The sequence below is a fragment of the Eptesicus fuscus genome, chromosome 12 (assembly GCF_027574615.1).
Source record: "Eptesicus fuscus isolate TK198812 chromosome 12, DD_ASM_mEF_20220401, whole genome shotgun sequence".
Classification (NCBI taxonomy): Eukaryota; Metazoa; Chordata; class Mammalia; order Chiroptera; family Vespertilionidae; genus Eptesicus; species Eptesicus fuscus.
Genome location: NC_072484.1, coordinates 1442712 through 1494676, shown reverse-complemented (window position 1 = coordinate 1494676; position 51965 = coordinate 1442712). Strand labels below are relative to the sequence as shown.

Genomic DNA, 51965 nt, shown 5'->3' with positions numbered 1-51965 from the left:
GCTTTACCAATGTTAAAATCTGGTCACCTTACCAATAGGTAATAATGAAACTTGGGCGGTGCCTGGGAAGATTGTGCATTCCATATTACTCAGCCAATGAGGAACCGGGGGAGGGACTTGCGCACTAGGGATAAATTGCTAGCTGTAACCACCCCTGGTGTGCGTGCCTACCAGACACCCAAGCAAGCAAGCCCACCATTAAAAGTTTTGCTATTGCTATACTTTGTGTCTCCTAGTCCATTATTTGAGTTTGGACAGGTTAGTGTGTTTCTCACACAGAGATGGCAAGTAACCTGTGTAAAGCCACTAGGAAGTGGGAGCATGTGGACCAGAACCCAAGTTTCCTGCATTCCCAGCCAGGGTTGCACAGCGATCTGTTTCAGCAACATCCTTTTTTCCAGTTATGGTAAAAAGAAAACGACATAAAATTTACCATCGAAACCATTAAAAAATTTTTTAAAATTGATTTTAGAGAGAGAGGAAGGGAGAGAGAGAAACATCTAAGGAAAGAATCATCTATCAGCTGCCTCCTGCATGCTCCCTACTGGGGAAGGAACCCAAAACCTGGGCATGTGCCCTAACCAGGTATGGAACTGGTGACCTCTTGGTGCAGGGAATGACACTCAACCACTAAGCCACACAGGCTGGATTCATAACCATTTTTAAGTATACAGTTCAGTACTTAAGAATATTTGTTTTGCCAAAACCGGTTTGGCTCAGTGGATAGAGCGTTGGCCTGCGGACTGAAAGGTTCCAGATTCAATTCCGGTCAAGGGCATGTACCTTGGTTGCGGGTACATCCCCAGTAGCGGGTGTGCAGGAGGCAGCTGATCAATGTTTCTGGCTCTCTATTCCTCTCCTTTCCTCTCTGTAAAAAAATCAATAAAATATATTTTTTTTAAAAAGGAAAAAAAAGAATATTTGCTTTGTTGTACAATAGAGTCCCAAAGGTTTTTTATCTTTTCAAACTGATACTCTCCCCATCCTACCTAATAATAGACAAATATGCAAATTGACCATTCCTCCGACACACCCACAAGCCACGCCCACAAACCATGCCCACCATCCAATCAGAGTGAGTATGCAAATTAACCCAACCAAGATGGCTACAGCCACAGAGAGCAAGGTTTCCTAGGTAACAGAGGAAGCCAAGCTTTCCGCCTGCCCTTGCCAGGCCTAAGCCTCCACTCAAGCTACAAAGTTTCAATTATAGAAGGTAAACGAATTCAAACAGAAATGGCGGCAGAACTGAGCTTGAGAGAGCAGGCCAGGGTTGCCAGCAGCAACAGGGGAAGCAAAGCTTTCCACATACCCTGGCCGGGCCCACCCGCTTAAGCTACAAAGTTTTAATTATAACCCCAACAGAAATGGCTGCCGGCTGCAGAGGGAGCCCCAGGCTTGGCTCCGCTCCAGGCTACAAAGTTTCAGTTGTAGAAGGAAAATAAGTTCCAGATACCAGGGCCTCCGCTTGGGTTGCCAGGGGGCGTGGCCAGCCTGCAAACCACCACAGGCCCCTCGCTCAGGCCGCCCCACACCCCAAGGGAACCCCACCCTGATCAGGGACACCCTTCAGGGCAAACCAGCTGGCCCCTACCCCTGTACCAGGCCTCTATCCTATCTAATAAAAGAGTAATATACAGATTGATCATCACTGCAACACACAATATAGCTGCCCCCATGTGGTCAAAGATCCTGCCCCCATGTGGACACAAGATGGCCACCACAAGATGGCCAGCAGGAGAGGGCAGTTGGGAGGCACCCAGCCTGCAAGGGAGGGCAGTTGAGAGGGACCAAGCCTGCAAGGGAGGGCAGTTGGAGGTGATCAACCCTGCAGGAGAGGGCAGTTAGGGGTGACCAGGCCGGCAGAGGAGGGAAGTTGGGGGCAAACAGGCTGGCAGCGGAGTGGTTAGGGGGTGATCAGGTTGGCAGGCAGAAGTGGTTAGGGGCAATCAGGAAGGCAGGCAGGCAAGCAGTTGGGAGCCAGCAGTCCTGGATTGTGAGAGGGATGTCCAACTGCCCGTTTAGGCCCGATCCCGGTCGGACATCCCTCGAGGGGTCCCAAATTGGAGAGGGTACAGGTTGGGCTGAGGGACAACCCCCCTCCGTGCACAAATTTCATGCACCGGGCCTCTAGTTAAACAATAACCTCCAAGCCCCCAGCCTCTGGCACCACCATTCTACTTTCTGTATCTATGAATCTGATGATTTCAAGTGCCTCCAATAAGTGAATCACACAGTATTTTGTCCCTTTGTGACTGGTTTATATCACTGAGCATAATGTCCTCAAAGTTCACCCATGTTGTAACAAGTGTCAGAGTTTCCTTCCTTTTTAAAAATTTATTTTAAAAAGAGAGGAAGGAAGAGAGGGAGGGAGGGACGGAGGGAGGGAGAGAGAGAGGGAGAGAAAGAGAGAGAGAGAGAGAGAGAGAGAGAGAGAGAGAGAGAGAGAGAGAACAAACACTGATGGGCTGCCTCCCGCAAGTGCACCGACTGAGGATTGAACCTACAACCTGGGTATGTGCCCTGACCAGGAATTGAACTGACAACCTTTCAGTGCAAGGGATGACACCCAACCAACTGAGCCACACCAGCCAGGGCAGGGCAGCTATTCTGCCCAAGGGTGCCCTCCATCAGGCAGTGTGTCTCTGGAGCTGCCCAGTGGCTGGCACACCACAGTCGATGGTTCCTCCTGCCCAATCCTGCTCCATCCTTTTCTCCTCTACAAGGTGTGACTTTTTTGAGAAATCTTTTGTTTTCCTAACTCCACTTCAGCATCTGCTCCTGGAGAGGAGGAGTTGAGAATAGGAGTGGGGTCGTCCAAGAAAGCAGGCAGTGAATGGGTTTGTGCCTGGCCAGTGACGAAGCCCCATCCCTGGTGCAGAGGGGTACACACAGCCCCACTGTCCAGAGCCCTGTAACTGGAACTTTCCCCGGGGGTGACTTGGGAGAAGGTGCTGGTAGAGGGGCCAGTGGATTGGACTGAACAGGCCTAGGTGGCCCAGGATCAGGCTTCAAACTGATTCAGCTATTTGAAAAGTACAAGAGGGAGGGATAATGGACCTGGAGGGCTGTTAACTAAGTCGCACTGATCTAGAGATGATAATGACAAGTGGAGGGCAATTAACAAACAATTGAAAACCCAGGGGAGAGCCCCAAATCTCATTAGCAGCTTCAAAGGAGCCCACATCTCCAGAGGAAGAGCAGAACAACTCAAGTTCAAATCCAGATGCAAGAGCCACAGTGGCTGAGCTTGAAAAGTTATGCCAATGTCAATGTCTGGGCCTTCCCCATTCCCCAACCCCCTATGTGGGGACCTGGTGTGCATGCAGTTTGACTCTTAGGATGCCTCTGAACCTTCTGAGCCTGCTGACCGGGGCCCACCCCTTCCCCTAAAGAGCAACCCATGCTCCCCTGGGGAGACAACAGGTGCCTCTCTGGAGCTGTCCCCACACCCTGTCCAGGCCTGTAACCAGAGTTAAGTCACAGTATAGCTGGGCTGATACCGGAGGAGAGGGGCTGTACCCCACAGAGGAGCTGCAGGGCTCAGCCAGCATATACCACCAAAACAGAAAGGGATACTTGTGGGACTGGACAGGTTTTGGGAAGCCTGGACCCTCTCCCCTGGCCTCTGCCAACACTTTATGCACTGGACTTCACTCTTGGGGCTGCAGCTCAGCCAGGCCGGTGCTCATATACCATCAGGCAGGCCCAGCCTTGGAGTTCACATCCTCTGGCAACTCCCTGGGCCCCATCCTGCATCCTTTGCATGGGGTTGAGAGAGGACAGACTGCAAGGAGGGAGCCTCTCAATTCCCTGCATCCTCCAGTGCCCAGCTGCAGCCTCAGGACCACTGGCCTCTGTGGCAGATGTCACTGCTGGTCTCTGGCCCCCACTGAGTGCTGTGAGGCAGGGCGTCTGGTTGGCACTCACCAGCTATGTGGCCCTCATCGGTGTGGCTCTGGCTCATTTTCTCACCTCTCAGGACTGGAAAGGAGTTAGGCGTGGCCCAGCTGCACTGGGGCTGGCACAGAGCAGGTTCAGTACACACTGGCCACCGTGGCCACTTAGTAAGAGTGTGAAGTACTGGCTCCAAGTTTAACATACACATGCATAAAAGTGCTCAGGTCATGAGTATTCAGCTCGATGGATTTATTTTCACAAATGGAATGTGCACACCTGAGTAACCAGCACCCATAGGAGCCAGAAAGCCCCAACCCCCACTCCCAGACCCTCCCAGCCATTAGGCCGGTGACAACCATCCTGACATCTAACAGCCTGCCTGCATTAGCCTGCCTGGGGCTCTGCACACAGGAATTAGGCCCTTCATTCAGTGTGTGTCTCTCTGCTCTCTGTGCTGCTGAAGTCCACTCATGCGCAGTGATCCAGAATCTTCCATTGGGGCACACACCGCCACGAAACCATCCAAATTGTCATTTGATCTTCAGAACTATCTTCTATCTATACTAATAAAAGGGTAACATGCTAATTAGACCGGGTGACGGGACATCTTCCGGACAGTTAGGGGGAGACCAGTCTGGCAGGGGGCAATTGGGGGACGGCCAGGAAGGCCGGCAGGGGGACAGTTGGGGGGCGGCCAGGTCCGCCGGCAGGGGCGCAGTTAGGAGGTGATCAGGCAGGCAGGCAGGTGAGCTGTTAGGAGCCAGTAGTCCCGGATTGCAAGAGGGATGTCCGACTGCCAGTTGCGGGATCGGGCCTAAACCGGCAGTCGGACATCCCCCAAGGGGTCCCTGATTGGAGAGGGTGCAGGCCAGGCTGAGGGATCCCCACATGCACATATTTCATGCACCAGGCCTCTAGTCCTATCTAATAAGGAGGGGATATGCTAATTGACCGTCACAACCTCACAAAGATGGCAGTGCCCACAGCCAATAAGGAAGGAATATGCTAATTGACTGCCATGCCCTCAAAGATGGCAGCGCCTACAGCCATAAGATGGTGGCGCCCAGTCCCCTCAGCCCCGCTGGGGTGGCAGGCATGCGGCACAGCCGGGCCTGCCCCCAGGTGGGTCTGGCCGCTCTGCACGCCTGCCTACGGAGTCCCCCAGTCCCCTCAGCCCCCCAGCTGCCCAGGGCCGGCCCGAGGCACAGGCAAGCCTCGAATGGTGGCTGCCCAGCCACCCATGGCTGCCCAAGGCTCAGGTAACCAGGACCGACAGAGGCTTGCGCTGCCAGCAGTGGCAGCAGCAGAGGTGCGATGGAGGTGTCGCCTTCCCCTGATCGCCAGGTCGCCTCCTGCCCCTGAGGGCTCCTGGACTGTGAGAGGGGGCAGGCCGAGCTGAGGAACACCCCCTCCAGTGCATAACCCTTAAAAAATTCACAATCTTATTAGAGCGAGTGGATGATAAAAGCACAGTAATAACATCAGAATGTAAGGCAACAATACAGAGAGGAACAGAGGCAATTGCTAGGATGATTTTCCAATAATTAGTACAAAGAGTATGTGCTGTGAATTAAATAAAAAAAAGTATGTGTGGAAGTAGCTGCTTCATGAGTATGGCATCCCTTCCTATTTTAAAGGAAGCTGAGTTCCGTGTGAACTGTGAACTATGCTATGATATCTGAGGCACAGGACAAGGGAGGCCCTAAGTGTACTATGCTTTGATATTTGAGTCATTCTTTATTGTTCAATGTGATTTATTTCTGTACGCCTCAGTTTTGTAATAAATTACTAGAATAATACATCTTGCTATAAAATATTACTAGAAGATCAAATGATCAGATGACATTTATTGTTATTTTCTATAAATGAACACAATCTCTGGTATGCTAAAGTGATAGGTATTATAGAAATATTCATATAGGGAGACCTATAGGCTTGATTACAAGTGAGGCTTACTATCACAACCCAAATTTATTGCTTAAAAAAAAGCAGGGAGCCGAAACAGGTTTGGCTCAGTGGGTAGAGTGTCGGCCTGCAGACTCAAGGGTCCCAGGTTCGATTCCGGTCAAGGGCATGTACCTTGGTTGCGGGCACGTCCCCAGCGGGGGGTGTGCAGGAGACAGCTGATCGATGTTTCTCTCTCATCGATGTTTCTAACTCTCTATCCCTCTCTGTAAAAAATCAATAAAATATATTTAATAAAAAAAAGCAGGGAGCCAACTAGAAACTGAACCAAATATAAGCCCTTGAAGGGCAAATGTAAATTGGATAAGCTTTGCTATTACAAGAGCAAGAAGAAAAAATTCAGATGCAAGAATGAAAACCACATTGCATCCACTCTAAGTAGCTGTTAAAGAAAAAGAATGATATACTATGAAAATACTTAATACAGATTATAAAGACATTTGTTCAAAGAGGATTTCCTAGAGTAGGTGATATTTCAGTTAATTTTTTTAAATGTGAAGAGGTTAGCTAGATAAGAAAAAGTTGTAGGGGTCCTGAAATGCAGAGGGTGCAGGTGGGGCTGAGGGACCCCCCTCCGTGCACGACTCTCCTGCACCGGGCATCTAGTGTGTGTGTGTGTGTGTGTGTGTGTGTGTGTGTGTGTGTGTGTGTGTGTGTATATGCATGCCTAAGAGCCCGAACGACCGGCCGGTAGCTATGATGAGCACTGACCACCAGGGGGCAGACGCTCAATGCAGGACGCACACTGACCACCAGGGAAGTGCCGCTCAGCTGACTGACACACCAGACACTGGGCTCACAGCTGGCGAGCACCTCCCACCTCTGCAGCAGCGCAGTGGAGCCGGGATGAGCGGGAGCGGGCTTCTAGTTTATTGATAAATAAAAACAACCCACCCTAGCTGGTTTTGCACAGTGGATAGAGCATTGGCCTGGGGACTGAAGAGTCTCTGGTTCGATTCTGGTCAAGAGCACATGCCCAGGTTGCAGGCACATCCTCAGTAGGGGGTGTGCAGGAGGCAGCCGATCAATGATTCTCTCTCATCATTGATGTTTCCATCTCTTTCCCTCTCCCTTCCTCTCTGAAATCAACAAAAATATATATTAAAAAACAAACAAAACCCAAGTGTGCAGGGCAGTGTGCTCAGGTGTCACTCGGGCCCCACATTCCCCTTGCCCACACCCCACATTCCATTTCCTCACTCTCACTGTGGCCTTGGTGACTATGTCATGCTGTCCCTTCTTCCCTATGGAACCACCAGGAGGCAAGGACCAGGAGGTGACTGTGCTAGAACCCAAGCCCAGCGGTGGGGGAGCTCGTAGGGTGGTGGGGGTAGGCTGGGGTCCCCTGAGCTGCTGGCCTCCCACATTTCTGCTGTGGACTGCCCTGGGCCAGAGGCCAGGTGGAGGCATGGGGAAGAGAGGGGGAGGTGGAGGGGGTAGGAAAGACGAGGGGAGGAGGTGGAGAGAGAAAAGTAGAGAAGGGAGAAAGGGAAAGGGGAGAGGAGAGGGTGCGAGGTGCAGGAAGCTGTGGGCACTGCATTGGAGGAGATGGATTTTAGCAGGATTCTGAGCAGGTCGGATCTGGGGAACATTCCCCGCCCTCCTTCCTGTCTTTACCCAGGGCCACAGCTTGGGCTAGGGCCTCCCAGCTCCTTTCCGTGCCTCATGATCTTCTAGTGACACCTTCAAAGCCAGCTCTGACCTCCCCGCCCAGCCCACTGCAACCCCTCAGCTCCCTCCCACTCCTTGGCTCCAGCTCCCAGGGTGATGCATCTGCTCCTCCCATTGCAGGTCCTGAAGGAGAGGAGGGGACAGGCCAGGTCCTGTCTCACTGGCTCAGCCCTACATTCAGACCACTGCCTTGATTTCTGCTTATCTGTGGGCCACCTACTATTATTATTTTAAATAATTTTATTGATTTTTAGAGAGAGAGGAAGGGAGAGGGAGAAACATCGATGTGAGAGTGGAACATGGATAGGCTGGCTGCCTCCTGCACACCACCTACTGGGAGTTGAGCCCACAACTGGGGCCTGTGCCCTGACCGGAATCGAACCAGCAAGCTTTGGTGCACAGGACAATGCCCAACCAACTGAGCCACACTGGCCAGGGCTGGACCACCTATTTTTAACATTTCTTTAAATCAATTCACCTGTTCTGTTTTGCTCCTACTAAGCAATACCTGTGAAAACCATGGTCATGTGGTCATTCTTCCTGAAGTTGTATGTTAAGTCACCTGCTGCAGGATATTGGCTGTGTGACTCTAGCTAGACTGGTGATGACACCCAGAGCAGTCACACCTGCTTTTTTCCCTCCCCTTTTAATCCTCATGCAAGGAGTGATGATTTCCATTGACTTCCAGAGACAATGGAAGGAAAGAGGAGGGAGGGAGAGACATCGATGTGAGAGAGACACATTTAAGGGTTGCTTCCCGCATGCAAATCTGCAACCCAGGCACATGCCCTTGACTGGGAATCCAACCTGCTACTCTCTACTGAGCCACACAGGCCATGGCACACCTGCTTTCATTAGGGACTGCTTCTCCTCCTACATACAGTAGGCACTTAATAAGTGGCTCAAAGTCGCAGTGGAAACCTCGCCAGCTGTCTCTGTGGTCCTCTGCTTATCAGGTCTCTGATGTGTGGGCCCCTTGGCCTCTTTCAAAACCCTTTACGGGCACTGTGTTCTGGGATCCTCCCATCCACCAGTGAGACAGGGAGGTGAGCTATACTCTCCATTTGGTAAATGGAAAAACTGAGGCAGGGATCCTGACCTGCCCAGGGTTTTTCAGCTTCTCACCTCATCTCTCTACACCCCTTTACTCAGGACTGGGTGGGCACCAGGAAGAGCTATTTAAGGTGAAGGTGTTTGGTAGGTGTGTCCCGCCTGGAACACAGGCCACATCAATTGGCTCCTGGGTCAGGTTTAGGTCCCAGCCCAACTGCTCCCCTTCTGAGACCTTTGGCAAGCGCCCTGCCCTGCACTCTGGGCAGAACACCACAGGGTGAATGGCACGACCAGTGTTCCGGGGCCTGTGTGCCATGTCTATTTTAAGCCTTTGCCCTGCCTAGGTATTTGCTCTGTGGCTAATGTCCTCAGGAAGCCACCTGGCTGCACCCACACCCAGGAGCCTTGTGAGCTCCCAGTCTCCAGGAACTGCATCCCACCCTGGTTCTGGGGCTCTGGATCCAACTCCCTTTTCCAAGATAGAATCAGCTATTAGTGAAGAACGCAGCCTACCCCCAACACACACAGAGGCTTTGGCTCAGACACCAGAGGTGTGAAGCATAGCATCCTTGACCTTGGGCAAATCATGTTCTGGACCTGAAAGTGGGGGGAAGGAGGATGTGAGATGCTCCGGAGAACTGGGGCAGCACCTACTCCAGACAGGCGCACCGGTGGGGAAGGTTGTGCTGTGCTGAGGGAGAGTCCCATGTCATTGATCTCTCTCACTGGGGCTGGGTGAACTCTGTGGCTAGGCTGCCCCCATTCTTACCAGTGAGTTTTCAGGAGCCAAGAAGCAATTGTGGAACATACAGGTACATTTTGGCAGATAAATTTTGAAGACGTTTCCCTTTTCTCAAACTCATTACTGTTCTCTTACTAGATATTGCTGGGTGCAGGAGAGACCAGGGTTTACAAAGGGCAGGAGCCTGCCCCCCTCAACTATCCTGGAAAAGGGGAGTCAGTACGCCTACCTTGCTTAGTAGGTAAGTTCTCTGCAGCCGCTTCCCCCTAGTACTTACAGAAATACATTCACCTCTTAAGCAAGTACCTACTTAAATACTATGTATAAGCGAAATAGTTATTTCACAAAGCAATACTCTAATGTTTTCTTAGTCTGTTTTATTTGTATAAAATACTGGTCACTACCCATACCTTTTTTTCCCAGGACCCCAAAGCGGTAATCCAGAGAGAGGGAGAGGGGGAGGGGGGAGGGGGAGGGGGAGGGGAAGGAGGAGGGGGAGGGGGAGGGGGAGAGGGAGAGGGAGAGGGAGAGGGAGAGGGAGAGGGAGGGGGAGAGAGGGAGAGGGAGGGAGGGAGGGGGAGAGAGAGAGAGAGAGAGAGAGAAAGAGAAAGTGAGCGCACAAGCCCTAACCGGTTTGGCTCAGTGGATGAGCGTCGGCCTGCGGACTGAAGGGTCCCAGGTTCGATTCCGGCCAGGGGCATGTACCTTGGTTGCGGGCACATCCCCAGTGTGGGGTGTGCAGGAGGCAGCTGATCCATGTTTCTCTCTCATCGATGTTTCTAACTCTCTATCCCTCTCCCTTACTCTCTGTAAAAATCAATAAAATATATATTATTTTGAAAAGTGAGTGCACAGTTACTAATGGAGCTGAGCGCTGGACGGGGAAGGTGAATCCAAACCGACTGAGGGCCGCCAGATCCTCCACATCAGAGCCGGGGATCCGGCCAGGCCTGGGGCAGCCGGGCAAGGCGGCAGGCAGGCCCGGTCAGGCGGGTTTTGAGGCCCTGGTGGCGGGTGGTATTTACTTTAAGGCACCGGGAACGCCACCCCAGGTTTGGGAGAGGAGCAGGGTTCAATGAGAAGATGCGTTCAGCTCGTTATATCAGCGACTGACGCGCCGAAAGTGCTATTTACCGCAGCTACCATGCACCCCATGCCCCGAGAGCGACCCCGGTCCCTGCCTTCAGGATAGGGCCCTTCTCCCGTCTTCCCCCCCCCCCCCCCCCCCCGCCCCAGAACAGGGGCCCCAGCCTTCGACCCGCGGGACAGGGACCACCCCTACCCCGGCTTCACCCCCCGCCCCCAGGACAGGGGCCCCGGCGTCACCCCGCCGCGCAGAGACTAGCCACCTCCACCCCGGCTTCACCCGCCTAGGACGGGGGCCCCGGCGTCACGCTGCCGCGCACCCCAGCCCGCAACCCCGCCCCGCGCACGCGCGTTCCGCACCCCCATTCCCAACCCTCCTCCAGACCCTCCCGCCGCGTCTCGCGCTGCGGCCCCCACTCCGCCCCCGCGCGGGGCCCGCCGGGAGCCGACCGAGAAGGGCGGGGAGAGGGAGAAAACCAGCTGGAACTGGCGCGGCCGACTGCGCAGGCCAGGAGCGAGGGCCCGCCCCCAGGCAGGCGGCGCGGCCATATTTAAAGGGAGGCCAGCGCGCTGAGCCAATGGGCGGCGAGCGTGCGGGCGGGGCGTGGCGAGGTCCCGGATGTGGCTGCTGCGGCCCCTCCTCCCCCGCGCTCCCCTCGGAGACCCCGGTCGCGCGCGACTGCTCGCTAGCTTGTGTCCACACGGGCCCCTCGGTCGGCGGTGAGGAGGCACGGAGGCAGAGCGGACGACGAGGCGACTGCGCGGAGGCGAGCGGGCCAGGCCCGGCCGGGCGGCCGTCGCCATGAGTGGTTCGTCGGGCACCCCGTACCTGGGCAGCAAGATCAGCCTCATCTCCAAGGCGCAGATCCGTTACGAGGGCATCCTCTACACCATAGACACGGACAACTCCACCGTGGCGCTCGCCAAAGGTAGCGGCCCGCGGGCGCCCCAACCGCCCGACCCCGCCCGCCAACAGCCCGGCCCCACCCCCACCCCCGGGGTCCCCGCAGGATCCCGGGCCTTCACGCCTCTGAACCCTTCCCCCCGCAGGCCGTCTCCCTTGCAGGCCCCCACCCTCGGCCATCTTCTCCCCGGCCGCCCTTTTCCCCCCGGCTACCCCCTCCCCCTCGCCCCCGCAGGGCACAGCCCCTGCCCATCCCCTCCCCCGCAGGCCCTCACCCTCCTGGCACCCCCCTCCCTTCGCCCCCTTTCATTCCGCCCCCCGCCCCCGGGTGTTGTTTCCCTCCCCCGGGCCTCCACTCGGAGCCCCGGGCTCGGCCGGCACAAAGGTCTCCCCCGCCCCGGCGTTATTGTGTGCCGCCGGCCCGCCCAGCCTGTTGGAGTGGGGAGGTGGGGCGGGTCCAGCTCCCGCGGTGCCCCCCCTCCTCCACGCCGCCCTCCTCTGCAGGTGGGGGTCGTAGCTGGGCTGCTTTTTCCCCACCTGACTGAGGGGCAGCTGGCGCCGACCACCCGGTCCCGGTGGGGGTGGGGCGAGGGCCGGAGGCCCCTCCCTCGGCCCCCCGGCCTCCCCAGAAGGGGAGGAAACCCGGCTCCTGCAAGCCCTTCTGGAAAGTATTAAGCAGCCGTGGCCTTGAGCCTGAACAAATACCGCGTCTTATCGGAACCTCATGCCAGCACAGGAGCCTTGGCAGCTAGGTGCCCCCTTTTAAAGTGCTTGCTGACCCTACCCCAGACATTGTCTGTGGGTTTGCCCTTTACTGACAGATCGCTCCCTGTAAGCACTGGGAACCACACTGAGCCTTCTGGGACGCTTCGTGGAAGGAAGGTGGTTGGATTGTGGCTCTTTTCTGAGCTTGCTGAGGCAGGAGGTGGCCTCAAAGTTTCTTTGTCTACATCCTCCAAGAAAGATGGCGAGTGTCCTTTCTATGCCTCTTCCGGAGAAGTGCCGAGTGCAGCCAGGTCTACAGAATCCCTGTTGGTTTGGACCTGGGTAGGCCAGAGATACCACCAGAGGCCTTTAAGCGGGCAGAGCTCCCTCCGATGTCAGAGGGAGCCCAGGCCTCAGGGCTCACACTCCTTGTAGAGCCTAGTGCTCCAGTCCTGGCGCAGACTGCGCTGCTCGGGAAGATAGTTCAGGGTCAGGAGGTATGCGCTCCCTGTACTCTCTCCCTTGTACTCCGGGCACTTTGCTACATTTACATGACGTTCCAGTTGGAGAAACAGACCAAAGTAGCCCCGGGTCCGCCGCAGGAGTTGTGCTCAGATCAGATAGAGGGCGCCCAGAGATCTAAGGAGACCTGGTTGGGCTCCAGCCCATTGGGTAGAGAAGTCCCTCCGTAGACACACGAGCTGGTGGGGTGGGTCAAGTTCTGGATCCCCTCTGTAAAGGCTCCACCCAGGCTGGTGTGGGTAGGAGGGCGGAAACAATACTGTCCATGTATTCACTTCTCTCCCAGAAAAGGGGGGACTGCCCAGGGCTAATGTGTCCGCAGGTTCCTATCAAAAAGCAGCTGTTGGGCTTTGAATCTGTCAAGTGAGGTGTGAGGGGGTTCTGCAAAGCACCTTGTTCTCCTGTGAGCACATTGAGCTTCGTGAGGCTGCCAGGCCCGGGAGTTGTTCCTTGTGATTTTTGTGACCTAGAACTTTTTGGAGCTTTGCCAACTGGGGTCTTACCCGTTGACAATTGGAGGGGGGAGTAGTTGAAGTGTGGAAACCGGTGCTGGGCTATGGGTGGCACCCAAGGAAGGGGCTGTAGCCTTAAAGGGTTGGTTGAATGTACTTGGCTAGGACAACTAACGTGTTTTTCCTCTGCTCCTAAGTGAGGTCCTTTGGTACTGAAGACCGTCCCACAGATAGGCCTGCCCCTCCCAGAGAGGAAATTTATGAGTACATCATTTTCCGGGGAAGCGATATCAAAGACATCACAGTGTGTGAACCTCCGAAAGCTCAGCACTCTCTCCCTCAGGACCCTGCCATCGTCCAAGTGAGTGCGGGCTCTGTGCCTGTGGGACACGATCTCTGAGGGGCGCTGGAGGCCAAGTGGAACTTGGTGTCGACTGTTTGGCCAGAGCGCTCGAGGAATGGCCTTTTAATGAAGAGTTGTTTAGTTTTTGTCCAGGTTGTTGGTGTTGCCTTAACTCCTGCAGCATCAGTATTGTATGTGGAGTGAGACAATGCTGTGTGTGTGTGTGTGTGTGTGTGTGTGTGTGTGTGTGTTTCAGTGTGTCAGTCAGTGTCAGGGGGGCGGGTGAGTGCGCCCAAGGAATCTGTGGTCAGTCTAAATCCCCAGCGGTATGGTATGCATGGCATAAGATGCTAGCTGGGACAGCGGGACTTGTTCTGTTAACTCTGCCCAGATGTTAAATTGCAGTGCTGTGTTATGGTGTGTTTTGCCCAGGATTACCAGGGAGCCCAGGTTAATGTTTTCTCCTGACTTGTAAATTAAGTATTCACCAGCTCCTTTGGAGCACCAACTGCAGGGAGAAACCCCTAAGTGGGCCTGAGAGAATGGGGACTCTTGGCCTCCTTCCCATTGGGGGCAGGGCCAAGCTAAGGATGGTGTGTCTTCTCTCTTGCAGAGCCTAGACTACCTGATGCAAGCAGTGGGGAGCCATTAGAGGGCTTAATTGAGTTAGGAGAAATTTGAGTGAGAATTACCTGGGCAGGTGGGGCTGGGGATAAAATGTGGAGAAGGCAGCTGTAAGCTCCCTTAGACCATCCTGGGAGCTTACCCCCCTTAGGGTCACCCAAGCTTCCAGGAAGCAGGCTGGCAGACTGGGGTGTCTGTCCCTGTCTGAACAGGCCGGGTGACTGGGGCCTGGCGCTGCTCTCACCTGTGTGTCCCCTTGCTCAGTCTTCCCTGGGCTCGGGCTCCTCCTTCCAGCCGCACGTGCCTTACAGCCCCTTCAGAGGGATGCCGCCCTACAGCCAGCTGGCCGCCAGCTCCCTGCTCAGTCAGCAGTATGCAGCTTCCTTGGGTCTAGGTGAGTAACCTTTCTTTCTGCTAACCTGCCATGCTGTGGCCTCCAGGAAGCAGGCTTCAGCTCCTGATGGGGACACTGTGCCCTTCGAGTGCTAGGACGTTCAGTGACTACTCACTGAGAGTAGGAGAGGCAGCAGTCTGGGTCCTGGAACAGGTGAACCAAATCCATGTTCATTTGGTGTCAGCCCAGGTCTGGGGGAGGCCGTGGTACATTGCTTCAAAGACCTGATAACTTCCAGGTGTAATCACAGTACGTCTGACTCCTTGCACATTTGTAAGCCTGCAAATGTGAAACTTAAATACAGCACTGCCAGGTTACTTCGTCTTCATCCTCCTGTCGATGCCTCGCTCAGAAATTGTTTTCCCCAGTTGAATAACCCTGGAATAAGACTATCCTGACACGTAGTGAGGATCTGCTGGGCCTGGCCGAAGCTCTTCTGAGCAATCAGGCCATTGGGTTGGCAGCCTCACCCACCTCGCTCCTGCTCTAACGATAGGGTGTGATCAGGCCCTCAACGGTTGTGTGGGTCCCTTGCTTCTGAGTCCTGTTGTCTTGGCTGCTGCTCCTAGTGTGGCAGTGCCCTCTTGGCCCAGCTCCTTGTGTTTCTAGAACAGGTTTGTGTGAGCAAAGTGTCATAGGAGAGATGCTTGGCTCTTTCCAAGCCTGCTAAATGCAAGACAAGTGTCTCATTACTTATCTGTGCCCTTTCTTTTTGCTCTTCTCTCCTTTCTCTTCTTTTAGAGAAGCTGGTAAGCCCTCCAGCCTCAGCCGCAGCCTCCAGCCCTAGCTCCTCTCCATCTCCACAGCCCGTGTCAGAGCCTGACATGTCCTCAGAGCCACACCAGCTCACTTCCAAGGGTAACGGCAGTTTGAGAGAACTGCACGCTGTCTTTCCATCCTGAGAGCAGGGGGGTAAACCATAGATAGCCCAGAGGGACAGTGGCTGTGACAGGATTGGCTGAGCCTGTGGATCAGTTAAACTGCGTTTCTGGTTCAGCACATGGTCCTGACTTAGAAACTCTAGTTTTAAAGAAGGGCTAGAAAGAACCAGGGAGCCCTTCGCTTGCTGTGCTGTCACTGCCATGTGTGGGCACTGCCCTCTGCTCAGAGGGCTGTTCCCCTGGCTTTCGGCCCGTCCTCCGTGGTCTGGATTGCTGGGGAAGACTGCAGGGGAGCCTGCTTGAGCAGCTGCATGCAGCTCTGGGACCTGGGAAACACTCCTCACTCATCAAAATTGGGCCTCACATGGCTGAGTATGATGAAGCCACTTTAAAGTTGGGTGACCAACCCGAGCTCTTGACAGGTGAACAGTGTGGGCTGATGACCGGCCTGTTAATGCTGGTGGTGGTGGTGGTGGGGGTGGGGGGGGCGGGTTTCTGGCCTTGCCTGGCATTGGTTCTTTGCGTGTTGCTGGGGGTCTGGAGTTGACATGCATGACTGGAGGCAGAGCTCTGCCCACACCGTGTAGAGACTCACTCGGTCCAAGATAGTGCCTGTCAGCCTGTGTTTTGCATGTGCCCTGCACGGGCGCCAGTGCACTTGCGGTACCAAGGAGTGATGCTTTCTCCCTCCTTAAATGTTACGCAGACACTCTGTTGTTAGGACCCTGAGAACTGCGCCTAGGCAAGATGGTTTAACTGCTCCGCCGGTGTCAGAGAAAGCAAAGAGGCCCGAGGTTCTTGCCTGTGCGTTAGAGTGTGAGGACTCAGTTGGGCTGTGCGGCTCAGGGAAGGCTGTGCTGGGGAGGTGACAAGCCAGAGGAAGTGCTCTGGGGCAGTGCCCATTGTAGGGACACTGCAGTTGCCTGTGACAAGGCTGTTCCAGTCAGCCGTAGGAGTACTTTGATTGGGTGACAAGGAATTTGCCACAGTAATTTCTCTGGTTTTTGTCCCATTGGGAAAAAATTTGTGATCTTCACTTGTCCTGGGCCACCCCTCTCGAACTAAGGACCCCGAGGTTAGGGCTGGTCTTTTCTGTCTCAGACCTTGGTGCACTTCCACCCACAGACCCAGGACCGGGTGAGAGGGGAGTAGACAGCTGATGCGTAAGGCACATCCCTCTGTCCTCTTTCTTTAGAGGACCCTCTTGTGAGGCTCGGTTTCTGAGCATGTGTCCTGTGCTCAGGGCTGGGAGGGCAGCTCCACTGCCCAGGGCAGCCTGGAAGCCTTCGTTCTTTAGGACAAGCCTGGACCCTCCTCTGTAGTCAGCACTGCTCGTCTTTTCCGCTTTGTTATGCCTTATGCAAAAACAACAGTATCCTAAGACCTTAACTCCAATGGCTGGCCACTGCGTTTTCTGGACAGTCCCAGACTGGGATGGTTCTTGCTCAGTGTGGAACAAATCCTCATACGGCATCTCGGGACCACAAAGCCCCCTTGGGGTCAGAGCTTGTGTGGTATTTTGAAAGCCATTTCTAAACCACCTGGGAGGTGCTCCTTGTGGCCAGGTGTTTTCCCTCTGTGGGGTTTCCTCACAAGCCTGGGGCTCAGCTTCCAGGCTGAGCTGGCCTTGCTGCTGGGGCTAGCCGCAGAGGTGCGGCCTGCTGAGGGGGCTTGGACTGGGTCGGGTAGACCCCTTCTGGGTGGTTGCCTCTCCTCCTGCTTGAACAGAAGTGTCTGCGGGGACCGGGGAGCTTTCTCCTTTTCTCTGTTGTCAGTCTGCCTTCTCTCCCCAACTCAGGAGCTGGTTTTCCATCCATCCCAGTTGGCAAGAGCCCCATGGTGGAGCAGGCTGTCCAGACTGGTTCTCTTGATAACCTGAACGCCAAAAAGCTGTTACCTGGCAGCAAGGGCACCGTGGGGGTGCAGCTCAACGGGCGCCCAGCCCCGCCAAGCGGCAAGAGTGCCAGCGGTACTGAAACACTCGCTCCCTGGGGTGTGCTCCCTCTTCTCACCGTGCACACTGCTGCCTGGGGGCTCTGTAAAAGGAATTGCACCCCTCCTAAACACCACATGCATTTGCAGGGCAGGCCCCTGCCGCATGTCCCCTGGGGTGGTGCCACCTGCTTCCGTCCCAGCTTCTGCTCTGGCAGGCGCTTGCCTTACTCTCCCCTTTTGCGCCTTAGATGTAGTTCAGCCAGCCGCTGTGCAAACGCCAGGGCAGGTGAACGACGAGAACAGGAGGCCCCAGAGGAGGAGATCAGGTAACAGCTGCTGCCACGTTCTGGCGTGCTCTCTGCCCCCACCCTAATCCCCCCGCCTGCTTCTCTGGGCACGGTTTCAGGGGTGCCAGGGCTCGGTGGTGGCTTCAGTGTGCTCTCTTCTCTTTTCCTCTCTTTGTCATCTGTCTCGCACTCAGTAATATCATGTTGGTGGCTCATCAGCCATGACTGTCGTTTCTCCTCACAGGGAACAGACGAACAAGGAATCGCTCTAGAGGGCAGAGCCGCCCAACCAACGTCAAGGAGAACACAATCAAGTTTGAGGGGGACTTTGACTTTGAGAGTGCAAACGCCCAGTTCAACCGCGAGGAGCTGGACAAGGAGTTCAAGAAGAAACTGAACTTCAAAGGTCTGAATCCTCATGTGGAAATTGCCCTTTTTCTCCACGGAGTATCCACAGAGTGGGTCAGACAGCTGGAGCCATGAGATGGGGGGGCGGGGGGGCGGGGGTGATGGGGGCCAGTGTGGGAGCTATGCCCTGTAGGGTGGATGGCATGGGCTGGAGGGAGAAGCCACTTAGCACAGAGCACTCATTTGGCTGCTGAGTGACAGCGGGCCTGCCGAGACAGAGGTGCTTTTCCTGCCTCCAGCAACTCAGTGGGCTCCACTTCTCTGTGCAGATGACAAAGCTGAGAAGGGGGAAGAGAAGGACCCGGCAGTGGTGACCCAGAGTGACGAGGCTCCTGCTGAGGAGGACCACCTGGGGCCCAACTGCTACTATGACAAGTCCAAATCCTTCTTTGACAACATTTCCTCTGAACTCAAGACCAGGTCAGAGGGCGGGGGTGAGAGGGGTGGGGGTCCGGGTGAGCTGGTGGGAAAACACACTCTGCCTCAGTTTCCAGGACTGGGACGCACTCTCTTGGTGACCACTCAGCTCTCAGGTTCGGGCCCTACTCACGTGTCTGCCACAGTGGATGCATCTGTCCCCGTGGTGGCAGCATGGGAGGCCCTGGCAGTCACAGGCACTGAGGGCTCTGCCCGAGCCCCACTCTCACTTCCCTCTTGGCTTCTCTGCCCTGCCCATTTTTTTTTTTTAATATATTTTATTGATTTTTTACAGAGAGGAAAGGGGAGGAATAGAGAGTTAGAAACATCGATCAGCTGCCTCCTGCACACCTCCTACTGGGGATGTGCCCGCAACCAAGGTACATGCCCTTGACCGGAATCGAACCTGGGAGGCATCTGCCCTGCCCATTGAGGCTGGGCTGGCCCCACTCCCCAGCTGAGTGACTATGGATTTACTTCCTGATTCCCAGCTGACCCTGGAGGCCTGAGGTTCTTGCTACCTGAGTCAACTTGCCTGAGTGTTAGGAGTGTTCTGTTCCGGGTGCTCTTTCACCTGACGCTTGAGGCTGGGACCCCTTGTGTGATTTGTTGTCAGCACCTGACGGCTGGTTACTTAGGTGTTGCCCCGTGAACAAGCTAGACCAGGAGAGAAATCTGCCGAGCCAGGCATGCTGCAGAAACTCCGATCCATCCACTGGCAAGCAGAGTGTCGGGCACACTGCTGAGCATGGAGGGTGCAGCAGAAAGCAAGCTGGGGCTCCTCACTGCCCTGCGCAGGGAAAGTGGATGAGGAGGGGCAAGATACACACACATAAGACTGAAATGCATTGAGGAGAACCGGGCGGTGACTCGAAATGGGCTGAGGAGTGCTGTCTGCCAAGAGAGCAGGTTTTCAAGCCTGTTCCAGTGGGCAGGGCAGGCAGCTGTCAGAGGTTGGGAGCCCAGGATTGAAGCCACCTGACCTTTTGCCACGTGAGTCTTCGGTGAGAGTTGCTGCAGGTGGCCGCTTCCCAATAGTTCAGGTGTCTCAACTGGGGCTGGTGATGGAGAGAGGCTTGGCTTCTGAACTGCTTTGAAGGTGGAGCTAGTCGTTTGCTGGCAGGATGTGAGGAGAGCCGGTTGGCCTCAGTGGCAGCTGGGACACAGCTGCTGTTTCTTTAAATGAGGAGGATTGTTCACAGTTGCGGATCTTCACTAGAGATGCTTGGGGAACACAGGGTTCTGGAGCAGTGCTGTGCTGGTTCCCAGCACCCATAAAGTACAAGCACATTCCCGGGGACCCTGCCTATTTAGCCCAGCCCCTCCTCATCTGGTAGAAGCCTGTTTGGAGGGCCCATGGTCTGCTCCAGGTCTTGGAGAGTGTGCAGGCCTGAGCCCAGCGGCAGGAAGGCTTCCATTGGAGTGCAGTAGTACCATGGGCTTGTCTGGGGGACAGAGGCGTGAGCCCTGTGCCCAGCAGCCTAGTTCCGTGAGGAACAGGCCTGGAGCACCTGCATTGTTGGGTATCCAACTGCAGGGGACTAGCTGGGTCACCCCTCCAATGGCTCCAGGAACACAGTGACTCAGAAAGCTGGGATGGCTGCCCCTGCAGTCAGTTTTCACAGTCCTTGTCTGGTTCAGTTCCAGGCGGACCACGTGGGCTGAGGAGAGGAAGCTCAACACGGAGACCTTCGGGGTGTCGGGAAGGTTTCTTCGTGGCCGTGGATTCCGAGGTGGACTGCGAGGGGGCAGGGGCAGTGGCACCACCCGGCGCAACCCGACTTCCCACAGAGCCGGGACTGGCAGGGTGTGAAGAGCAGCCGGAGGTGCGTGGGGGACCTGCGGGTCCTCTAAGGGGAGGGCATGGGGACACGGTACCCCCGCAGGGAGCCTCTTCAGGAAGCGTGCAGAGCCGAGGGCCGCCCTCCAAACCTCCAGGGGGCTCTTGGGGGCCCCGGGCCCAGCGTGGTCAAAGTGGGTTCCTGTGCAGGAAGGCTGGGTGCTTGTTCCTCGGAGCGGGGGGGGGGCTCAGCCGGGAGAGCTTGTGACAAGCCAGGGTCTCGGCGCAGCCTGGCCCTGGCTTTTTCACGAGGTCCCGGGTGACGTGTGTGCCCCTAGGGTCTGGGTGGTAAGTGGGTCGTGGTGGATGGGACCCAGAGCTGCCTGCTGCGGCATGCATACAGAAAGAATTTTCCTGGTGGGCTGTGATGGGGGAGTCTGGGAATCCCTGGCCTGCCATGGGGGGACGCCTGCTGAGTGCACTCACATGATGTCATGTTCCCCCTGCAGGCTCCTGCAGAGGCAGCGGCAGAAACGAAGCTGAGTGAGGACGCTGCACTTACTGGACAGACAGACGTTGGGTCACCGTTTATTACTTTTGTTTTGACGTCATTGAACTTGGACATGGTCCGAGTTAGAACTGCTCATGTTCGGGGAGTGTTTAGGGTGACCTCTCTTGAGGTCTCTGGGTCTTTCCTCTTCAGTTACGCACAGTCTAACCTAAGGTTTTGGTGTTTTGCAAAAAGTTTTCTAGAGCGAAAGCTTGATCCTCACTTTGAAAAAAATTTTTTTTTTTACAACTTTGACTTTTAAAGTGGACCGTGTGGCAGCCAGGCACAGCTGTCACCCAGCTGGCCCTCGTGCTGCTGGCCTGGTACCCCCACTGCCACTGGTGGGCCTCAGGAGCAAGGCAGGGCCAGCCCAGGGGGTGTGGGGTCAGGTGGGCCCCAGTAGGGAAAGTGGAGGTCCTGCAGATCATGTGTGAGCAGACAGACCACCTGATGTCCAGGGTGGTGGTGTCAAGGTTGGGACTGGCAGGCTAACACACTTGGAGGCACAGAAGGGGCCTGAACATGAGCTGGGAGCTGTTGCTCAGAGTCTGGCTTCCATAGGAATCAGGGTTGGGGTGGCATACCCATCCTTTCTGTCCTGCCAGTCAGTGTTGGACTCAGGCCACTGTTCGAGTCTCATCCACTTGGAAATGAGCCAATCTTTTTTGCAAGCTCGGCTGATGGAGCTCCGAGTTGTAAATAGTTGTGTGTTTTGTAGGTGGGTGGAGGGAGGTGGGGTGTAAACTGCTGCATGAGTAAATGGGTCACCTTAGTACAAGCATGCTCTCCCCGAAGACAGGGCCGCACCTTGGTGACTGAATTCCCTAGATGGCTATAAAGATTTTGGTTCTGTATTAAGTTACTGTAAAAGCTTGGGTTTATTTTTGTAGGACTTAATGGCTAAGAATTAGAATGTAGCAGTGGGGCTGCTCTGTTGGAGTAATGTATATTGTAATTAAAATAAACACGCAAACTTTAAAATTTTCTTCTCTGCTTTGAAAGTACGTGGTCCCGTTGACACTGCCTGAATCCCCTCACACCTGACAGGCTGGCCCCAGGCAGGCCTGAGCAGGTCGGCCTTAGGGGACCTCTGATGCTCGTCTCAGCTGGACTGGGCAACATGTCAGGCCCGTTCACCGTGGGCCACCCTTTTGGAATGAGTGGCTCTGCTTTCCTGACACAAAGTAGTTTCTCAAACTCAGTTCACAAATGAACCTGATTCAGAAATGGTTCCTTGGCCCATCCCTTACACAGCTTCTAAGCTGCCAAGCATCCCTGTTCTCTGCTTTCAAACCTGTTCCAGGGCTGGGCCCTGGGCTACAGAGCAGCAGACAGGCCTCGTTTCAGACTTTGAAGCATCCCTCCTCTCTGAGGGGTTTGGGGTGACTTTAGAAGCAACACACTGGTTAGCTGTGTCTCCTCCCTCCATACCTGCCTGTGGTCCAGTCAGGCCGAGTTGGACTGAGCAGCAGGCCTCTGAGGTCTTGGGCCTGGCTGTCACTTACAATTTGACAAGTTTTTGGCAAACTTCCAGTTTTTGGGGGCAACTAACATCCTTGACCAATGAAAATCCTCCCAGGTGCACATGCTAGATTCGGATAAACAGGGCACGAATTTGAAATTAGTTGGGAACAGTTGGACTAAAGTATTTTCTGTGCTGAGATTCTACATTCTACATATTGTCAATTCAGTTACCATGTGACCAACGCTGCTGCTCAAGTCTTGAACTGAAAACCATTGACAGTTGGTTTTAGGTTGAACTAAAGTATCTGGGCCTCTTGATTCCTTTTTAGAAGGTAGATTACATGTGCCCTCAAGGGGAATGTGGAGTAAGAAAGCTACTGATGGAGGCAGAAAGGGGGACCCTAAAATCCTAGCAGAGTTGTAAGGGGCAACCAGCCCAGGGACCCAAAGGCCACCTGTCACCAAGACCAGCGGCCTCCTGCAGTGGCAGGCCAATGGGCTTGTTAGGGTTTTCTGTAGGGACATTAAGACTGACTTCCACTGCTGCTGGCCTAGAGGCTAGGACGACGGGTTTTCTGGCTAAAAAGTGAGCGAGGCACTGGCTGGGTGGCTCAGTCGGTTGGAGCTTCATCTTGTACACTCAAGGGCTATGGGTTTGATTCCTGGTCAGGGTGCATGCAGGAGACAACCGGTCCATGTTTCTGAACACTACCCGCCCCCTTCCTCTCAAAATCAGTAAATGTCCTCAGTGAGGATAAAAAGATTAGAAAGTGAGAGGGTGGGTAACAGTAAGCACCAGAAGTCTTAGTGGAGAAAATGGGAGAAGTGTTGACCTAGTAAAACCATAAACACAGGCTAGTTCTGAACACAACTGCTACTATGCAAAATTTTGGGGTAAGCACTTAAACTGGGTGCTATTTGTCCTTGACCTTATGTTAATTAGGAGCTTGAACAAAGGTCAAAGGAACAATCAACCTATTTGGAACATGAAAAGGAGGGTTAGAAGTGCCAGGTGCCCCTACCTACAGCAGCCTCGCACCGCAGCCCTGACACCCCTGGCACTGCGTGCGCTCCGACTCCTTGCAGCCCTAGCACAGTCCCCAAGGGACAACCCCCACTCAGTCTGTGGCTGTTGTCTTGGAGCCTGGCAACAAAGACGGGGAGGAAAGCTTTCAGAGACTGACCACGAGGGGTCAACTCCACTTCCTCAAGAAATACTAGAATTCCAGCCCTGGCCCGGTAGCTCAGTTGGTTAGATACGCCAAGGTTGCAGGACACCAGTCAGGGCACATACAAGAATCAAACAATGAACGCATAAATAAGTGGAACAAATTAATGTTTCTCTTTCTTCCACTCAAGTCAATAAAAATAAAAATTTTTTTAAAAAAAGAGCTACCATAAATCCACCCAAAAGATGCATGGCCCATAAAAAGGCAAGGTTAAAAACATGGAGTTTATTGTAGGACACAGACGGGGAAGTCAGTGCCTGCACGCTGGTTGGTTCTCACATCACCCATGATTTGCATTTAAAAATTGCTCCCAGCAAGATTTGATTGATCATGATGCTTTCTTTTGTTTCTTCTTTTCATTTTCTTCTTTTTCTTTTTCAATTTCAGCCACATATTTCTCAATTTCTTCAGGATTTAAAATCTACCAAAAGAGAGTTTCTGGTTAGCCCCTCAGCCTCCGAGGTGCCCCAGTGCAGTAAGGCCCCCCACAGGGAGGGGGCTCCTGGACGCTCTACAGCTGCTTCTGCAGGTTGACAAGGCCACGTGGCCTGTGTGGGGATTAGTGAAAAGCAGAAGCCAACCTGCACAGGGCTGCCGGCTTATCCGCGTGCCAGGAGCACATGTGATCACCATCTGTGACCATGCGGTCAGCCCTGGCGTGCTTGCTTCCCACCCGTTTGTGGGGAGCCTTGCAAAGAGCCTTGCCTGGTGCTAAAGCCACAGCAGCGCGAACCAGCACTGCCCTGCCCGTCCCCAGGAGCGCCCCACTGTGAAAACAGCAAGAGGCATGGGTTTACCTTGAGGGGCTGGTCTCGCCTCATGACAGCCAGTTCGATGTTTTTGCCGCCCGACTGAACCACCTTGGGAGGAGCGGGAGAGAAGAGCATTAGAAAGCCACGCCCACCTCAGGACCAAATAGGGTCACCAACCATCGGTCTGTGAGGTCCGAAAGGTTGGCGACCGCTGCTGCTGCTGCTTTAGAGGATCACCTGTGCACCCAAACACACCACTGCCACTCGGGACAGGCCGGGCACACTGCAGTCCCAGCACCCACAGCTTCTGCGCTGCCTCCTGCCTCCTGGCAGTCAGACCTTGGCTGGGTCTCTGGTCCCTGCTCCTGCACAGCAGCTGGGCTCCTGACACCAAGCCCCGGTTCTCTGTACCCCAGCCTAGCCTCCAACTAGCCCCTCTCTGCCTCTGGCTTTACCCTTTAGCATCTGCAAGATGCTAGACCACACAACTCCCAGCAGTCCTCCTAATTTCTGCTCTCCCAGTAGCCGGAGCCCCAGGAAGGCTGAGTGTGATTGTGAGCTGTGCCCACTGTGCCAGTCATATGCAGGAGCTGGTTGAGCAGAGCAAACCCTTGTAACCTGCCACCCAGGGAACACCTTCATGGCATGGGTGTCCTCACCGGCTTGCCCAGATGCAAAGGCACACTTACTTCCAGGAGGGCCTTGATCACCAGCTTGATGGTCAGATCGTCTGTCTCGATGGCTTCGTCAGTATAATTCTTCTCCAGAAACTCACGCACTGACTTGGCACCCCGGCCTATGGCGTTGGCCTGAGGAGTGTTATACGTCACAGGACAATTCAGACCCAAACCAACAACTCGGCCACTGTGTGGGCCGGCCAGCCGCCACCCTGCTCGTCCTGTGTGCTGTGCTTGAGAGCAGCCTGGGCTCCCGGCCCTGTCCCGATTCTCACCAATAGTAGATACCATTTCGTTGCTGACAGACTCGTGATCATTTCACTTTAAGCCATGAGTCCTTACAGCTCACTGCCCTTTCCCCCCAAACAGTGCTGTTCAACAGGCTGTGCACACACACACCTGAGGGAGGCACAGCCCCCCAGTGGCCTCCCAAGCCCCTTTACTGTGGTAACACAGCCTGCAACCCCTCTCTGCCAGGGACTCACCTTCCAGGCATGGTATGTGCCCGACGGGTCAGTCTGGTAGAGTCTGGGGGTGCCATCAAAGTCGAAACCCACAATAAGGGCTGAGATGCCGAACGGCCTGCGCCCATTGCTCTGCGTGTAGCGCTGACAGGAAACGGAACACGTCACTGTGCCATCTCAGCACCACAAGCCCGCCCACGCCCACAGGCAGTCTCCACTGCACTTAGTGAAGGATGAGGACAGCCCCAGGTCCCCTCCTCAGGTTACTTCTAAGGATGAGCAAGAATAGCAACCGCTCCCTCTCTTCTTTTCTGCATTCTCACCCAGCCAGCCAGGCTGGGCCCAGGGCCGCCCCATGGAGCACGGCTGAGGTCACGCGGAGGGTGGGACAGCAGACACACATCCTGGCTGCACAGCTGGTTTGAAAGGTGACCAGCAGTTCACCTTAGGGCAGGGGTGGCTTCCAGCCCCTCCCAACTCCTTAGTGACCATCGCTCAGAATGGCAAGATAAAACTATCCCTTCCCTCCAGAAATAGGCGTGTGGACTGCCCCATGCCCATCAACAAGAACGATGCCACCAACATGGGCAAGTGACAGCAAACACTTGCACAAGCAGGGCTGGGCACCGGACGAGTGCAGGCCTCGACTTTCCTGCAGTGCCGTGTGCCAGCACCCACACTATACAGCAGGACACCCTCCAGGACCAAGCAGTGACCACACGTGTGCAGGGCCGAGCTGCAGGTGGGGCCTACCTGCTTCAGGCTGGCGATGTAGCGGGTGATGTACTCCACGGTGACCGGGTCCTCCACCGTCAGCCGGTGGCTCTGGCACTCCACCCGTGCCCTGTTGATGACTATCCTTGCGTCGGCGGTAAGGCCTACAGGACAGCAGAGCATCACCGCGTGGCCATGATCAGAGACACAGATCACATGAGCAGACAGCAAGGGTTCCAAAACCAGTCCTCTAAAGCAGCGGTCGCCAACCAGTGGTCCGCGAGGTCCGAAAGGTAGGCGACCACTGCTCTAAAACTCAGCACGGGGTCCATTGGCAGCACCTACCCCAGACTGGGTGGACCGCTCAGCCTCTGGGCTCACCAAGAGCTGTGTGTGCCAGGCCCCGTGAAGTCAGGCAAGTCACCCTCGTTTAGCACAGGGGAATGGGCACGTTCCCCAAATGGACCCACCAAGGGAGGAGAGCACTGAGAACACAGCTCCCACCAGCCCCGCTGCACAGGCGCAGTAGCTGTAGAAAGCCTGACCTCTCTAGACAGTAACTATAATCAGGGACGTGCCGATGACAGTGGAGGTGACAGCAAAGCCCTCTGTCCTGGGGTAGCTATTCCTGCAGCCTCGGCTCCAGCCACCAGGGGCAGCGAGCCTCCTCACCAAGAAACCACGGCCAACCCTTTAAAGGCCCAAATCCATTGCTTTCAAGGACGCGGGTTTACCCAGTTCGCACGTCTCCCAAAGCTCCGCTTGGCCCCAGGCTCACCTGCGAACGCCATGCAGACGTTGTCGTCCAGGGCACAGATCTTCCGCACTGTCCTCTCATCCTGCAGTTTGGCCACCGACTTCTTTTCCACACCAAGGACAACAATGTCTTTTCCGCGAACGCCAACCTTCAAGAAAAACCAACACGGCACTAAGAAAGGGACCTGAGGGTGTGCAGCAGGCATGGAGCTCTGAGCAGGTGTTCAGGGTCCTGGGCCACCGCTGTGGGTGCCACGCTGGCCAACCACGCTACTGACCTGCTGTGGTAGAGCTCCCCCAGCTGTCGTGACCGTGCCCAGTCCTGTAGCTTCAATGACAACACCTGTGGTGTCATCAGTGTGTACGTGTGTCACTCAACCCCCTGAATCGGTCATACGAAAGGCCTCGCAGCCCGAGACCCTGGGTCCAAGCCAGGTGTTCTGAAAGTCGTGGTTCTGTGCTTGTGACCTACACTACTACCCACCCTTCCTGTGAATGTGTGCAGGACACCTGTACCTACTATTCCTGGGAGGTTAGCACTGTTTACGGCTGGCACTGAACAGGGGAGAAGGACGCATTAAAACTACTGCGTGTTGCCGAAACCGGTTTGGCTCAGTGGATAGAGCGTCGGCCTGTGGACTCAAAGGTCCCGGGTTCGATTCCGGTCAAGGGCATGTACCTTGGTTGCGGGCACATCCCCAGTAGGGGGTGTGCAGGAGGCAGCTGATCGATGTTTCTCTCTCATCGATGTTTCTAACTCTCTACCCCTCTCTCTTCCTCTCTGTAAAAAATCAATAAAATGTATTTAAAAAAAAAAAACAAACTACTGCGTGTTAATCCCCCACCCCACCCCTGGTCCCTGGCAATGCAGGTGCAAGACAAATGCAGGGCTCCTCAGCCTGGCGCAGCGGCCCTGGGCTGGCTAACTCTGAGGTGGGGGCTGTCTGTGCGCTGTAAGGTGTTTACCCCTAGATGCCAGAGGCACCCTCTATAGTCTTGGACATCAAACAATGTCTGCACAGGCTACCAAATGCCTCTGGTCTGCCGTGTCAGATTTCAAGGCGCTTTCTTCAGAGCTCCCCGGGACAGGCAGGCAGGCCCTGAGGTGCTAGGTGGGTTAAGCAAAGCCAGCCTCATCATATTGGGGGGGGGAGGGTGTTAAGGGGTGACAGGGGAGAGGTCAGCAGACTCTCGTTCCACTGCTCTTTAAGCTGAGTTAGGTCACAAGATGGATTCTGATCTTAATTTCAAAAGATGTTCAAGAAATGGAAACACCAAAATTCACAGAATTGTGCGTTCTTTGTTCTGCTTGCTCAAATCTCTGAAATACCAGGTAATAAAAGAAAAACTGACCAATAAGCAAACTGACAAGGACGTTTGATTTTCATGAATTTCAAAATGAGAGGTACTGCTCAGGACAGTGGGTCAGCGCACTGCCCGCCCCCGCCCTCCCCGCTCAGTGGGAACTACTCAGCTCATACCAAGAACCTCCACTTTTTTCTGGAAGCCCCCCTGCACCTGAGGACAACGGTTCTCGCTAGTGGGGAGGTCCCCTAACTGGGACCTATCTGGATGCACTTAAGTCACCTGCTTACTTCACATTCACAGTTAGTGAGCAGCCAGCCCAGCCCTGCTCACACGCAGGGGCCTCAGCACAGCCCACACCCAGCCACACGGGCGATGGCGGGGGCGGGGCGATGGCGGGGGCGGGGCAGGGCGGCGCAAGATGGCCGTCACCTCCCAGGCCCGCTCTGCGCTACAGAGAGGCAAGAGGAAGGTGGCACTTTGAAGCTCATCAATCGTACCCTATTTGCTGGTTTGCAAAGCACCTGACGATCACCAGCTAACACCCCCTCAAGGGCCCTTGTTGAAAACCCGGTGTTGGGAGGGCGGTCCCATCAGCCTGCCGGTCCCGCCGCTCCCGCCCGGGCACCCACAGTGCACAACGTGCCCTTTCCATTTCCTTCAGGGATACCGACGCCTCGGCTCCCGTGCCCAACTAACGCCAATCGGACAAAAAGCACTGACGACAAAGAGGAGACTGTCGGCGCGGCCACGGCCTGGGCTCAGTGGCAGGACGCACCCGGGCCTCCGGGCCCCATTGGGACGCTCCCTCCAGAGCCCCCTGCTGTCCATTGCCGGGGTCCCGTTCGATGGGTGGCACCCCCCCGCCCCGGCAGAGAGACCAGTCCGGGCCTCGCGGATTCCTAGGTGCACCCCGATCCCCAGGCCGAGCCCCTGCCGGCTCACCGCACCTCCCGCGCCCCCGCGCCACGGGCCGCCCCGCTTCCAGCTGCACCCCCGGGACCGCCTGCTTCCGGCCGCCCAGCCCGGCCCGGGCGCAGAGTTCGCCGCTCACCGCGGTCGAGCCCTTCTTCACGGCCTCCTGCGCGTACTCCACTTGGAAAAGGTGGCCGTCGGGCGAGAAGACGGTGATGGCGCGGTCGTAGCTCATGCTGGCGAGCGGCGCGGCCAGGCACGGAAAAGCGCACACTCACCGCCGCGCGGCCCACGACTCACCGCTCCGCTCGGCCGTGCCGCGCCCGCCCGGCACCACCCACTGCGTCTGGCGGCGTGAGGGAGCGTCGGCGGCGTCGAGCGGACGTGCGCGCGCCGGGGCGGGGCCGGGCCGAACCACCGGCGGCCGGGGGCGGGGGGCGGCGGGGCGGCGGCGGGCCGGGCGCGGAGCGGGGGGCGGTCCCCAGGAGGCGACGCGCGGGGCTGGGCCTTGGGGACTGGCGGTGCGCGTGGTGGCGCGGCGGCGGGCCCGGAGACAGCGCGGCGACAGCGGCGGGGCGGACGAGCCCACGTCGGGCTCCCCCGCGCCCCCAACCCCCAGCGACTGCAGAGAATGAACACCTTGGGCTGCCGAGCGCAGCGGGAGAAGAAGCCCCGATGATCTGGTGTTGAGCTCGCGCCGCGACCATGTCGGTGGCCTTCGCGTCCGCCCGGCCGAGAGGCAAAGGGGAGGTCACGCAGCAAACTATCCAGAAGGTAGGCGGGGTCCCGCGGGCCGAGGGCGGTGCGGAGTGCGGGCGTGCGCGCGCGGGGCCGGGGCGCGGGCTGCCGGCGGGCGCGGGGCGCGAACAAAGCCGGGGCGCAGCCGATGGCCGTCACCCCGCCGGGCCCCACGAGACCCCCGCCACCAGCCTGCGCCAAGGGGCGGGGGCTGCGGGTAGGGGTGCTGGACGACGGGGCCGCGCGACCTGGGGATGGTGTCCGAAGGGTCGTGTCCGCGGGCCAAGCCGGGCGCAGTGCGGACCCGCCGCCTTTGGGTACCCTGCGCCGCGGATAGGGGCGTAGGGCGGCTGGGCCGGCGCCCTCGAAATGGTGTTCGCGGGATGGTGTCTGCGGGTTGGGGGTCGTGGGCTCAGCCGGGAATAGCCGGGCCACACCAAGCGCAGAGGGGTTTCCGTCTGACTGGCTAAGGCTGTGGCGCAACCCCGCGGGCGGCCCCTGGCCCCAGGGTCCAGCTTGGCGAGTGGAGGGGGCCCAACAGCTGGCCACACTCACCCCTCAGTAAGGTGCTGGCACGTCCCGAGTTTGCGATGCCCTTCCCGTTCAGGCTCATCCGCGGCCCTTTGAGGAGTGCTGGACGCCTCGAGGTCGACCTGCTGGCCAAGCTTTGCTGCCTTTAAGCGCGTGTCAAGTTGTTTTCAGCCTGACCCCGGGGCCAGCACCCTCACCTAACAGAAACCTCACGGATTCGCTTTGTGATCTTCTAGAGATAACGTTTACATGGAGTTGGGGCACCTTTAACAAAACCCTTAAATTTGGAAGTTAGATTTAGTATTTTCTGCTGTTTCGCCAACGTTTTTGGTAGATTTGCTTATTTCTTTCTAAGCTTGGAATTCATGGGGTGAACAGCAGTATTCCTTGGTTCCCAGGAGCCTTTGCTTTCCCTGAGGGGATTCACCCCAGTGCCCTGCCCCTCTTCTTGATGATGCAGGATCTGTGAACCTTGTCTGCTGGGCTGGTTTTGACACATGAGTCTCAGTAAACTCTAACCAGGAAAGAAGCTAGTTGAGAAGCAGCAAAAACACAGACTTTAAAATCTGGCATTTTTTGTTTGTTTATTACGTACTTATGTGGTGCTTACTGATACCAGGCACTGCTCTAAGGCTTTGCAGATATTAACTTATTTAATTCCTTGTAGTAGTTACTAACATTCTCATTTTATAGATATGGAAACTGAGGCAGAGAGAAGCTAAGTGCCTGATGGTTAGTGATGGATCCAGGAGTTGAACCCAGACAGGCTCCAGGATTTGCTCCAACCATGACACCTGATGTGGGAACACTTGGTGCAGCGTCGAGTGCTTGCTCAGAGACACACTTCGGCAATCGCTAGGGCCTCCGGGCATCTGGCTCTTGGACGTTAAGTGTGATGAGCAGAGTCGCTGTTCCTGAAGCCAGCTTTCGCCTTCAACATTCATCCAGTTATTTGCACCTTGCACTCTCTTCTTAGTAAAGCTCCCCACATTTTCCAGGCAAAGCACTGCTCCCGAACATCAGATCAGAAAGAAGGGAACTGCTGCTCATTGGAAATGGGTCTTCAGTTTAAATTGTCATCTGATTTGACCTGATTGAGCCAGCGATGTGTATACTCACCTTGGTGTTTTGACAGTGAATTTATGTTCCCAGGAGTCTTTTCCTTGCAGTTTGAGAAGGCCATGAGAGGTGTGTGACTCACACTCACAGGAGCTGTGTCCTCAGCGTGTGCTCATGCTCAGAGCATTGAGAAAAGCCAGGGTTTTTCAGAAGCTGCTTGGTAGTGAGGGAGCAGGAAGTATACAGCTTGTTCTTAGAGCGTATTTGCATAGGATTCTGCCAGGCAAACTCCTACTCAACCTTCAAGGCCCTACTCAAATGTCCCCTCCCTCATGCTCCTTTGACAGTCATGTGCTGAGTTTTGACACATTGCTTGGGCTTCCACGTTTGCATGTCACTGACTTATTTGCCAAGTCCCAACCTGTCAGTGCCCAGTACATACTAGAGTGTCCGTGACACTGGGTATGTCAGTGGAAGTGTTTGGGATAGGTAGATGTATTTGTTTCTTTTGGTTGCCGTGACCGGTTACCACAGACTGGGTGGTTTAAAACCGGAAACGTTTTCTCAGTTCTGGAGGCTGGAAGTCGGGGTTGGTTCCTGTTGGGGGCTCTGGGGGAGGATCGGTCCCATGCTTTCCTCTGAGCTTCTGATGGTTCCTGGCAGTCCTCCGTGCTCCATGGTGTGTGGATGTGTCACCCCGTCTCTGTCTTTGTCTCCTGTGGCCTCTTCTCTGTATGTCTAAGAGTCCAAATTCCCCTCTTCCCCTAAGGACACTTGTCATGGGATTGAGGACCCACCTTAATCTGGACTGACCTCATTTATCTGAACTTCACTGTGTTTGCAAAGACCCTGTTTCCAAATAAAGTCACATTTACAGGTACCAGGGGTTAGGATCAAACCTATTTTGAGGGTCACAATTCAACCCAGTACAGAGGCTGTATGGAGGAGGGGTTCCAGACAGAAGAACCGAGGAGCAGAAGTGGAAGGTCTGGAACAGGGGTCCTCAAACTTTTTAAACAGGGGGTCAGCTCACTGTCCCTCAGACCGTTGGAGGGCCGGACTATACTTAAAAAAAAAAACTATGAACAAATTCCTATGCACACTGCTAAGTCGGCTGCTAAGCAGGACAGGCAGCGGCGGCAAAAACACCCGCTGGGCCGGATAAATGTCCTCGGCGGGCCGCATGTGGCCCGCGGGCCGCAGTTTGAGGACCCCTGGTCTGGAAGATCCAGGGAGTTGCAGGTGGTCCTGCCCATGGTCTGCGGGGAGCAGGCATGAGATGCCAATTAGAGGGGCAGGCAGTGCCCGCTGACCTGGGGAGCCAGGGTGGGGTTAGGGTGGAGTAGCCGGTGGTGACCAAAGACAGTTTTGGTGCAGGGTGAGATGCAGGCGGAACTGCGCTTTGGTGAGAAGCACAGGGACCCTGAGGTGGAGGTGGGCGGTGTCCCGGCAAAGCCTGTGGCCTGCGGTCCAGGACCTGCCCTACACGGCTCTCCACTGGTTTGGGACCAGGGAGCCCCTGCTGTCCAGTGCTGTGCTCCCGACACCACTAGCCATCTCCCTGGACTGCGAGGCTGGGTTTGGGCTCCTTGGAGGGGCCCCTGGGCACTAGGCCTTGGCTGGCATGCAGGTGCCTCCTTGCTCCTTAGCACAGGTAGTTGCTTAATAAATTTAAATTTCACCCAGCCGGCGTAGGTCAGTGGTTGAGCGTTGACCTATGAACCAGGAGGTCCGGGTTCGATTCCCGGTCACTGCACATGCCCAGATTGTGGCTCGATCTCCAGTGGGGTGGGTGTGCAGGAGGCAGCTGATCAATGATTGTCTCTCATCATTGATGTTTCTATCTCTCTCCCTCTCCCTTCTCTCTGAAATCAGTCTATCAGTAAATTTAAGTTTCATTGTTACAGTTTGTATTGGGGCTCTTGATTGGTTTTCTCTGCAGTCTTGTCCTTCGTGCCAGCACCTTGAGTAGGGGAGACAGTTCCATGGGGACAGGACGGAGCTGATAGGCAGGTGGGCATCTGGGTGTTTGCCGTGTGGGTCAGGAATAGGAAAGTGAGACCAGCGAGGGCAGGTGCCATGCCCAAGATCTGAGAGCCAGGCAGACGTCAAAACCAGGCCAGCCCTGCTCTGTTGTCCGTGTCGGGGTGGGGGTAGGGGTGAGGGGCGGGCTCCCTGGGCTCTGTCAGATGTGGAACTTGTTGCCTTCCAGAATGTGGGCTAATTCGGTAAGGAAGGTACCTTGGCTGTTTTCAAAAATTAGAGTGTCCCCGTGGCTGCTAATGGCTTGGGGACTCCGAGCCTCCCTTCACTTGGCTAATTGATCATTTTAGGCAGTTGTCACTGAAAGTGCTTTCTCCCCAGGGGTGGGAGGGGGCACTGTCCCCTCACTCCAGGCCTTGGGCCCGCGCTAGGGAGGGTGGGGATGGACCCCCTTAGCTGGGTAGTGGCCTAGCGAGAGCCAGGGTCTCCCTCCTCACTTCTTGTTTCCAGGTTAGATTCTGTGCTGATCAGTATCACGCCCACACGAGAAGAGTCACGGTGCTGCGGTGTGTTGCTAGTAAAAATCCGGAGTGATCCGCCTTTTGCTGCCTTTCCACTTCCCAGCAACACCCTCTTGCCCTTCTCATCACTAAACCAAGTGACGCTTTTTAGATGTTCTTGGTTGTCTCCAGCTGCTGTAGACGGGGCACTTAAACAGCAGACGTTTCTTTCTCGGTTCCCATGGCTGGGAGCCCGAGGTTGCGGTGCCTGAGGTTTGATTCTTGGTGGCGCCTTCTCCCACTGTCCTCACATGGTGCACAGAGCTCAGGAGGCTGTGCTGTCCTGGCCTCTGTATCTCTGTCTTTCCTCCCAGGCTCTCATTTCCCTGGAGACACCTTCCCCCCTCCCTCCCAAACCCTCCCTTCCCCATTTCCTGCAGGTGAGCCGTGGGGAAGGGCCAGGGACCTCAGCCTCCTCCAGCCTGGTGCGTCCCCAGGGTGGGCTCCCCGGGTGGCGCAGTGTCACTTGCAGCACCCTGGGGTCTGCTGATCCAGTTATCACTTGTCCCTTTGCTTCTCGAATCCTGCTGATGGCTCAGCTGTCTCAGCCCTGTCCCCTCGTCCCTGAGTGTTTGCCTTCCTGTCCCTGACTCACCGGGGCGGGGTGGGTTGTGGCGCAGCAGTCACTCACTTGGCTCTTTCACCAACATGTTCTGGACTTTTTTCCTGAGCGTTTTTGTTTGCTTGTTTGTTAACCCTCATCCAAGGATATTTTTCCATTGATTTTTTTTTTTTAAGAGAGAGAGTAGAAGGGAGAGGGAAAGACAGAGAGAAACATCGATGTGAGAGAAACACATCGATTGGTTGCCTCCTGCATGCACCCGGGCCAGGCCCGGGCCAGGGAGGAGCCTGCCCAGACCTTTTGGTCTGCCGGTCGATGCTCTAGCCACTGAGCCAAACCGGCTAGGGCTTCCTGAGTGTTTTTAACTTAGCTGAGACAATATTCTGTGTCCTACTTCTTCCTTTGTTTCTCTCTCTCTCTGTCTCTTAGTATTTTGTAACACTTTCTCATGCTGACAGATTTTGTAACATTTTTTCAAGCTGATAAATTTTATAACATTTTCTCATGCCCTTAAAGACTACAAAAAACGTTTATAATGCTGCTTAACGCCGTACACGGTTCTTCCATAACTGCAGGCCTCCCAGCATCGCCCTTTTAGCTCCCCCCACACCCGAAGTGAACATGGGTGCAGAAAATGTTTCAGTCCTTAACGCACAGTGTGGTCCTTGGGAGGGAATTCTTGCCTGGAGGCTGGAGCCTTCCAGGGAAAGGAAGCTCTGTTCGTTGTTTTCCTTTGTTAACTGATCTGGAGAAAAGAGTCATAATGTATGAATGACCCGAATGCCCTTTCCTGGTGTGTTTGAGCACCCTTTACCCTTCTGTCCCCAGGTGAGCGTGGCAGGCAGTTCTGGGCTCACAGCGCCCCCTGGTGGCTCCCCGTGTTGGCAGGCTGCTGGGTCAACGTGGGAATTGCTGTACTTGGGGCACCTCCACCGTGGGGACAGAGTGGGAAAGCCAGGGGAGGAGGAAGTTGTAATGTCAATAAAAATCAGCCTGGCTGGCGTGGCTCAGCGGTTGAGCATCGATCTATGAATCGGGAGGCTGTGGTTTCATTCCAGGTCAGGGCATATGCCCAGGTTGCATGTCCAGTGGGGGGCGTGCTGGAGGCAGTTAATCAATGATTCTCATCATTGATGTTTCTATCTCCTTTCCTTTCTGAAATCAATAAAAATGTATTTCTTAAAAAAATTAAAGTAAGAGGAACCAGCCCTGAGGACTTGGAGGCTGAGGGGCAGAGGGGGCAGCTGACCGTGGCCCTGCAACGCGGTGGGGCCTGGCCTCTGTCTCTTCTCCAGGGGCAGTTTGGGCCCCAGGCTCCACAGGAGTAGGATCCACTATCAGAGACCAGTTAGGTGGCCATGTGGCACAGTGAGGGAGTGGCGCTGGGATCCTGTGCTGAGGCGCCAGCACAGTGGCAGGTAGGTGGGCCCCTCTGCCCCCTCGCCGCAGGGCCTTCCCCGCTCAGGGCCCAGCAGAGCTGAGCCTGTCTGGAGGAACCACTGGGGCCAGATGACTGGGCACAACCTGGTGGGAACAAAAGGCTTTTCCTCTGGCGATGGTCTCTGGACAAAGGCCTTTCTATTGGAAGTGGCTTGCTGTGGGCTCTTATGCTGTTCCCTCCCAAGCAGGGAGATTCCTACATGGAGAGCCGTGACTGAGCCGCATGCTTCTCCATCTCTTCACACCCAGGCAGAGAATGGTGCCGCTGGGTCTGCCCCTGGCTGTCCTATGTGCTCACCAGACATTGCACCTGCCAGTACCTGCCACACGGCCCTCCCATCCTCCCGTTAGGCCGTCCTCCCTCTCCCGCTCCTTCCATCACCTCCTCCTGGGTCTCGCAGCTGCGGTCCCCCCAGTGGCCGTCCTGAAGAGGTGGCTCTTGTAGGTCTTTGTGATGCTCTGCGGGGATACAAGCCGCCTCCCCTGGGAGGGACGGCTGTGTGGCTGGCATTTGTGGACCTCACACCCTCCAGACAGGTCTTAGGGTCCCCAATCCCTGTTGTAGGTTTTTAACACCCCCTAGCTGGACAAATGCACCTGCTCTGGGGCCCTAGATGGGGGAGGAGGAGCATCCCGGGACTGTGGGATCCCATCTGCAGGTGATGAGAGAACGTGGGACCTGCCCCTGGGGACCTGCCCCTGGGGAGGGGGCGCTGTGTGCTTAGCATGGGGCTGTGGAAAGGGCTCGGCCTTGCTGGCTGAGTAATACAAATGAGTGGCAATGGGTACATAGAATGCTGACAGCAGGTATTGTCACATCGAGTCAGCAGCTGAGCCCACACCCCCTAACCTCCAGCAGGCACTGTAGATGCACCCACGTCCTGCGCTCACGTCTGCTTCTCCCTCAGATGCTGGATGAGAACCACCACCTGATACAGTGCATCCTGGACCATCAGAGCAAGGGCAAGACGGCCGAGTGTGCCCAGTGAGTGACCCCTCCCGCAGCTCAGCTGTCAGGTGGTACAGACTCTGCCCAGCGCTGCAAAGGCCTCCTTTGGGGGTGTTGAGTGGCCTGGGCGTATTGGGCTTTGGAGGTCACTTAAACCACTGAGCGTCACCCCTGGAGGGTGACCGCATTGCCCCCCAGGTTGCTCCCCAGAGAGGTGTGGGGCGTTTGAAGGGAAATGGAAGTGTGGGAGGAGAGAGGGCCGCTGGGGAGGCCCCAGCCGCACGCTGTTGGCACCTCTGTGAGCAGTTGGAGGACACACCTGGGGACAGTGGGCTCCATCCAGGTAAGATCTCCAGGGCTGGACACAGAGTAGGTGCACACGCTGGGCATCAGAGCCACCTGGAGGGAGACGTGTGTGAGTGGCCGTCACACCCCCTGGGCATTCCTCCCAGCACCTCTTCAGGGGGCATGGAGGATCGGTTAGCTAGGGGCATCTGCAGAGGGCTTGTCCGCACCCCCTCTCTGAAGAAGCCGGGTGGCACGTCCCCCTTGGCCACCACCTTGAGTTTGTTGTTGGACGGGCACCCACTCCCCACCTGGCCCGTCTGGGACTGCAGGGCACTCTGCTGCTTGCTCAGTCCCCAGGTGTCCTGTGGAGTCAGTGTCCCCGGGGCGGGATGCAGGGCAAGCTGTCCTGGGTGAACTTTGGGTTGGTCTGCGGGCTCCCCTGCTTACTACACGCCCCTCGCCTGCAGGTACCAGCAGATTCTGCACCGGAACCTGGTCTACCTGGCCACGATTGCAGACTCCAACCAGAACATGCAGTCCCTGCTGCCCGCCGTGAGTGCCAAGGGGGTGGGGGCGGCTCCCACCCTGCCTGGCACAGTCAGGCACTGCCTCAGACCGCCAGCGAGGGAGCAGAGGTCTGAGGTCTTACCTGGCATAGCCAAGGTCACCAACAGGGGGTGAGAAGGGGCAGGCCCTCCCATTATGAGGGAAGTCAGCTGGACAAGTCCCTGCAGTGACTGCTGGTTGGTGGTCGTTATCTGAACTGACCCTCCTCCCCATAACCTCCTGTTGCCCACAGCCGCCCACCCAGAACATGAACCTGGGCCCCGGAGCGCTGTCCCAGAGCGGCGGCAGCCAGGGCCTGCATTCCCAGGGCAGCCTCAGTGACGCCATCAGCACTGGCCTGCCCCCCGCCTCCCTCATGCAGGGCCAGATCGGCAATGGTGAGCACCCTGGTTTGGGGTTTGGGGTTGTGGTTGGTTCTGGCAACAGTGTCACCAATGCAGGCTCCCAGGTAGCCACACGGGACAGAGCGAAGGTTCTGGCTGCGGGCCAGCTGCAGTGCCAGGTGCAGGGGCCAGGGGTGACACCTCATTCCAATTCTCCTGCTGAATTTGCACCTCAGGTTAGGGCCACTTCGACTCACAGCATAGGTCCCGTGGGACTGTCTGACGAGAATGGACGTGCTCCTGTCTGCAGCAGAGCTGTTGCTGGCCACTGGGGCCTGTCAGAGACGGCACAGCACATCTACCTGAGGAACTGGGGTGTCGGGCAGAGAGCCCGGCCTGCCGTCAGAGGTGGCTTTAGATGGGTTGAAGGCGTCCTCACCCATCTCTCCTGCAGGTCCGAACCATGTGACCCTGCAGCAGACAGCACAGAGCACGCTGCCCACAACCTCCATGAGCATGTCCGGCAGTGGCCACGGCTCGGGGCCCGGCTACAGCCACTCAGGACCCTCCTCGCAGAGCGTGCCCCTGCAGGGCCAAGGTGCCATCAGCAACTACGTGTCACGGGCCAACATCAACATGCAGTCCAACCCAGGTAACGCCCCGCCCGGGCCCAGCCCACGTGCACACCTGTCCTTGGGTCCCTCCAAAGTGTACAGGTCACACATAGGCTGCCCTGCTAGGCACGGGCTGGTGCTGAGGAGGAGAGGGGTCCTGAGGGCTGTCCCCCCGGAGCTCCCCAGGGTCAGGGGTTGGTGAATACAAGTCAGGCAGTGCCCAGCTTTAGGGGACCGAGTCTGCTCCCCACAGCACCCAGGAAGGCTCTGCAGAGGGTGCCTGGGTTCTGCTGAGAAGACAGGACTGGGGTCACTTGGGTGGGGAGAAGGCATAGTCAGGCAGAGAACTACAAGGGCGAAGGGGTGGCCAGGGGCCCTGGGCGCTCTTCCTAGCAGGGCCCCCAGGCTGGGCTGTCCACCATGGTGGCCTCAGGGTGCTGAGTACTCAGGGAGCATCAGGTGCAAACTGAAGTGTCCCGTGAGTATCAGACACCAGGTTTCAGAGCTCAGTCCAGAAAAGAGGGTGTGAGGCGTATTCAATGTATTAGTAGTAATTACATACTGGACATGATCGTATTTTGGATCTATTAAGTCAGATAAAGCCTATTACTAAGACATATTTCATCTGTGTTTTTTCACTCTTTTGTTTGCTAATCCTCACACAAGAATATTTTTCCATTGATTTTTAGAGAGAGTGGAAGGGAGGTGGGCAGCAGTGTGGAAGACACATTGATTGGTTGCCTCCACATGGGCCCCTGACCCGGGCTGGGGATCAAACCTGCAACCCAGGGACATGCCCTTGACCGGGAATTGAACCTGTGACCCTTTGGTCCACTGGCCAGTGCTCTAACAAGTGAGCAACACCAGTTAGTTAGGGCTGTTTTAACTGTTTTTGTTTGAATCCTCACCTGAGGATATTTTTCCATTGATTTTTAGAGAGTCGAAGAGAGAGGGAAAGACAGAGAGACATCTGTGTGAGAGAAACACATAGATTGGTTGCCTCCCACATGCACCCCGACCAGGGCCTGGGCCGGGGAGGAGCCAGCAACCGAAGTTCGTGCCCTCAACCAGAATCGAACCCAGGACCCTTCAGGCTGCAGGCCAACGCTCTGTCCACTGAGCCACACCAGCTGGAGCTCTTTTCACTCCTGACATGGCTCACATCCGTGGTGCTGGGCGTTGCTGAGGGAGAGCTCTGAGCAGGGTGACTGAGTGACAGGCAGGTGGCGGGGGTGTCCGGATGGCCTGGGAGCCTGTGGCGTCTTCTGAATGTCACCATGGTGAGAGTTGGTGCCGAGGTTCGCTGGTAGGCAGTGTGACGGGGAAGGGAGGAGACCATCTCTAGGGGACCCCAGGGGCACAGGGAAGGCTTGCCTGGGAGAAGAGCGCCTTCGGGCCTGAGCGAGGGGGTGAGGTGCTGCCCTGGGAACTTCTCGGGGTTATTCGGGTCTGTCGTGTCGCCCAGTGTCCATGATGCATCAGCAGGCTGCCTCGTCCCACTACAACTCGGCGCAGGGCGGGAGCCAGCACTACCAGGGCCAGCCCATCGCCATGATGGGCCAGAGCGGGCAGGGGAGCAGCATGATGGGGCAGCGGCCCATGGCACCTTACCGGCCCTCCCAGCAAGGTACCACCATGCGCGCACAGTCCATGTGCTCCCTTCCAGGGCTGGGAGGACGGGTGTGTGTGTGTGTGTGTGTGCACACGTTTTTTGGTATTGCACAAGGAGGATGCCGTGAGTTGGAGCCTAGCGGGGCCACGAAACATTGGAGTTTGAAAGCTGTGTCTTCCCAGGGGTGGACGAGGCTGGAGCGCTCAGTGGGGTCACAGGTGGCCGCGTGGCTGCAGAGGGGGTGGGCAGCTGTGTCTAAGCGACAGTCCGGGGTGTAGAGGGCTACGTGTGGGGCAGTGCCGTGGTATCCCCGGCGGTGGTGTCGGGGGGCATCTCGATTTGTGGCCCGTCGAGGAGGTGTTCGTGGGGCAGAGGCCCCAAGTTCACTCACAGCCCGCCTGCCCGCAGGCTCGTCCCAGCAGTACCTGGGCCAGGAGGAGTACTACGGGAGCGAGCAGTACGGCCACGGCCAGGCGGCCTCGGAGCCGCTCAGCCAGCAGTACTACGCTGACGGTGAGTCCCCGAATGCCCCTGCCCACACCCACCCTTCACGCCCGCCCACCCAGCATCCCGGTCCCTGGGCCTGAGTGACTGGCACCTGTCACAGCCACTCGTCCCACTACAACTCGTCTGTCTTCCCCAGCGGCGGTGAAGCGGGGCCAGCTGTGGGACACTGAGCAGGTAGCTGTGGCTACTTTAGGGGAGGGATGCAGCGGCCTGTGAAACGCCTCCAGGAAGGTGATGGCCGGCCACTGCTCGTGTCTGTGACACTCAGCTCCCAGCTGGTCAGTCGTATTCCCGCCGAGGATTTCCTCTTCATTGTCCCCTCTCAATAGTCCCGGGTTTGGCAGGTGGCATTTACGGGTCGGAGGGGATGGCTGGGCAGGACTCCCAGACAGCAAGCCGGCAGGATCGGGTTGGGGTAGCCGAGACTAGCACGGGGCTAACCAGGCCCGCCACATAGCATGAAGGTCTCTGCGGGGCACAGCACCCCAGATGGGATCCCCATGGCAGACCGCAGATCTGGTGCCAACGGCCACGGTGCCTGCCGCGTGTCAAGACGGAATGTAGTCAGTCCTCGGGGCACCTGAGGGCCGTGTGGCCATCTGCGTTTTACTTACAGGGACCATTGGTGGGCTCCGTCATGGGCGCCATCTGTGGGGAACTGATCGTGCCCGGCTCTGGCCGCTACCCCACCCCATGGCACTGCCCGCCCGACTCGGGCTGCCCCGCCCCTGGGTCTGGTGGTTAGGTCCCTGACTGCCAGCCGTCGGTCTGCTTGCAGGGCACAGCGATTATGCCTATCAGCAGACGTCCTACTCGGAGCAGAGCTACGACCGGTCCTTCGAGGAGTCCACGCAGCACTACTACGAGGGTGGTAAGCACAGCGCCACATGGGAGGGTGGTGTGCCCCCACTGAGATGCTGGTTTGCAGGCACCCGGCATGCTCAGGGCAGGGCCAGAGCTCTGTGGGGCCGCATCGACTTCTGGAAGTGGGAGGGCAGGCGGGGTCCTGCTCGCCTAGTGTGGTCATGAAGCAGGAGGGCTGGCCACAGGGGGCAGGGAACCAGACTCTGCTCTGTGACAGGCCTTGTGCAGAGCAGCCCCCAAATGCCGAATTTGCCAAGAGACCGAAGAAGAAGGCAGACGAGGCCCGCTGTGGGTAGTGGGTTCCACAGGGTTCTACATGCGGGAGCAGGTCCTGGGTGGCTGCAGGGCATTCGGATCTCCGCACCCTTCACCCCAGACCACCCACTCTGTGCCCCTAGGGATGGAACCACAGGTCAGGAAAGCAGTGTGGAGGGCAGGGAACCAGGGTGATCCAAGAGGTAGACGGCTAGGGGATCTGCAGCCCGAGTGTAGCGCCTGCCCGTCCCTGCTGCAGACACCCGCTGCCTGCAGGCCGCCAGTGTGACTCTCCAGACGTGGATTTGGGAGGAAACACGTGCACTTGGTTCTCGGGTGGGTGCCAGCCGCCCAGCCCCCTGGAGGAAAGGTCCAGCCGCCGCCCTCACTCCCGAGAGAGGAGCAGCAGTGAACTCCCAGCTGGTGTGGCCTCAGCATCAAGTGCCAGGCTTCCTGCTCTGAAGTCAGAGTGGGAAAGTAAGGCTCCTGAGAGCCCCTGACAAGCAGCAGAAGTCACCTGCGTCTCCTCCACTCTGCAGGGAACTCGCAGTACAGCCAGCAGCAGGCGGGGTACCAGCAGGGCACAGCCCAGCAGCAGGCGGGGTACCAGCAGCAGTACCCCAATCAGCAGAGCTACCCGGGCCAGCAGCCAGGCTACGGTAAGAGGGCGCTGCCCGGCCCGCGCCCCTGCACTTGGACGGGGTGGTTTAGGCTGTGTTGTGGGAAAGCTGTGAGGAGGGGAGAGTCCTGTTGTGCGACTGTCACACTAAGAGGCCAATGTCGGTCCGTCGTCGCGGTCCAGACCCACAGGGATTCAGGCCTCACTGGTTTCCCGGAATGTCCTTTTCTAACCGGGACCCTCTGGGCCCACAGTCTCCCTGCTCCTTACACTCCTCTGGGCTCCAACAGTCGCTCCGACTTTCTCTTTGTTGTTTTTTTAAGTCCTCACCCGTGGATATGTTTTTTTGATTTTAGAGAGAAGAAGGGAGAGAGAGAAACATTGATATGAGAGAGAAACATCAATTGATTGCCTCCTACACTCGCCCTGACCGGTAATTGAACCCAAAACCTAGGTGTGTGCCCTGACCGGAACCCACCCGCAACCTGTCCTTGGTGTGCGGAACGATGCTCCGGCCAGCTGGGCCCAGCCGGCTCTCCTCTTTCCTGCCTGGCAGCTGGGAGGCGGGCCAGGCAGGGACTGTGTAGTTTGTCCCTCAGGTTGGGTTTGTCTGACGTTTTTCTCAGGACGAGACTGGCCTGTGGGCTTTGGAAAGACCACGGAGGTGAGGTGCCCTTGTCACCTCCTGTCAGCGTGACGCCTCCGATGCTGATCTCGGTCACTGGGGTCAGGGGGCATCTGTCCAGTTACAGCTGTTCCCTCCACGTTCTGTAATATTTGGGAGTGAGTCCCCGAGTGCAGCTCACACTTAGGGGGCTCCACATGGATTATTTGGCATCCTGTCGGGAAGGTCTGTCTCCTCCACTGAGCCATTAATCACCATTTATACAAAGACGACTTCGTGATCAGGCCCCAGGGCACTTTATTTTTAGTTAATACAGAAATGTCACGAAAATCAGTCACATGGAGAAAATGCAAAAAAATGAATTTATAAATATAAAGAATTCTATGTAGCACATTTTCAGACTACAGTGAAGTAACACTAAAACTATAACAAGGCCTGGCTGGCATGGCTCAGTTGAGCGTCGATCCAGGAGCCAAGAGGTCACTGGTTCGATTCCCTGTCAGGGCACATGCCTGTGTTCTGGACTTGATCCCCAGTGCAGGAGGCAGCTGATCGATGACACTCATCATTGATGTTTCTCTCTCTCTCCCTCTCCCTTCCTCTCTGAAATTAATTTTTTTTAAAAGTAGTCACACACACACACACATATAGTAAGAATGGAACTAAATAGTAAACAACAATGTAGAATGTTAAAAATTCTCTTAAGTTACACCCAGCGGTCAGGGAAGAAATGTTATACAAAAATTACAGAATATTTTACAATGAAAACAAAGAAAGAATTTCATAATATATGAAATGCTGCCATGTAAATGCCTGTGAGAGAGAGAGAGAAATATAACAAACTAAATCTCTAAATCCCTTTAAAGGGAAAGCAACCCCCAAAATATAGAAATAGAAAAGCCAGATAAAAATCAGCAAAACAGCCCTGACCGGTTTGGCTCAGTGGATAGAGCGTCGGCCTGCAGACTCAAGGGTCCCAGGTTCGATTCCGGTCAAGGGCATGTACCTTGGTTGCGTGCACATCCCCAGTAGGGGGTGTGCAGGAGGCAGCTGATCGATATTTCTCTCTCATCGATGTTTCTAACTCTCCCTCTCCCTTCCTCTCTGTAAAAAATCAATAAAATATATTTTTTAAAAAATCAAAACAGAAAGAAGTCATTATTTGTATTAGGTGACGTGGATATTGATCACACGTTGGGCTGTAATTCCGTGCTTTTTTATTTTGTTGTTCACGTCATCCCAGCGCTGGCTGCTGTACCTGTCCTTTGTTTTCTGAGCACTTGCTTATTTCTGGGCCCACAATGCTGTCCTCCCGCAGCCTTTCTGAACTCTCCCAGAGCTTAGTGTCCACTGTCTTTTGCATGGGAGCTCACTGGTTGCTGTGAACTCATGTGGGCCACAGGGACCACCGTGACGTGAAGCTCTTGGGGCAGCAGGCGATGTACTGGGCAGCAGCTCGGCCAGCTGAGCGCGCCCGCTACACAGACTTGCCCAGGAGGCCTGGGTCTGCTGTCTGGAGCCTTCCAGGGGACTGGGCGTGGTGGGGTGGCCTCACCACAGCTGGTGTGTTCCCAGGGCCGGCCCAGGGAGCCCCCTCACAGTATTCCAGCTACCAGCAAGGACAAGGCCAACAGTACGGGAGCTATAGGACGTCGCAGACTGGCCCGTCCGCACAGCAGCAGCGGCCGTACGGCTACGAGCAGGCAAGCTTTCTGGATGTTTCCCCACATGTAGGTCTGCATGTCTGTCAAAACATAACAGGTTCTTCTGAGGTCACGAATAATGAGGTGAACCAGCTGTCTTCCAAGGCCTCTTGCAGGGTGTTATTCTCTGACCCTGTAAGGTTTTAGAAATTACCTGGACATGCACTCACCCTGGTCAGACAGCTGGTTTTGTGCATGCTCAACTCAGAGTCTGGCGTTCTCTCCTGCCGCGGAGGCCACGTGTGCCCTCTGCGTGCTGGAGACACGGCAACTAGACACAGGTGGCCACACTTTTAGAGCTTGGGTCTCGTCCCACAGAGCTGGCTGCTTGGGGGCCAGGAAGGAGCCGGGCAGACCGTGCTAGGAAGAGGACCTAGGGGGGCCAAGGGCTGGCTCAGACCACCATAGGGGCCTCTGTGCTGGGAAAGCCGGTCACTGCCCTGTCCGCTTGTTTGCCTGTTACACCTCCTTCCTTGTCTCGTCCTGCACGTTGGCGGGGCGGGGCCGTCTGCGTGTGTTGGGAGTAATCTCTCCTGGTCTCTTACAGGGCCAGTACGGGAATTACCAGCAGTAAGGGACAGCGTTCTTGGTGGAGCCTTGCAGTGGTGTGTCCATTCGGCGTGGACGGACCTGTGGCGGTTCTGACAAACTGTGGCCCGTCGGTTCCCCTTTGCCCCACACGTGTCGCATGTGAAGTGTGCACATTTCATGCTGGGTATGACGCCAAGTGTGCCAGAGGCTTGGGACTGCGCGCTGATGGTGTGACGTACCTGGTGCTGAGTATAGTATCATGACCACATGGTGAATGGAGACGTTGATGTTTCTAGCTAGCTTTAGGGTCCTCTTGCCATCCGAGTATTCTGTGCCCAGCGATGGAAGTCTATAAGATGCCATAGTCAGTGTATCGTATAAACAGATCTTAGGTCCGGCTCTCCTCACGCAGGGTAACATGGGTTGTAAACCTGTCTCACTGGCGACCCCGCAGCTGGGCATGCTCACACAGCCCTGGGTGCAGCCTCTTCCCGGGCCTCAGTGGGGAGGGAGGGGCTTTGTCTGTGTTTTGGGTCTGTTTCTTTTAAAGGCTGCATGTGTTTCATGTGGAGAGGCTGTGAACTGCCCGGTACCTCTCGGAGCTGATTCCACCTCTGTCTCTCGCTGATTCCATCTATCCAAAAGTGACATGCTCTCCTTTTAAAATGTAAAGCAGGGTCAGTGACTGTGCTGCAGATACGAGTCCATGAAGGCAGCCATCTTTAGCCGAACCCCAGGAGCAGTGCCAACGGGCAGAGAGGAGGTTCTCTGACATGGCTTGGGCTGCAGCCCATGTTTACCTGATGGTCATTTTGGGGGGTTGAATATTAAATGTGCCCCATTCTAAATTTATAGCTTAAAATAGTGATACCAAATTTTCTACACAGTTGGCAAGTTGTTCGTTTTATGTTATTTCTTCCAGGACCTGCTTGTTTAGATCTCCAAGCAAGCATTCCTTTTCTTTTAGGGACATCTGAAATTTACAACTCATTTTTAAAAAGAACCCCACTGAAGGTATTGTGGTGTTCCTAGTGAAAAGGAAAGTTTTTACGTAGAGAAATGTGAATAATTTTTACATTACCAGGACGTTAAATCCTATTTAAATTCTGGGCAGGCATTACAGATAGCTCACTTGGAAAAGTCTGGTCAGAGAAAAAATCCTGCATTTCACTAAGTAATATTGACATTTTATCAATCTTAACTTGGGTGATACCTGCTTTTACTGTGAATCCTTTAAAAACATCTTTGGATGAATGCTGACATTTCCAAGAACAACCAAGAAAATACAAAAAATATCCAATTCTTGATACATCAGCTATACTAAGATAGAAGCGTTTATTTTAGAGGTATATTTGTTTTAAAAACCCCTAAACACTGGTAAGGGCTTAAAAATACATATCTATATTAAATGACTGAGATGAGAGTTCTTTTTTTTTTTTAAGTTTTTTTTTAATATTTCTTTATTGATTTCAGAGAGAAAGGGAGGAGAGAGAGAGAGAGAGAGAGAGAGAGAGAGAGAGAGAGAGAAACATCAATGATGAGAATCATTGATTGGCTGCCTCCAGCACATCCCCTACTGGGGATCGAGCCCACAACCCAGGCATGTGCCCTTGACCAGGAATCAAACCTGGGACCCTTTAGTCCGCAGGCTGATGCTCTATCCACTGAGCCAAACCAGCTAGGGCAGAGATGAGAGTTCTTATTTGCTAAATGACACAGACATTAGCAATGTCATCTCCCTTGATTTTGTTTTGTTCTTTCCTGACAGTTGTCATAGAACTAATTTGTAGACTCAATCAGGAACTAAAATTTCCCATTGAAAATGTTAAACATTTTAGATAACAGTGAAACTAGGTTATTTTTATTTCTTGCCATCCTGGGAATATGCCTTTTATGTGTCTAGGGTTGGCTTTTTTAAATGAATACTTTTTTGAAAGAAAAGGACACTTGAAAGTTATCCTGAAACTTCAAACTGAAATGTCTTACATTAAGAATTTCTTGAATGTTGTGTATATATTTTAAAAAGCACTTTGTGAAATAGTTTGTACATTTATTTCCTTATTTATACATGATTTTTGGTGTTAATATATTTAAGGAGTAATAACAGAATGTTTATTTAATGCAGGGGTGGGGAATGTCTGGCCTGAGGGCTGTATAAGGCCCGAGAAATCATTTGGTCTGGCCCTGCCAAGGCAATTAGGGGTGAGTTAATTAAATGTTTGACCAAATGTAGCAGGCTAATTTTTAAGTTGATAATTTTGCATGGCCTGTGAATGATGTTATAAGTACCCAAATGGCCATTGGCAGGAAAAAGGTTCCCATCCCTGATTTAATGTGTTGTCTGTGTTTATGTGACATTGTAGGGAAATAGTGATGCCAGCAATTCGTTGTCGTTAGCTGTGTAATATTTTCTCTTCTGTGATATGAATGTTTGCAAAAATTAGGCTAAAATGAACTGTTTGTGCAGTGTGGTGGGTGGGCTTTGTTTTTGTGACTACTTCTCCAGGTCAGTGCGATGCAGAGGGAGACGTGGAAATGGGTGCTCGTCCTGCCTCCTTTGTCCCTGACACCCAGCAGGTCTTGAACTTGAAAAACGACCGCAATTTTCAGAAGTGCCGACAAATTCATATTGGTGTGCAAAAGCTCAGCCCCCATTGGGGTTTGTTCTGGGACCACAGATGTTGAAAGTACTTAGAACTCATGTGGAGAATCGGGAATCACATCAAGGTGTGCATGGTCTCCAGGACCTCCAGGGAAGCCTTCATGTGCTCCTGTTGTTGGAGCCTAAGTGGGCCTCTGAGTTTGCCAACATATATATATATTTGAATATTGGGCACCTGCTCAGAATTGCCCAAAATGGAAGACCATTTTCATTTCCATTTAAAAATGTGTAGCCATTACTTCATTTCTACTTACTGAACAGGTCAAACTCATCTTATCTGTGAGCACAGGACTTTTTTTGGAGGTCATCTTTATTGTGTGTTTTTTCCAGCCGGCGGCGGAGTTTGGTGTATAAATTGTTTATGCTTTTGGTGTAATTAATAAACTGTTTCTTCAAAAGTCACTCTAAAAAGTGAGTTTTCATGACGTTAGTGGGATGCTCCATGACTTGTACCTGGACCCAGGTGTCTGTCTCCATGTTGAGTCACTTCCTGGGAAACCTGTTACCTGGGTTCTGTCCAATGGGCCACCTCCGGGCAGGCTGTCCTGTAAAGTCTGACAACCCACGGTCACTGGAGCTCCGGCCACAGTGGACGGAGGGGGATGCTCGAAGAGGGTGAAGGTCAGGTATGCGGTGGGGAGGGGCCGGTGAGGTCACCTGGACCACACCCTGATCGAAGACGACGGAGAAGCCGTAGAGACAGGCTGGTCGAGGCGGGGTCCTGAGTAGGTGCTCGGAGGCTGGAGGGAACCCGCACCGCGCCGGCTTTCTGCGCGCGGGGAGGCGCTGCGCGTGCGCAGTCCAGGCCGGTCCCCGGAAGGAATTCGCCGCGGCCGCGGCCGCGGCCCCGGAAGTGACGAGCCCTTCCGAGTAGGTGAGTGCGGGCGAGGAGGCCGCTGCCTCGGGAGGCCCAGGCGGGGCGCCGGGAGGAGGGAGGAGGCCGTAAGCGGGACAGCGGCGCCGACCAGGCGACCGTCCACCCGCGTCCTGTGTGTAGCGGGACAGTCGCCGCGGGCGTGAGCGCGGGCGCCAGGGAAGCCGGCCGGGAGTCCGGCACGCGCACTTGCGCACGAGCGACCCTCCAGCGGGGCCGGCGAACGGCTGCCAGCTCCTCTGGTCCCCGCGATCATGCACCCAATTTAAGGAGCTCCGATATTTCCTTTGACGCACGGACCTAAATACTAAACATTGTCTTCTGGATGCTTCTTTGTAATTGTTTGTGGCACAGAACAACGTCAGCACACACCGGTTTTTATAAGCATTTCATTAGAGTTACTGCAAGTGCAGCTCGCCGGTGGGTGGGTTTCCAGTGAATTCGCTTCCCACGGCCGCCCTGTGCAGAGGGAGGCGAGTGTAGTAGTTCCACTCTGTGGCCGTGGGCAGAGGTCTCGTGCTCACACCGTCGGCAGGCGAGGATGGGGCGTTGCAGAGGCACGGCGCCTGTGTTTTGTGAAGGAGAGGGCCCCGCGGAAAGGAGGAAGGGGAGGCAGAACGCGATGCTTCTAAATGCAAGTGTGCGCTCAGGTCTGTTTAAGCGAAGAGAACAAGGCAAAAGTTAAGAAGCGGAACACTGGTTCCTTTGAAGTTATCCTTGGGAAATGGTGGTGTGTGCATACTTCACTTCGAAGAATCCTGCTGTGACTACAGGCCCAGCACCCTGCCGGTGAGGCCAGAGGACACTGACTTTGGGCAAGTCGCTTCACGTCCGAGCCCCAGCCTCTCCTGCTTTAAAACTGGCATTAAAAATGTAAGCTCAGGAATCATGGCCCCATCACATAGGATAACTTAAGAAGGTTTCTAACGGGAGAGTAGGGCCCTGACCGGTGTGGCTCAGTGGATAGAGCGTCGGCCTGTGGACTGAAGGGTCCCAGGTTCGATTCTGGTCAAGGGCATGTACCTTGGTTGCGGGCACATCCCCAGTAGGGAGTGTGCAGGAGGCAGCTGATCGATGTTTCTCTCTCTCATCGATGTTTCTAACTATCCCTCTCCCTTCCTCTCTGTAAAAAATCAATAAAATATATATTTTTTAAAAGAATAAATAAAGGGAGAGTAGGGAAACGGTAGAAGTGGTATTTTAACCTGGAGCAGTGACATTGGAGTTGCTTCCACCCCTAGACACCAAGGCAGAAGGGGAGGGGCAGTTACCGGAGACAGCAGTGCCGTCTAGGGATTGAGGGGGGCAGGGAAGTCACCCTCCTGGCCTCCTGCTGCTCCAGCCTCTGCCAGAGACCAGGGTAGCCAAGGGCAGGGCCCTGAAGCAGCAGGATGGAAAGTGGGTCTGGAAAAGCAAACAGGGGCCGAAACCGGTTTGGCTCAGTGGATAGAGCGTCAGTCTGCGGACTGAAAGGTCCCAGGTTCGATTCCGGTCAAGGGCATGTACATTGGTTGCGGGCACATCCCCGGTAGGGGGTGTGCAAGAGGCAGGTGGTCGATGTTTCTCTCTCATCGATGTTTCTAGCTCTCTGTCCCTCTCCTTTCCTCTCTGTAAAAAATCAATAAAATATATTAAAAAAAAAGAAAAGAAAAGAAAAGCAAACAGGGTACCTGCTCATACAGTTATTGTAAGGAATAAATATGAAAATTTCCGTACAAGGTTTAGCAGAGGTTCCCATGGCCCAGTAGAACTGAACTTTACACTTTAGGGAACAGAGTAGCTATATCTGAAGCGTAGCCCTTGCTGAGTGACTCCCCAGTCTTCCTTTAAAAAAAAAGAAAAGGTTTTCTTCATTTCAGAGAGAGGAAGGGAGGGAGCAAGGGATAGCAAGAAACATCAATGGTGAGAGAACCAGCTGCCTCCTGCACACCCTTTACTGGGCTCGAGCCTGCAACCCAGGCCTGTGCCCTGTCCAGGAATGGTCATGGGTGGCAGTCACTGAGCCACATCGGCTGGGCTCTCTAGTCTTTCTAAAGCCCCATCCTGGAATCAAAGTTCGTCCAACTTGGATCAGGGCTTTTGTACGCACAGTCTCATCTTTTGTCCTCCGCTCACCTGGCCCGGTAAATGTGTTGAGGCGGACACGTTCCCATCTGTGCTGTCCAGTTTGGCGCCCACCGGCCACACGTGGCTATGAGTGCTTGGAATGTGGCTTGAATGACTGAGTTTTTACATTTTCAAATTTTTTAATTGATTTAAACTTAGCCACATGTGGCCAATGGGTAGCTTTCTGGATAGCGCAGGTACAGCATAGAAGGAAAATGAAGACCAAGTAACAGTGTGAGACACAGCTGAATGGCTCACCTGGCAGGTACTGGTTCAGGGGGTTTTCCAAACGAAAATCGAAGGGCTGAAGGGGGATGTACTCCAGATTAGGCCAGGCTGGGCGGCCAGGTTTCTGGTTGGCTTTGCCACACTTCACCTTCTCTGCATCCATTTTAGGTTCCATGTCGCCAGGGCGGGGAAGCCTGGTTTCTGCCACCTCGGCACAGGTGGCATCGCTTGCCAGCGGGCTTAGCTGCATGCCGGGTTGGTGGTCAGTGAGTTGTTATTTTTCCTTTAACAACCTGTTTTCAACTCCACTTGTGCCTGTCCCAGCTTACAGCACTACGGCCTGGGGTGTGTCATTTTACTTTGTCTCAGCCTCCTCCTTTTCTTTACAGAATTGTTCTGAGGACTAGATGACCTAATTCCTGAAAGGTGCCAAGGATAGAATCCTGCAGAGAGCGAGGCAGGGGTTTCGAATGTTTATCGTTGAACTTATGTCCGGAACTTTTTGTAACTAGTGTTTCCGCTTGTATATAAGAATACAATTGATTGATGTGCAGGGCGCAGCTGGACACAACGTTGTCGGGATTGTTTGCCTCTGTTCATGATCATTTCCTTTCTGTCCTGTCAGATCTGGGTACTGGGGCTTCTCTGGCCTCAGGCCATGGTTTGGGTGTGGTCTCACTCTTCTGTTTCCTGAGAAGGTTCATGTGAGATGGCTGTTACTACTTCTGGGGTGTTTGATGGAATTGACTGGGAAATTGAGTCTGGAGTTTTGTTATGGAGAATGTTCTTTAATAACAAATTCCACTCCGTTAGTAGTTACGGGTAGTTGACATTTTCTGTTCTCTGTTTTCTCTGTGGGTTTTTTGTTTG

General features: G+C 55.1%; 4 protein-coding genes across 9 annotated transcripts in view; 3 read left to right on the top strand and 1 right to left on the bottom strand.

Moving 5' to 3' along the window:
• Nucleotides 1-11037: 11037 nt before the first annotated feature.
• On the top strand, nucleotides 11038-21603 carry LSM14B (LSM family member 14B). 3 transcript variants are annotated; one of them, XM_028133528.2, is made up of 10 exons: nucleotides 11039-11346; nucleotides 13198-13361; nucleotides 14232-14361; nucleotides 15103-15219; nucleotides 17041-17211; nucleotides 17426-17503; nucleotides 17709-17870; nucleotides 18142-18292; nucleotides 19931-20115; nucleotides 20579-21603. In XM_028133528.2, the coding sequence occupies exons 1-9, from the start codon at nucleotides 11220-11222 to the stop codon at nucleotides 20100-20102; spliced, it is 1272 nt and encodes a 423-aa protein (XP_027989329.1). In that variant the 5' UTR covers nucleotides 11039-11219; the 3' UTR covers nucleotides 20103-20115; nucleotides 20579-21603. The 3 variants fall into 3 exon arrangements, with proteins under 3 accessions (XP_008155314.1, XP_027989329.1, XP_027989330.1); XM_008157092.3 differs by lacking the exon at nucleotides 15103-15219 and having other exon boundaries at nucleotides 11038-11346; XM_028133529.2 differs by lacking the exon at nucleotides 17426-17503.
• A 1914-nt stretch (nucleotides 21604-23517) lies between these two features.
• PSMA7 (proteasome 20S subunit alpha 7) lies at nucleotides 23518-29251 on the bottom strand. The gene is made up of 7 exons (XM_008157095.3): nucleotides 29035-29251; nucleotides 26698-26824; nucleotides 25959-26083; nucleotides 25227-25349; nucleotides 24754-24873; nucleotides 24110-24172; nucleotides 23518-23733 (listed from the first exon to the last, which is right to left on the bottom strand). The coding sequence occupies exons 1-7, from the start codon at nucleotides 29128-29130 to the stop codon at nucleotides 23641-23643; spliced, it is 747 nt and encodes a 248-aa protein (XP_008155317.1). The 5' UTR covers nucleotides 29131-29251; the 3' UTR covers nucleotides 23518-23640.
• Nucleotides 29252-29348: 97 nt separating this feature from the next.
• SS18L1 (SS18L1 subunit of BAF chromatin remodeling complex) lies at nucleotides 29349-45268 on the top strand. Its single transcript, XM_054724234.1, has 11 exons — nucleotides 29349-29669; nucleotides 36677-36753; nucleotides 37473-37557; nucleotides 37805-37949; nucleotides 38350-38547; nucleotides 39975-40136; nucleotides 40530-40634; nucleotides 41407-41499; nucleotides 42287-42406; nucleotides 44567-44694; nucleotides 45242-45268. The coding sequence occupies exons 1-11, from the start codon at nucleotides 29601-29603 to the stop codon at nucleotides 45266-45268; spliced, it is 1209 nt and encodes a 402-aa protein (XP_054580209.1). The 5' UTR covers nucleotides 29349-29600.
• Nucleotides 45269-48734: 3466 nt separating this feature from the next.
• The window catches only part of MTG2 (mitochondrial ribosome associated GTPase 2), a 12641-nt gene continuing 9410 nt past the window's right edge, over nucleotides 48735-51965 (top strand). The window contains exon 1 of one of the 4 annotated variants that reach the window (XM_054724182.1): nucleotides 48735-48761. Coding sequence is in view for 1 of the 4 variants with exons in the window: in XM_054724181.1 (XP_054580156.1) it covers nucleotides 49486-49491 (6 nt within the window). In the remaining 3 variants the exon portion in view is untranslated. The other 3 variants (XM_054724181.1, XM_054724184.1, XM_054724183.1) reach the window with 3 other exon arrangements.

What these genes read in the sequence shown, in the direction of transcription:
- PSMA7 (XM_008157095.3), bottom strand. Translation starts at nt 29,130, where the DNA reads ATGAGCTACGACCGCGCCATCACCGTCTTCTCGCCCGACGGCCACCTT. An exon ending in CGTCTGCATGGCGTTCGCAG is followed by an intron (nt 26,084 to 26,697) that starts GTGAGCCTGGGG and finishes GCTGTCCTGTAG; the next exon opens with GCCTTACCGCCGACGCAAGG. An exon ending in GCACATACCATGCCTGGAAG is followed by an intron (nt 24,874 to 25,226) that starts GTGAGTCCCTGG and finishes AACACTCCTCAG; the next exon opens with GCCAACGCCATAGGCCGGGG.
- SS18L1 (XM_054724234.1), top strand. Translation starts at nt 29,601, where the DNA reads ATGTCGGTGGCCTTCGCGTCCGCCCGGCCGAGAGGCAAAGGGGAGGTC. An exon ending in GCAGGGCCAGATCGGCAATG is followed by an intron (nt 37,950 to 38,349) that starts GTGAGCACCCTG and finishes TCTCTCCTGCAG; the next exon opens with GTCCGAACCATGTGACCCTG. An exon ending in TTACCGGCCCTCCCAGCAAG is followed by an intron (nt 40,137 to 40,529) that starts GTACCACCATGC and finishes GCCTGCCCGCAG; the next exon opens with GCTCGTCCCAGCAGTACCTG.
- LSM14B (XM_028133528.2), top strand. Translation starts at nt 11,220, where the DNA reads ATGAGTGGTTCGTCGGGCACCCCGTACCTGGGCAGCAAGATCAGCCTC. An exon ending in AAGCGGCAAGAGTGCCAGCG is followed by an intron (nt 17,212 to 17,425) that starts GTACTGAAACAC and finishes TTTGCGCCTTAG; the next exon opens with ATGTAGTTCAGCCAGCCGCT. An exon ending in TCCTCTGAACTCAAGACCAG is followed by an intron (nt 18,293 to 19,930) that starts GTCAGAGGGCGG and finishes TGTCTGGTTCAG; the next exon opens with TTCCAGGCGGACCACGTGGG.